General features: G+C 29.5%; 7 protein-coding genes across 7 annotated transcripts in view; 2 read left to right on the plus strand and 5 right to left on the minus strand.

Annotated features, from left to right (window-relative positions):
* LOC137819564 (ninja-family protein 2) overlaps positions 1 to 309 on the minus strand; it is a 2,025-nt gene extending 1,716 nt beyond the window's left edge. The window contains exon 1 of the mRNA XM_068623449.1: positions 1 to 309. This exon is cut by the window's left edge and continues 369 nt beyond it. Within this exon, the coding sequence (XP_068479550.1) occupies positions 1 to 130 (130 nt within the window). The 5' untranslated portion in view covers positions 131 to 309.
* Positions 310 to 10,493: 10,184 nt separating this feature from the next.
* LOC137818711 (uncharacterized) lies at positions 10,494 to 14,000 on the minus strand. Its single transcript, XM_068622282.1, has 6 exons — positions 13,410 to 14,000; positions 12,615 to 12,814; positions 12,166 to 12,306; positions 11,985 to 12,065; positions 10,831 to 10,958; positions 10,494 to 10,736 (listed from the first exon to the last, which is right to left on the minus strand). The coding sequence occupies exons 1-6, from the start codon at positions 13,636 to 13,638 to the stop codon at positions 10,697 to 10,699; spliced, it is 819 nt and encodes a 272-aa protein (XP_068478383.1). The 5' UTR covers positions 13,639 to 14,000; the 3' UTR covers positions 10,494 to 10,696.
* A 4,214-nt stretch (positions 14,001 to 18,214) lies between these two features.
* Positions 18,215 to 25,607, minus strand: LOC137819541 (uncharacterized). Its single transcript, XM_068623424.1, has 6 exons — positions 25,168 to 25,607; positions 21,217 to 21,416; positions 20,534 to 20,674; positions 20,381 to 20,461; positions 19,136 to 19,263; positions 18,215 to 18,491 (listed from the first exon to the last, which is right to left on the minus strand). Exons 1-6 carry the CDS (start codon positions 25,394 to 25,396, stop codon positions 18,452 to 18,454), a joined length of 819 nt encoding a protein of 272 aa, XP_068479525.1. The 5' UTR covers positions 25,397 to 25,607; the 3' UTR covers positions 18,215 to 18,451.
* Positions 25,608 to 29,285: 3,678 nt separating this feature from the next.
* LOC137819134 (uncharacterized) lies at positions 29,286 to 31,006 on the plus strand. The gene is made up of 4 exons (XM_068622896.1): positions 29,286 to 29,315; positions 29,448 to 30,311; positions 30,457 to 30,600; positions 30,767 to 31,006. Exons 1-4 carry the CDS (start codon positions 29,286 to 29,288, stop codon positions 31,004 to 31,006), a joined length of 1,278 nt encoding a protein of 425 aa, XP_068478997.1.
* A 1,057-nt stretch (positions 31,007 to 32,063) lies between these two features.
* Positions 32,064 to 35,534, minus strand: LOC137819233 (cytochrome P450 CYP82J17-like). The gene is made up of 3 exons (XM_068623018.1): positions 34,841 to 35,534; positions 34,425 to 34,764; positions 32,064 to 32,826 (listed from the first exon to the last, which is right to left on the minus strand). The coding sequence occupies exons 1-3, from the start codon at positions 35,440 to 35,442 to the stop codon at positions 32,188 to 32,190; spliced, it is 1,581 nt and encodes a 526-aa protein (XP_068479119.1). The 5' UTR covers positions 35,443 to 35,534; the 3' UTR covers positions 32,064 to 32,187.
* A 16,421-nt stretch (positions 35,535 to 51,955) lies between these two features.
* On the plus strand, positions 51,956 to 53,508 carry LOC137819137 (uncharacterized). The gene is made up of 3 exons (XM_068622900.1): positions 51,956 to 52,813; positions 52,959 to 53,102; positions 53,269 to 53,508. Exons 1-3 carry the CDS (start codon positions 51,956 to 51,958, stop codon positions 53,506 to 53,508), a joined length of 1,242 nt encoding a protein of 413 aa, XP_068479001.1.
* Positions 53,509 to 58,565: 5,057 nt separating this feature from the next.
* LOC137818961 (cytochrome P450 CYP82D47-like) lies at positions 58,566 to 60,502 on the minus strand. Its single transcript, XM_068622630.1, has 2 exons — positions 59,474 to 60,502; positions 58,566 to 59,382 (listed from the first exon to the last, which is right to left on the minus strand). Exons 1-2 carry the CDS (start codon positions 60,500 to 60,502, stop codon positions 58,753 to 58,755), a joined length of 1,659 nt encoding a protein of 552 aa, XP_068478731.1. The 3' UTR covers positions 58,566 to 58,752.
* Between the last annotated feature and the right edge of the window lie 11,587 nt (positions 60,503 to 72,089).

Here is a 72,089-nt window from a genome sequence, read left to right on the forward strand (position 1 = left end):
CGTGCGGTTCCACGGCGAGGCGTGTGAAGGAATCGGGTTTGGAATCGGGTGCGGGGCCGTGCACGGTGTGCTTGAAAGTGCCTCCAATGGAGAGCGCCAAATCGAGCTCTATCTCTTCAACTTCAACCATGGCTTCTGAGAAAGGTAATCGGTAACATAACAGAAAGAGAGAGTGGTGATTTGCGATTTATGGATCGAAAAGGAAAAAAAAGGGAAGAATTAATTAATCTGATTAAGGGGGAGCGGAGGGACAGGTGGCGGAAGGCGAGAAGGCAGGGGTGGCGGTTAGCGACACGTAACGGGAGCGTTAACGAAGGGTGCACCGCTAAATCCTTTCTTATCGAGGAACAGAGAATGAGAATCTGTTTAGCGAAGGTTCGGAGGGAGCCACGTGGCGGGCGATGAGGGGGAGGGGAGGGGGGACACGTGGCGGAAGGAGGGGGTGGCGCGAATCTCTAGCTGCGCAGCGCTTGAATCTCGAGGCGGGGGAGAGAGAGCGTGGTGCCGCTTGGGAAGGGAGGGACACGTGGCGGAAGGAGGTGAGGTGGGGAGGGGCAGAGTGTGGGGTTTTTGCGGAGGCGAAACGTGGAGGGTGGTGAAGTGAAAGCGTGAAGGGTGGTTTTTAAGGTGATGGTGACGTTACGAGAAACCGAGATTGATTGGGACTCGTTAAGGAAAAGGACACGTCGACGTTTCGGGAGGGAATTTCTCGCGTACTGTTACTTCTATCTACTACTCATCACATCATCATCATCATTAAACCATTAATTAACGTCTCATCTCACCACTCTTTTTCTCGTCATCTTTTCGTTTTACCTTTTCACCAATTTTTTAAATTATACATCTCACACTAATTAATAACCTAATTAATTAATTAATTAACCTTTTTTTTAACTGGTGGAACATATTTTAGATTCAACCATATATTTTTGTACTTTTTTCATTTATATTTTCTTTGTTGATTCATAGTATAAATTAAGTAAGAAAATGTTTTAGACTTTGTTTGGACTAATGTGAAATCGGAGTTTAAATTAAGAAAAAAAAAATAGAAAAGAGAATGAAATAAAGTATTCAAAGTAAATGGAAAAAATAAAAAAGAAGTGAAAAATGGTATAATTTTATTTGTCATTGATTTATTACTTTTAATATTGATTTTTAATTATTTACTGATATTACATTAGAAAAAACAAGGGCGGTAAGACTTATAGTCAATTATGGTAATCAAACCCGATTGATTATGTTTTACCCTATACGATTATGGGTGCATATATAGAATATTTTAAAATATTTTTTATGTTAAAAATGGAATTTTTAACAATGGATAGCAATATTTTTTTCGTTTATTTATCAGTTATTATTAAATAATTTATAATCTAAAGGAATTAGAAACTAAAATCTTAATAGATAATATTGAATACTAATTTAAATTTTTTTTATTATTAATAGAAGTTATTTTAAATATGATAGTATCTAAATTAATTAATATAGTAATTAATTATTTTTATTTTTAAATTAATTATTTTGTAACGATTTTTTTAATAATATAAAATTATATATAAACCCGAATTCATCTAAATAATTATTATTCGAACATTAATAAAAAAATAATTAATTTTTCTAAAAACTACGAAAAAAATAAATTCGTTTTAACGTTTCAGAAATTTTGATTACAATTTGAAATATTTTAAAACTTTCTTAAAGAGAAGAGAGAATATTCAAGTAGATGAGAAAAAGTGAAAGAAGGTTAAAGAGATATATAATAAAATAAGTCATTTCATTGGTACTTTGTGCTTTCTCTTCTAATAAGTTTATGATGTGCTATATTTTTAGGATTTAATTAAATTTTAAGTTTTTTTTTTATAAATTTTGGTAACTTAAATTAGATTTTTATTAAAAAATTGTTCTACTGAGTATTTAAACTTTTTTAATTTTTTAATTGAGTATCTCTCGTTAAATTTTAGCGGATGAAGTATTATTATTTTGTTATGTTATATTGCTTATTTGTATATGTTTTATTATGAATATAAAAATAATATTAATAATATTATTATTTTGTTATGTTAAAGTGTTTTTATTGAGAAGATATTAAATAATAAGGAACTGTTGCAATCACCAACATCAATTATTGGAAAACAGAACAATCTCGTCATTCAATATTTTTTAATAATCATTTTAAATTAACGATAATATTATTTTATACTAACTATAAGATCTCACAAGTTTTTTAAGTAAACAAGATGATGATACAATATAAGAGTCACATCACCTAATTAACCAAAACAATAAACATTAAAAACTCAACTAAAAATATTTTTTTAAAGAATTAAATAAAATAAAAAATTAACAAAAATATATTAAAAATATATAAATTTATGAGTGATGTAAAACTTAAATTAAACATATTTATAATACAACAAATTCAATAGTGAACAACTTGTTTTAAGGTCCTATGGTCCACAACACCTTGTCTAAAGTAACATGCATTCAAAGTCAAGGTAAAGTGACACAAAAAAGTATTGTTGATACACAAACAACAAGAGTTTGGCTAAAGCGTAATTTAATAATTTTAAATTATTAAATTACTATATGTTTCCGTACAGTAAGTCATAGAGTCACATCTCTCAAGAAAGGATAATTTATATACTTCTTTCTTCCTTAACTCTTCGAAAAGAATAAAACTTTGACGGAACACCAACTTCTAAAACGGACAATACTTCAAATGTGATAATTAATCTAACAATTGTCCAACGACTTGAAATCGAATCACTATATATTTTGTATTTCTTCAAATACTTCAAAATAATATTTATTCTATTTATCTTCCTTTTCTTCATTTTTCACTCTTCACTTCTAATATAAACAAAAACTTAGTCATTTACTTTATTCTAATAAATATAAATTTTATCTCAAAAGTCAAATTAATACACTAATAAATATTTAATATTTTATTAATTATTTTAAAAGTAACTTCTTAATACACGAAGAATCATTTAATTTTTTTAATTAGTTGTTTGAAAAGTAATGAAACAGGAGCGTGGGACAGAGGAGAAAAATGATTGATGTGGAAAAAGTGAAGAAAGAAACAAATGAAAGAATGCAAAAGGAGAGAAAGAAGATAATACGTGGCATGGGGTGTGCATGGAAGTTACGTGGTGCAATCTGAATGAAGTAATGCAAGTTACGTGACACGGTGTCAGAGCTTTTTTCTAGCTGTCACTACTTCCACCTTCTCCACTCTCAATACATTCATTCTAAATTATTTTATATCTTACTTTTTTATCTCCTAATCATTCGGTTCAATTACAAACATTTAATATTATTTTTAAATGTTATAGATAAATTTGGTGTAGCTTATTCTAAAAAAATTGTAAATGAATAAAAGTATAATTTGTAATTAGACTTTTTTGAAATACTTGTAATAAGCATGAACATTCTAAATAATAATCAAATTTAAAAATAAAAATAATTAAAAACTATATTAATTAAATTAAATGTTATTTTAAAAATTAAATAATTATTAATACTTAAAATATTTTTATTATTAATAAAATTTTATAAAATAATTTCCAGATTAGTATTAAATTAGATATAAAGGTTTTAATTATTAATATTTTAAATTATAAATTAATTTATAAAAGATTAATAAAAATTAATTTAAAATATACAGTAAATAAAATTTGGGTAACTAATTCTTAAATGTCGATTTAAAAATTATTTTATAAACTTTTCTAAATTATTTTATAAAATATTTTTTAATTTAATTAAATAATAATTAATTATTTTAATATTTAAAATTAATTTTTACTTAATTATTTTTTCAATAAATAAATAACACTATTCAGTAACCTTTTAAATAATATTATAATATTTTTAATTAAAAAAAATAAAGATAATTAAAACATTATTTTTTTTATTAAGAATATGTTTTTTAGTGTATGTAGTGTCAAGTACAGAACCCTTTAAAAAGTGAAAACTTTAGTAAATAATAAAATAATGCATTAACTACTTACAAGTAATTTTAAGTAATTTTCTTAAAATAGAAAAATTTGGTGCCAAAATAGTGGGATATGATATTATTGTTGAAAATTATTGACAAATGACTAATTCTATTGGTTAAATATATTACAATTTAAAAAATTAAAAAATATACAACCTTCTCAACTAAATATGTTGTAATTTTAAACAAAATTAAAAATAGACCAGAAAACTTGAAGCCCCATTGTGAATTGCATATCCCTGGTGAAATAATCACAGTCTGAGATAATCATCACTTTCGTAGTCTGAATCCCACATCATCACAACTTATCATTACACTACCACCCATCACACCATAACCTTCATTGCACATCCCATTTGAACCAAAACTTTAAATCCTACATGAAAACCTAATTCACTTAATTAAATTAATCACTCAAGGAGCTTTTGGATCTTAAGGTGGACGCCAATGTTCCGATCTCAAGTCCGTTGGACAGCATCGCTACGATCAATCACCACATCCGAGGTATTGTCCGTTTTGGGAGGTCGGTGCTCCGTCACAGTTTTGTCCTTAAAAGGTGCCTCGGTGGGTTGAGGGAGGAAGGAGTATATAAACTGTCATTGGTCTCGACTCCTAAGCGATGTGGGAATATATTGACGTGCGGGAACAAATACCAATATAAAAATTACTCTAATAATTTTTTATTAATAATACAATCACTTTAAATATCAATAAATATTTAGTTTATAAAATAATATCTAACTTAGTCAATATAATGACTAATTATTTTGTGTTTTTAAAGTAATTAATATTTAATGATTTTCTTGTCGTGGTTCCAGTTCAAGTATGTCGTTGATATGACATTGCCATAAGTGTGGGGGCTAACAAGGTGGTTTAGCAGCACGTCATTGATATGACCGTTGGGCTTGTTGCAGCTGCGACCAATTGCTCCCCCAACTCATATTAGGATGGTTCCTCCAACCTAGATTGTATTTGTTAGAGAAGAGATCATTGTTGTATTGTTGTTGTGTATTATACAGTCTACTGTTAAAAGAAAATTCAATAGACGGTCTACCATTACAGTAGATGTTGGCATCATATGCTTGATGGTACACATTAATTACTGCTTTCTCCTTTAGCTTCATTTAATGTGGGACAATAATCAATGTAATCATTATTGGAAGTACAAATCCAACATATTTTGCAACCATCTAAGGCATGACTAGTTACTTTACCATAGTCACTAGATCATCTAACTTGATTTCTAATTTTGACTGATTAGCACATTTAGTCCACCTCTCATGGACTTCTTTAATCACCATTGCAAAGTTGCTTCTAGTGTTGAACTGATGATTTTTTGAAGCCATATTCTAAATTAATTATCTAGCTACAATTGAAGTTTTATCCACCAAATTTCATCCATTAATAACATCTATCATTTGGTTGTCCATTGTTGTTAGCCTTTTATAAAAGTACTGGATTAGTAGTTGCTCATGAATACGGTGATGTGTACAACTTACAGATTTTCTTGAGTCTTTCTCAATACTCATATAAACTATCTTCATCTAGTTGTTTGATGCCACATATCTCCTTCCAAATTGCGGTCAGTCAAGATGCATGGAAGAAATTTTTTAGGAACATCCTTTTTAAGCTCTCCTAGGTAGTGATTGATCCAGGTAGAAGATAGTACAATCAGTCTTTTGTTGTATCTTGCAAAGAAGAAAGGAACATTTTCAGCTTTATATGCTCATTTGAGACTCCAAACAATTTCATGGTGGTGCAAACGATATGGAATTTCTTCAAATGTTTGTTCAGGTCTTCATCTACAAGACAACGAAACTTGAGCAAAAGATGGACTAAACCAGATTTAAACTCACACTATACATCCAAATTAGGATATTGAATGCATAAAGTTTGTATATTCATATCAGGTGCAACAAACTCTCTCAAAATTCTTTCAACCATGGTGTTAGTTTCAGAATCAAGATAAAATGAAATAAGCGAAGAAACAATTAGAGGCTCTATCGTTAGACCATCTATCAACAAAAAATATTGAGCAAACTAAATTGTCTAGCTAGCCTATGCATGTTTATTCAATTTCTAGTTCAAACAGATGTAATTCACCTGGATTTTTTCTAGTCATACACTAGATAAACACAAATGTATATGGTCAAACCACAACCTATTAAACACTTATGAGTAGGAAGATTAGATGTTTTTTTCCTTTTTTCTTTTTTATTTATTTTATAAAAAAATATTAATGCAGAAATTGAAAAACTATACAAGTAGAATGAAACACATGGTTAGATATATAGAAAATGAAAAAAATAATGTAGATAAATAAGGCAATGCAGAAAAATTGCAATTAAACAGGAAAATTGAGGACCAAATTCAAATTGAATTCCTCGACAACGACGTCAAATTTGATAGTTGTCGTTTAGTAGTCAAATTAAAAACACTTCAACATAAACCTTATAGTTTAGTGATAGATCGCCTAACACCAAAAAGTTGATAATATAGATATGATCAAATGACCCCAAGTTTTCTCTCAATGAACCGAATAGTAAATCAATTGATCAGTGTTCAAAACTTATCTATAAGAAAATATTAGAAATAACAAGAAAGATAAAAAAAAAGGGTTTAAATATGTTTCACAAAAAATTAAAGTAAACAATTAAAAATATTAAAGAACATGTTGAGTCAAGCTCTTTCAACAATGAATTATTCATTAGTTTATAAAAATGTATCATTAATTCAACCATCAAACTAGAATCGAATTGACTAAGCATGCATAAGCCAAAACAATAGAATCTAATTCACGTAACATGTTTCTCCAGATTCATTTAGTACTTTACTCGTCTCCATGCATCTACTAATAAATTTTTTAATCTTTTACCTCTTGTGAAAACTAATGATAGAATTGAAAACTAAACAAGATTTTCAATTAAAGATAGAATTCAATCATCAACATGCATTCAAAAACAATTCTCAAAAATAGAAATTAAAACTCAAAAAGACCATATTGTTTAATACAACCAAATATTGAAAAAAAAACTTTAATTGCACAAAACCTCTAAATTCATTGTGAAATTACAAGATAATCAATCCAAAAGAGTGTAGTCTTACATATGAAGGCGAAAAGAAAGAAAACTAAGATGCTTTGTTTTTCGTTGTGTGAAGCTTTTTCTTGTTTACCCTTACCCTTGAATCTCATGTATTTTTTTAGATGATTTCCTTCCAAGAAAACTATGATTCAAGTGTGAGTAAAATTATTCTCATCAATATGGATAAATAGGTTTCCAACTGGACCTTGTTTGAGGGTCAAACAGTTTTAGAATATCAAGTAAACTCACGATTACAACTCACGACTACAACTCACCAAAGTTGGCACCACACTTCCATGCAAACATCTATTCAAGGCTAGCATATATAAAAGCTTGATTTTACATAAAATTGCTTGACATGGGACTTCTTATAGTAGGCGTCAAACTCCAATTTCTCTTGTTTTAGTTTAGACTTTTGTAATTGGACTTATAGACTTAATTAGAGCTCATATTTGTACTCATGTTTAGTTTAGATTTCATAATATATATATATATATATATATATATATCTTAAATGTTCTCTAAAGATATACATAAAAATATTTTTTTTTAGGTTTATAGTTTTAGTTTTTTTTTTCATCATCTTTCCTTTCTTTTTTTCTCAATTTTATTTTTGACTCTTCCTTTATCCTCTTATTTTTGTTTTCTATTCTTAATCAATGAATAACTAAATCTCGAGAATCAATTTACAAAATCAAGATCAAACAAGTCAAATTAAGTTTTGCCCCATCGCTTAACGTTTCAAGTTTGTTATTCTTTTCTCTAATTTTGATTTTGTACACTTTATCATTATAATTTGTGTTTTTATTTAAAAATTAAATTAAGAATGGATTAAATCTTGATTTTATTATTAGAGTTAATTATTCAAACTTTGATTTAAATATTTAGAGAAGTTTTGTATGAGAAATTATTTGGTTCTTAAATATGTCAATTAACCTTTTCATGTTCTCTTGATTTTTGTTTTTAATTTCAATTTTTGCTTTAAGTTTTTCAATCCCTAGTTTTAATTTTTACAGATAAATACTAAAAATGGAATACAATATACGTGTCTTCTAAGAATTAACTTAGACTGTACTCTATATTGAATTTTTTTTAAAAACTTATAATTAATCTTTAATTTTAAAAACAATATTAAAAATCAACTACCTCGAATAAATATTGGTTTATGAGAAATTTGAATGAAAAATAATTCAACAAAACAATTATTGGACGAAGCTAATCAAGATGCAATTATAAAGAAGTTATCGATTAAAGAAAATAGTAATACAAGTTAGTAACATTTAAGTAAGTTTAATACAATCAAATTGTAAGTTTATTATTTTTAAAATATTAACTATCTTGTATTGAAAAATATATGCTATGTTTAAAAAATCATTAAATAACAATTAATTTAAAGACAAAATAATTAATCATTATATTGAATAAGTTAGATACTATTCTATAAATTAAAAAATTATTGATATCTAATATAGTTTCTATTATTAATACAAATTTAGAAATTAATTTCTAAATTAGTATCTAACATTAGCTACCAATATTTTAGTTTCTAATTACTCTTTTTTTATAAAAAAACTATCATGTTAGGCATTATTATGAATCTTGACATCTCAGTTAGACATCATACATTATTATTAAAAAAATAAAAAAAATAAAGAAAATACAAGCAAATATGAAGGAATAAAGAATTTTAAGAATAAATTGGATGAAAACCTATTATACCAATGAAATTTGTCTCCTAAATAAAACATAAATTAACAAGTTTGTCAGCACAAATATTGTATTCACAAAACACGTCAGAAATTATAAATCTTCAATAAAAACAATATTTATTCTAAAGAGTCCAATAAACATTAATTTTAGTAATAAATGCAATAAACTAAGGTAGAGTCATGATCTATCTAATTAGTGTCTAATCCTATTAAAAAAAAATCATATTTTACTTGTATGGGTTGTACATAACTTCATATCTATCTAATTCCAAGAAGGTCTATTTTCGTCATATTTTTTCTCCTTTAATTCATACTCTTCTAATCCCTTTTAAATATCAGTTTCTTTTTAAAAAAAAACGTTCCTTTTTTTCTTTTTTTAATTTTAAGATATACATTTTCCAATTATACCCTAAGTCTAATTAATATGAAAAACAAAATTTCTTCATAATAAATACAACAACAACGCATATGGAAATAATATAATAGATAACTTATCTAAAATTATATTAAAAATAGAAAATTTAAATAATTTCTTTAGTTTAAATGAAAAAAAACGATATTAAGTTCAACAACACTAATTAAAATACCCACAGTTAGGAAATATGTTTAGTTATTTATATATATCCAAAAATAACTAAACATATTTCCTAACTGTGTCGAGAATATTTTGAAACTTCTGATTCGAAATTTAATTAGATGAGTTATTTTCAATTTGATCAAAATGGCCAACAAAAAATTAACCAAAATAAAAAGTTGTTGTATATTTTGTTATATTTTAAAAGATTAATTTTTTATTCTATTAATTATTTTTTGAAATCATTTAAATTAAAATTATAAATCCACCACTCTTTAAACATCTCCAAAATCTGATTGGCAAATCAGTTTTTAAGGTAGTTTAATATATTAGAACGTTTTGATAATTTTTTTAAATTTGTTTTAATTTTTTTGTCCATTTATCTTAATTACGGCTCATTAACGTGTTTAAATTGCATTAATTCAGTTGTTCCATAGTTATTAATTTCATTATATTGAGAATTTTTTCAACACACCAAAAACAAATATCTTCGCATAGGCCTCAGACACTTCTCTTAAATGGCGTATTCATGTCGGACACACGTATCAGTACTCGTAGAACACTTATCGGTGAAGTATTTAATTCAAAAAAATATTTGTTGGATTTTAAAAATTCTAACACCTGCTCCCATAACAATCTGAAACATATTTTTGCACATAAATATTTATTTTCAATTTATATAATTCAAAATTATATAATATATAGATTTGTATCCCGTGTCCTACATTTTAGAGAGTATAAATATCTTCGTATCTGTATCTATGCTACATAAGATGTAACTGAACGTCTCATTTTATGTCTCATTTTATTTTATGTAGTCATTTTTTTAAATGAAGGATATAAAGACATATCCAATAGACATTTTTTATAAGAATTTCTTGAACTATTTTTTATTGTCTGGTATTACTTTTTTTATAGTTTCTATAATGTTATATTATTTTTATTTTTATAAAACACATACTAAGTTTTGTTTTAATGATAAAAAAAATTGAAAAAAAACTAAATAAACTTATTTTTTAATTAGATATTCATGTTTTTATTATGAAGGATTTAAGTTGAAGAGAGTTGATATGTTATTTAATATATTTTCAAAGGTAAATCTATTCAATGGGTTGTTAAAGTCAAGAAAATTATTAAGACACCATCACTATAAAGATGCTTTAAAATTTAAGATTAATTTTACAAGTAAAACTCCAAATATTCCATTTTGAAATGTTTCTCTAATTAAACATGTTTAAACCCCTTCTTTTGTGGATCAAACAAATTTACTATATTCTTAACTATGAAGAAAAAAACAAATCTTGCTAAAAAAATTAGACATCAAGCATTATCCTTAAATAGGCATTTTCTTCAAAAGCTGCCCTTGGATGAAGCTGCAAATGAAAAAAATTATAATGATATAAGTATTGATACAGATGTTATAAGTCAAATATAAATTGTAAATACTAAGAGACAAAATTGAGGCACCTTTTAATGTAATAGTAAGTGAAGTCAGCCAAGATGAAGGATTGAACCATCTCTGCAACAAAAGCTGCCAAAAACCAGAAATAGCCACTCCCAGCCAAAAATAGAAATGCCCCTTTAGTCTCATAAATCTACAAAATATTTGAAACATTATACATTATTTAATGGGTTAATAAAGGACACAATGGTTGCAAACAAAAACTTAGAAAGTTGACAAAAAATTACAACCATAAATGATAATTTCTATGTAGTAAAATATGAGATAGATGTTGGATTTTAGTTTGCATAAGATATGAAACCACGTATAGATACACTATCATGACCAACAATATTTTAAAACTACAAGATATTTATAAAGTGTACTTTAAGCCTAACTCAACCCCATAAAACCGGCTCTGATACCATATTAAGATTAATAAGTGGACTTTAAGCCTAACTTAATCTCATAAATGATAACAGCTCGTGCGTGGGATAACATAGTATGAGTGGTGGCCTAATAAACCCAACAAATACTCGCTACGATATGATCGAAATGACTCTGATACTATATTAAGAATTACAAAGTGGACTTTAAGCCTAACTCAACTCCATAAAACCGACTCGATGAGGTGAGGTTTGCATCCACTTATATACTATGAAAGATTCTAATCTCTAGTCGATGTGAGATCTCCGACATCTAAGATAAAAATATGATGCTGCAATCTTGTTTCCAAATGTCATATGTACAGAAATATAAGGCAAATTATTACAAATACAAATAGTATGAAATTATTCGTGCATATGAATGTTATGTTTTTACTCAAAAAAATCAAGGTCTTCTTTTATATTGTATTCTAGTTAGAGTTTGTTGAGCTTATCAAATTTTTCGTTATTGGATCGATCGAATCACCCATTATATAGTAACACGTATGAGTTGACAACCTTAACATAAGGAGTGTGTGTTTAAGAACCCATATTAACTAGAAATAAGAATATTTCATAGTATATAAATAGATGCAAACCTCATACTGATTTTATAAGGTTGAGTTAAACTTAAATTTCTCTTCTTCTTAGTATTCTTCTTAATCTTAATATTCTTCTTAATATATTGTGTGTTTCTAATTAAAGTTAGCTTATTAAATATCTAGAAAAGCAAACCAAGAAAAAAGTTATCTCACCTGAATTATCCAATGAAGTAGTGCCATGAATCTTGATACACCAAGAGCAAATACATAAAATCCTGTAAATGTTTCAATCATCTAGAAACAAAAGTGAGTTAAAACATGTGCTCTAAAACTAACAACAAATAAAGAAATAAAAAAGTAACAAAAAAACTAGAACCAAGTCTAGAGAAGCAACCTTTGCATTCTGCATAAAACGAAGCTGGGGGAGAACAGAAACAGCTTCTAAATAAAAACTGAATGCCATAACAATTCCAGCTATTCTCCCTTGAGCTAATAAAGGGTGGATTAGTATTGCAAGGATTGCAGAAGGCACCACCTACCACACACAATTAGTAGATGTTATTGCTACATTTGTTTTGGTTTATATGCATAAAAATCATTGTGCCAACATAGACTGAGTACATCAGAACAAAATCAACACAAAATGCTAAAGAAGTGATCATGATCATTACCCTTTTGCCTTGTTTGGAGAGAAAACAGGAAACACAAGATATAATGACCAAATATTTCACAAACACACACACACACCAAATATATACATATATATTTACTGAAAGAGAAAAAGGAAGGCTTCAAATCATGCTCTAAGTCAATGCAACAGGGTGAGCAGTTAAGTTTATTTACCACAAGGTATAGTTTCATATTGTCTAGCTCCTTGATATAGGATGACTTCAACTTGAATCTTATCATCCATATGATCACTAATGTTGCAGAAAGAGATATCAAATCTATAACAGAGTAGATGTTATCTACAGTAAATTTGCTACTTAATAGTCTTGCTGCTAGGAATAGTGCTGTGAGCTCTTGGGTGATGAGTGATAAACCTGAAAATTGAATTAGAAACAGAACTTGCTTCAGTAGAATCATATCAATACACCAAAAAGAAGAAAGTATTTGATTGGTTCTTTTTCCTTCAAGAAAAGATTGTGCTTGTTGTATAGATATGATAAGAGGAAAACAAGGAATAAGCTATGCATATGATAAATAATGTTACAGAAACAAAGAGATAATTAAATAAAAATGAAATTTCCAAGAGATATGATTAATTATAATTTTTTATATCTTCCACCAATTCTTCTTACATAGATTACAAACACATTCACAAAACAAATCCTGCAAACTGATAAAGTAAACATAACAAACCCCAGCCAGCCCCTTTTCTAATTTTCAATTCAAAAATGTAAATTTTTCATTCTGAATTAACACAGGAGTACCCTTAAAGTTCATTTTGAATTAGGAAATCTAAAATTTAAAATCTTTGTTTGGAACTAATCTTTCTGAAATGAAAAGAAGCAGAGAGAAGATACAAGAACAAAAGACCAAATGAAAGTGTACAATTTATTGCTAACAATCAACAATGAAAATTAAACAAGACAACAATTTTGTAAATGTACTCATCAATGATGAAAAGGAAACTACCAGAGCAGGTCTTGAGGGCGAAAAGCTTGTAAGTGAGGGCTATTATCCCCACAGAGTTGATTATTTCAGAGGCTAAGAAGAAATAAAAGCGTCTTCTAATGGTGGATTTGAAGAGCACCAAAGCAATTGCAGCAAGCAATAGCCCCAAAAAGATCTTCACTTTCATTGGCAGCTTCCTCAACCTTTCAAGCAAAACATTGCTTGCAGAATTGCTACTCTTTGCTCCCATCTGGGTATAGCAAAAATTCACAAATCAAAATGTGGGTTTGGTCTAAAATTTTGTTTTGTGGACAAAAATTTGTTAGAAAGGTTTAGATCATAGAGGGATTTCAGTAGATAGAAGAGATGTTTTGGACACACCAACCCAGAGAGCATGCAATGGATGGTGTGGTAATGTGACAAAAAAGTTGTTTCCTTGAATTATAGGATAAAGAAGCTGAGGAAGTTAAGGAAAGTTCCAAAGAGTCAAAAGGGTATGATCCCAACATTGGTGCTGTTTTGGAAGAAAATATATCATTTTCCACTTTTAGAACAAAGGAAAAGATTCTCAATCAAATGTTTGAAAGTTGAATCAAATGACTTTTTTCATAAAGTCTATTCATTTTAATGTGGTACCTCAAATGTTTTAATTTCACTATAGAAAATTATTTGAACTTTGTTTCTGATATGAGTATTTAATTTTATATAATAGATGGAATGAGTCAAAACAGCTATTTAAGAATAAATTAAATTATAAAAACATCTCATTCTTTCAATTTTGTTATTGGGCTTTAACTTCTACTTTATAATTTCACTTTTCTTATATCTTTCTTACTTTTTTTAATATGATGTATTAATTCTTAAAATTGATAAAAGATAGATTTAACAAAAAAGTATATGTTATTAATTGAATTTATTTATAATACACTAATAAAAATTTTAGGAATTATTAGAAGGGTCGATGTAAGTTTATATATTTTATATTTTTATATAGGTTGAATTAAAAATGAGTTAAGATAACCTGATTTATTTTATGACGAGTCAATAATTTTGTAACTCGATTAGAAAAATTATATATTAATCTGATTGACTCACTTAAATTTACTTTATTTTCTTAATTGATTTTATATAGTTATTACACTATAATTAAAATAGATTAACTCGAAGTATTTATTTATTTGTTACATATTAAATCCATTTATTTATTTGTTATATATTAAATTTATTTATTTAATATATCGTTTAAAGCTAATATATTAAATAAGTTTTGACTGATATGTCGTGTTCACTTAATGGAAAATGTATAATTTATTTGCGTGTTATATATTAGAGATATTTGCAGGATATTTTAAGATGTGCATTGACTCATTCAATGTTAATGATATTTATTGTATTCGTTACGTCATATGTTATTTAACTTGGACGGTCATTCCTTGAGATTGGTTCGTCTGGTACATTTGTATATACAATGTGACATCAATTTTCTAGTCAGAAACAGGGGCACACCATACATATGGTTATATCAACCTCCACTAAAACAATCATAGGATCATCGGTAAATAAATGTTTCTTCTTCTATACAAAAATTTATCACAAAGAAGATGCTCCTAATATCTATAACATGCAATATTTTTTGCATTCAAACAATGACACAATCCTTACTTCATAACCATTACCTTCAACATTACGTTGTATAAACTGTACAAATTATTTCACTCCTCTCTCATAATCATCACTTATATGTGTAGAAGTAATCCAACTTCAATCCATAGTCATGTTTTCTTAGTGCATTTTATCATCATACATGTAAATATCACTTTTTTGTAATCAAATGTGTCATCATATTCTATTCAAGAAGATTCATTTGCTGATTAAAAAAAAAAATTCAAGAAGATTCATTTTTTTTATAGTTGATTAGTGCATAAATTTTAATCAAAATTTCTTATGTAACAATTTTGGAAACATTTTGCATTAGTCTTTAGGTGTCACAAAATGAAAGCAATGATATCAAATCCACCATAATTAAATATGTACATAAATATCAACACAAAATACGGTCAACTGAAACTTAATGAAATAAGTGAAATGTATATTAAAATACACATACTAATGAACTATTAAGATTTTTTTTTTCAAAATTTTAGGTTGACATTTGAAGATTTAATACAATGAATATGAATACCACATTTTCTTGTTTTATATAATGCAAATAATAAGAAAATTTCAAATTGAATGTGTAGTACACAAATCCTTGTATTGAATCTGAAAGGAGAGAGTAAATGTTCACTCAATACATCAAATTTATCAAAATTTTGATAACATAATACTTCAAATATGGATTTCCTAAGCATTAACAATACAATACAATATTTTGGGGGTTGGATATCCGAATCCAACACCACGATGTTTAATAGAAATAATTGTCAATTTAAATAATATCACACTCCATAATTATAAATGTTAGAGTTTACATTCTAACAATCTTCTAAAACACATAATTAACTTATAATTATATTTATAACAAGTCATATTACATAATTTTTTAATGGCATAATTAACAAGTCATATTCAAGGATTCTACATATTTAGCACTAACTTAACTATTAAAAAAACTTAAAATATATGATATTTCTAAATTTAAGTTCTTTATATGTTATATTTGATCAAACATTATTCTTAAATGTATTACTACTAACAAATTAAATCTTAACTCTATTACACCTAAATTATTTCATAAGTGAATGTTTCATGCAATGATATAATATATATTTAGAAATAAAAACATTAGTATATTTGAATAGATTAAGTAAGTTTGTGATGGAGAATATTTTCAAGTGTATCATGATTATGTATGTTTAGATAAATTAGATTTCTTATTTTTGTCTTTTATACGGGTAAAATATATTCTTTACTCTATTGTTTGCGTTGTTTTGAACTAACACTCTTACACATAAAAGTGTGAGTTATTAACATTGAGACTTTATGTGAACAAATTGAATTGATTCACAACAATAAAAAAAAATTGACCTAATTTTATTTCAAATATTATTGAAGCTTATTTAGATTAACATTAAGTAAATATCTAAGCAATTGTGAATAAAAATCATTATAACTTATTAAAAACATGTTAATATAATCAATTAAATTCAATCATTAGTATTTGAAGGATGTTTTGTTATGAAAATCATATATTTTGTGTATATACAAATTAAGAAAAAAAACACATTTTATATATCCATAAAAAAATCTGACAATGACTTAATATCTTCTAACATCAATGACTTCATATCTGGAATATCTCCCGGAATTATTAAGTCAACTATACTTTCAATTGAATCATGCAACTCAAAATATTTATTGTTGCTTCCATCACCAGAGGATTGTGAAGAGGTTGTTGCTCCTGTGTCAAAAAATTCTGAAAATATTTCATCAGCAAAAACTGATGAATTGATGTTCAGAATGTCTCCTGGAATGTCTCCAGGAATGACAAAATTCGAAAGACTCTGAGTTGAATCATGAGAATCATCGTTCTTGTTGCAACTTTCATAGGAATCTTTCTTTTCTCCTTCCTTGCAGATTTCAAAGACATCGTAATCTTTAGAATGAAGAACTAAACATCGTCTAGGAATCCTTTTAATATTGCTCCTAGGCTTCTTCTTTATTTTAAATCCTAAATGACACACTTTGCTATAACTTCTCAATTCCATTGATAAGTATATTGTTTGCTTTTAACCCTCTATGAAGGATTAAACTTGATTAGAAAATAACAAGTTCAGAATATATAATGAGGTTTTTTATCTTTATAAATTATTGTTAGTTTTCAAATTTAATTGTTAAGAAATCTAATCTTATGCAGAAATAATTTGTTTCGAACCGATTTCCGTTATAATATATATATATATATATATATATAATGGATTTTTTTTGTTAAATTTTGCAGATTATACTGGATAAATTTATACAAAAATAATTTAAATGAATTATTTAATTTTTAAACATGTTATTTGATAGTTAAATATTCTTTAATCCAATTTAATATGAAAAGATTTTATTTGAACAAAACTCATTTTATTTTCTTTTCTTTTTAAAAGTACTTATAAATAAAAATTATATATAGCAAAGATGATAAAAGTAATTAAAAAATAAAATAGTACTAGAAAATCATTAAATAACAATCAAATTTAAAGACAAAAAATAATTAGTTATTATCTTAACTAAATTAGATATATTTTAAAAAATAAAAAGTTATTGATGTTTAAAGTAATTTATTATTAATAAAAATTTATAAAATAGTTTTTAAATTGATAAAAATATTATATTATTAATATTTAAGAAATTCATAACAGTCATGCTACTAAACTTTTGGTAAATTTGATGCATAGAGTGAATATTAGTTTTTTTTCTTCGAGATTCAATAGAGTGATTTGTGTACTACATATCCAATTTAAAATCTTATTATTTGCTTTATATAAAACAAGAAATGTGATATTAATATTCATTGTATTAAATCTTTAATTGTCTAGTCAAATTTTTCGAAAAAATTAATAAATTGGGAGACCAAAACTAGAATTATCATAAATATGAGAAACTAAAAATATAATTAAACATAAAATCAAATTAGATGCTATGTTGTATCATTGTCAATGAATTACTCAACTACTCCTAAATTCCTAAATTAGGTGCAAAAACTTGTGCAAAGCAATAGATTAAAACTATGGTGACATTAGTGTGTGACTTAGATTAAAAGAATCTCCTAATAGAAAAAAAAAATCTTTGTATGAAACTATATATAAAATAAATGTGGATAAAAGAAAAGAAGGAAGAAGAGCCAAAACTAGTGTGCCTTTGAAATCTTATCATACCTAAGTTTGGTTGAAAAAATAACATTAAACTACAAAAAAAAACTCAAAAGTTAGGTTAAGAGCACAAGGATGATGTCAATTGCAATCTACAAGAAATGATTCCAACTAAAAAAAAGTTACATAAATAAAAAAAAAACTCATTCAAATCATTGTACATAATCCATCATTTTCTTTCTTTTGATAGAACAAGTACCATGATCCTTAAACAGGCATTTTCCTCAAAAGTTGCCCTTGCACAAAGCTGAAAACAAAAGAAAAAGCACAAATATAAGTGTTTATTTTTTAAAAAATAGATAATTATGCATGGATAATTTAAATATCTATATTTGTTGTCTAGTTACAAATTATTATGTGATAGATAGTGATGATGGTGACAATTAAAATGGTAACTACAGTAAAAATAATACAATAATAAAGATAATATGACATGATAATGACATAATATGTTATGATAATAACAAAATGTAACAATAATAGAAATAGTAATAGTTGTTATGATATATATGACTACATAATATAATAATAGTTATGATGACAATAATAACAAAAATACAAAAATGACAATAAAAATAGTATATGTAAAGTGGCTATAATATAGTAGCAAATGTGACAAATAAAATGAAAATAGTAATCAATATTAAGGATGATGATAATAATAAAAGTTATATATATAATAGAAGCAAAATGGTATGAAGGAGTAAAAAAATGTCAAATATTATATTTTGTTGCATTCTAACCCATCTCTCCTCAAAATAAAAAAGTTATATTATACTAATGTAATAAGATAAATAGGATGAATAATGCATAAAATATTATAAGGCAAATATAAATTAGGAATTTTGAGAGAAAGAAATGTACTTAGAGAGAGAGATGAAGAAGAGGTACCTTTTCATGTAATAGTAACAAAAGTCAGCCAAGATGAAGGATTGAACCATCTCTGCAACAAAAGCTGCCAAAAACCAGAAATAGCCACTCCCAGCCAAAAATAAATATGTCCCTCCACTCTCATAGATCTGCAAAATATTAAATACCAATAATACAAGACATTATTTAATGCTTATGTCTTAATTCCAGAATAAGAATATAGAATGAAAGAAAAACACAAATATTTTATCTCCATTTCTTTCTTTCCTAGGTGTTTCACATCATTTTTAAAATCTTTTTTCTTCAATGTAAGGAAGACTTTATTGCTGTGATATAATTATCTGATGACCATGTTTAGGTTGTTACACTTTTACTTCAAGAAAAATTAACATTGTGATTATCAGTCATAATTTTTTATCTAATAATAATGATTTGTTGAGAACCACTCTTTAATTTAATCTAATAAATACAACTATTTTAAGTTTTGGATTTTCCAAATTATTCTCACAATATGTTTGGACCTATTTTTTTTATCCTTCGATAAAAAATTCTTTTGAATTTTGATAATTGATCCATTAAATATATTCAATGATGACCTTTCTAATGTTTTGGAATTATATACCCATGGAAGACTATGAAATTTAACCAAAATGTAGTAAATAATATCTTTAAGGAATCTTGAAAAGGTGATAAACATTAATTATTCATTATCCTTTTTATGAAAAGACTTCCTCTTATTATCTATATAAAGGAATGTGAGGGAGAGAAAGACAAGCAAGTGGGAAAAACAACATAGAGAGTAAATGAGAGACTTAATATCCATCATAGTGTAAGATTATAAATCCTAATAAGAGGCTAGAGAAATATTGTATTCCGTCATTGTTGGGTGAGATTAATTATTACCCTTAGAGTGAGAGAAACAAATATTGTAATCCTATTTTCACAGTGAAGACATTTTCTTTTCTGGATTAGGTCTAGTGGGTTTTTATTTCTCAAATTGAAAAAAAATTTCAATATTAAAAATTCTCAGTGTAATTATTCTATTTTCTTTTGTTTGCTTATTACTTCAACAAATATCTATTTTATATCTATATCGGAGTGAGAATTAGTTCTGATTTTTCTCATATAAATCGATCAAATACATTTAGATCCACGATAAAGAGGCCTTATACCACTCAGACTATAAATTTTAGTATCTGGATGTGTGATGGGAAGAAAATGTCTAAAAAGGTGAAGGAGACTAAACCAAGTGAACACTGATCTCACCTGAATTATCCAATAAGCCAGAGCCATGAATCTTGAAACACCGAGAGCGAATACATAGTACCCTGTAAATGTTTCAACCATCTACAAACATACCAGAATTACAACATTACTCTAAATTTATAAAAACAGTAGAACAAAGTGTAGAGGACCAACCTTTGCGTTCTGCATAAAACGAAGTTGAGGAACAACAGAAACAGCTTCCAAATACAAACTGAATGCCCAAACTATTCGAACTAAACGCCAATGGTTTGTATAAGGGTGAACTAGTATTGCAGCGATTGCAGCAGGAACCACCTAGCACACAGTATGGTACATGTCCTTGTTACATTTATTTTGTTCTAAGCACATTCATTGCCAAATGTAAAGCATTATGCCATCATATGATTACATTGAGTCAAATCAACACAAATTCTAAAGCATTTATCATCATCTTTTAGCTTATTTGAAGAGAAAACAAGAAACATAATGACAGACAATTTCACACAAACATACTTAGAATGTTTGCTTTAACTTATTTTATGTTTGGTCTGGTATCTTTAATCCATTGTACAAAAACTAATCTTGTTTTCAGTATTCTAACTGCTTTTATTCATGATGAAGATCAAACACACTTCTTCCTACTTGAGTTATTCACACAACATACAAGTATAAACTACTGTGTTAATTCATTGAAATACTTTATTTTCCTAATATTTTCAAGTCAAAGAAACAAATTTGAATAATGTAAATGCAATGTATTCAAATTGATATACCATATATTCATTGAATGCAAACGTGCAAAGCTTCAAACTATGCTCTAAGTTAACACAACAGAGTGAACAGCTAAGTATATTTACCACAAAGTATAGTTTTGTATTATCAAGCTCCTTGATATAGGATGACTTTAACTTGAATCTTATCATCCATATGACCACTAATGTTGAAGAAAGAGATATCAGATCTAGCACAGTGTGTATGTTAGCCTCTGTCAAGGTGCTGCAACATAATCTTGCTGCTACAAATAAAGCTGTGAGCTCTTGCGTCTTGAGGGATAAACCTGAAAATGGAATTGGAAATTCGTTATATAAACTCTTTATCTCACTTCATATAGTATAACTCATAACTAAAGTTGAGCTACAATTAAATTTCAAGTTGATTTAAAGACCTACCCTTTGTATATCTAAAAACATATACTATCTATTATGAATCTTTTGTGATGAATCTGGGGAAGACTTTCAGTGTTATTTACTCATTGATAATAGCCAATATATATCAGTAATTAAAATTTCAACCAACTCTTAATTTTCTGATACCATTTAATAGTAGCACTGCAACATGTTTCTGTATATACTTATTAGTATTTCCATGTGTCAATTTATGAAATTTAATTTCTACAGCTTCCCAATGGCAGTGCAGGTGCTGTGAAGTTCTGAAGTTTAAGATAGATGAGGCTGATATGGCTTCAAGTCACAAGAACTGGTTTTTATAATTATAAAAATGTGAACTAATATGTGAGTTCTATTTTAACTTCTTAAATGACAACATAATTAGAGTATAAGTGAAAATTAAGAACCTTGCTTTTAAGTGCAGTGTTGAAGATTATTGGTGTATTAACTCTGTAGCTTGACTTTTGTTATCCCCTTGATTTTTCTGAGCTATAGTACTCTTATACTCTGATTTTTTCCTATTGGGCTAAATAACATGAAAGATGTCAACTGCTTCCTACATCTAATAAATTTAAACCCACTGTGAAGTGAAATGACCAAAATGTTGTCTGTGATTTTAAATAATGAGGATGTCAGGTCAAAATGTATTTCAGATTTGATATTTCCGAACATATTTACAGATTTGGGTTTATGAAATCAATTTTTTTATAAAAAAACTAAAAAAAAAATCATTTTATGTTGTAAAAAATGTAATAAACACAGAAATAACAATATGAAGAACAATGAAGGAAACAAACCAATAAAAACTAATAAAAAGATGAAAAGAATCGACATAAATATAAAAGTAAGGAACTTTGATAAAAAAACTCAGAAAATATCATAAAGAAAACAGTAAAAAAAAATAGTATAAAAAATTATTAATATAATAATCACACTTCACAAATAATTATACCTGTATTTCTCTAGTATATTTACAGATTTGGGTTTATGGAAATTTTGAAATCTCTTTCTCATAATATGTTTTTAGATTTTGTTAGCTTTTGTGAAATGTATTTTTTATATTTTGAAATTGCTTTTTCAGAATTAGATTCAGATTTTCCCAAATCTATTTCAGAGATTTAGGTTTTCCAATTATATTCTGAAATTTCATTTCTTAAACACCATTTCAGAATGTATTTTTTAATTTCAGTTTTCAACTCGAGGATGAAGGGTAATTTTAGGATTTGAAAAGTTGATTGATTGCATATTCAAAATATTTAGGGGAGGAAGCAATTGTCCATGAAGATTGGTATTTCCAATCCATTCATGAAAGTAAGGTTGAAGAAGAGATGAAGAATCTGGAGCATGAAAAGAAAATGGAGAATAAGGGTAGGATTTTCAACAGTAGGGGTGTCCACAATGTCCTGCCACCCCATACAAAATCTGAAAAATACTTTTTTTTTATCCATTTTGTGCCCCCACATAAATAGAGTAACCTTCTAATTATGTAATCCGGACACGCATTTGAAAAAAGACTTCCAAATAACATAATCTAGAAGCTAAAAAATACTTTCTGATTATGTAATCCGAAAACTAATCATGCATACAAAAGAAAAAACTTTTGGATTATGTAATCTGGAAACTAATTACGAATTTGGAAAAGACTTTTAAAGTACGCAATCCAAAATATTACAGAAAGACATTTTTATAAATATGAAAATTTGTGGAGGTGAGAAAAGAAGATATGGAGTTACAGTAAGAAATAGTCCAAGGTTTGGTATGGTAGTGGCCCATATTCAAGAGGAAACCAAATGTGACATCTATTTTTGGGTGGGGATCAAACTACATTTTGCTTAAATTAATATTAATACTTTGGAGTTGACATTTTTTAAATATTTAATATAAATTATAGTGTTTTTCTGAGCCTTAAAAAGATTAAGCCTATGAAATCATTAGAGTGGGATACAGTTAGGTGATTAGGTTAAGCTAAATCAACCCCCTAAGGTTTTTTGTTAAAAAATTCATTAAATTTGACTTTATTTGAGCCTATCTAATTCATAATTTTCAATTAAAGTTAGGTTAGTTAGGTGTGGACTGTGGACATGTGGGTTGTGAATTCCATCTAAGAATTATTTTATACTCATTTTCCCTCTTTTATATTTTATTTTATTCTAAGCTAATTTTTTATATGAATAAATAAAATATTTTTTTTATAATTTTATTAATATTAATTTATATGATAAAATATATCATACCTTTTTTTATTTAAACTATTATTTATATATATTCACAATTATTGTGATGTATAGATTTAAATTATGTTATTTATTAGAAGATTAAAATTAAATAATAATTATTTAAACATTTTTTAAGATGTTAATTCTAATTCTCATAATTTGCAAGAGTTAAGATAAGCTTTATTTTTTAAAATTCTTATTTAAATATTTAATATTATATCTTTCTTATTTAATTTATTAGTGTGATAAGATTATACTTTATTTTAGTTTATCTAATCATGTTTTATTCTATCCTATTATATTCTCTTATACTAGATCAAACATTTTGCATATTTGTTTTCTATTAGAGACACTTTTACTATTTTATATATACCATCAAATAATTAGAAAATGGAGTAGTTGAATGATCAAAATGTAAGGGTTCATGTGAACTCCTTCAATCCGTCTTTAATTCTTTTCAAAGAAATTCAATTTTATCATACTCATATCCAGATTTTTTTTTAAAAAATTTAGTGTTACTTTTTTATTATATCTATAAAATACACTGGTTTTGATATATTAATTTTTTAATATAATTTAAAAATAAAATTAATATATTTTAAAGGCATATAAAATCATAAAAAAATCTAAAATAAAAAATCCAAATTCGTCATACTCGCACTATTTATGTTTCAGTATTTGGACTATTATTTGAAAATCTTTAATAGTTTACACGTTACAAAAATATAATTGAAATTAATATACGTTCCTTTGACCACAACTTTTTCCAAAACCATCTTATTAATGGCATTAAACACACAGCTTTTACTTTTCAACACATTCATTTCTAATATTAACAATCCTTTCAATTATTTTAATACTATAAAAAATATCATAATTTTCTTAATTAAAATTTATTAAAAATTACAAAACCCCACAAGTTTGATAATCTTGAGCTTTTTTAATTGAATCTCTTTTTAAAAAAATTACAAGTCAAGTGTCTATTTTTTTATTTTATTTTGTCTAATTGATTGATTTTGCTATCAACATGATACAATGAAGAAAAGAATTTTTTTTGATGAATTAGGTAAAAATGGAAAGGCAAAAATTACAATAACATTGTTCTGTACAGAACAAAAATCAAATAGCTAAACAAGATACTTAGCAAAAAGAGTTTAAACACTATTTGAACAAAAAATAAATTAAAATCACCCAAAAAAACTCAAAATTGCAGTTATTGATCAAGAAATACCATAGATCAGAAACACATTCTTCACAAACACAATCAAATCCTGAAATCAGGAGAAAAGAAGATCAAACCCAGCCAAAGCCTTCCCTAATTTTTTTCAATTGAAATCTGTTGCTAAGAATTGAGAATTGCAATTGGGGATATGAGAATTTATGAACAGTGTGATGTGATGAATGAGGGAAGGGAAAGGGAATGTACCAGAGCAAGTTTTGAGGGCAAAAAGCTTGTAAACAAGGGCAATGATCCCAGCAACATGGATTGCTTCAGAGGCTATGAAGTAATAGTAGTGACTTCTGAAGGTGAACTTCAAGGCCACCAAAGCACACACAGCAAGCAATGCCCCACAAAAGATCTTCACCTTCATTGGCATCTTCCTCAACCTTTCAAACAGAACACTCACCCTGGAACTGCCCCTCTTTGTCCCCATTTCTAAAATCAAAACTTTCCCCAACCAAACACAAGGGTTTTTCCTCAATTGACTTGGTTTGTTCACACAGAAACTGGGTTGAGAAATTTAGATGATGAAGGTGATGATGATGCAGAGGAGAAGAGAATAGAACAGAGAGAGAGAGAGGTTTTGAAGAGAGCATGCAGAAGATGGTTATGTGGCAGTGAATTTCTTCTATTGAATTGGGACCATTTCAGTTAAGGAAAGTTTTTGGTAAAAAAAATGTTATTATTATTATTATTATTAAAAAAGGAATAAATATTATTTATTATTTATTATTTTCAATTTGTAGGACAAGAAAGAATGGATTGACACGTATATTTTTTCAGACTGTTTCTGTATACTATTGGTAGAAACATCTCATAATATTTAATTTTTTCGTAAATATTTTCTATATTTATAATACTTATTTAACTTGTGAAAAACGGAAATATAACGTTTTTTCAGGTAATAAAAATTTTATCATGTCAATTTATTATATTGGAACCTTTTCTCTCTCCATTTTGGTATTAACTCCCCTATTTATTATTTCTCTCTCTGTATTTATTACTTTCTTAAACTTCTGAAAATGAAAAGGTACGAGAAAAAAAAAACAAAACCCAAAGTTATCATATATTTTGACAAATAAAAAATATAATTTTTCTTTTTCAGAATAATACTCTGCCAAAAATATTCTTCAATTAACATGGTTCTCACATTTACCTGTCTTGCAGTTTTTGTTTTTTTTTTTTTATTTCGGGGTCAATGTTCCTTTTTTTAGGAAAATATAATTTTAAAAATATAATTTTTTGAATATAGTTAAGTTATTAAATTATTTATACGAGAAATACTTATATTAATATTTCGAAATTTAATAAATAATTTTAAATTAAGAATTAAAATAAATATTAGGAAATTTAGAATGTTATAAACCTCTTAGAATTAATATCAGGATTTCTACAATTCCAGATTATATTAAAAATCAACGTCGATGTTTCCCAGGTGATTTAATATTGATTTGAGGACAAGACATTTTTGAATTATTTTATTCATTCAAAAATTAAAAGATAATATTGAACTATTTATTTAAAGGATATGATTTTGTGATTTAGATGATTCCATTCACTATAAGCATCAGGAAGAAAATGTATTTTTTAAGTGCTAATTGATCATTTAAATTTTTATTATTTTCTTTTAACGTTGTTTTCCATTGCTCCTTTTTTAATCTACAATTAATTATATTTATTTCGTGTTATGTATGTTGTTAATATTCATTTATATTTAATATTTTACAGTAAATAATTATACATAAATATAATTTTGAAAATATACCAATAATTTTCAGTAATTATTTTAGTTATTAATAACTATTTTATTGTTAATAAGTATAGTACAAGAAATAATCACAAGGAGGTGAGTCTAAATTTAATTATATTTATCTTATCTTCTAAGTACACATTCTCGTTCTTTTTTATTGATTATGAGATTCGTGTTCTGTATTCGTTTCCCATCAGATTTTAAATGTTAATGAAATATTTTTTTGTATTAAAAAATTATAAAAAATAGAATATAATATTATAAAAAATACAACTGTTGAATACATATTTTTTTTTTATATCAAATTTTAAAGAAAAAAATTGTAATAGCATAAATATTAAGATAAAGTATCAAATAACAGAAGCATAGATGTCAAGTAGGTATAGAGAAGATTTGAAAACAACTACAAGATAAATATCAAATAAAGAAAAAATGAAAAGTTATATGTAAAAAAAATATTCTCCAATTTAAATCACCAAAGAGAAAATAATAATTATTTTAAGTTAACTAAATTAAAGGTATTTTAATAATTTAGAATAAGATTGAGTAATACCGATATCATACTACATTAATGTATTTGTTTTTATCAAAATCGGTGCAACTTCAAATGATAATTTTATAGATCAGTTTTCTTCACAACTACTAAATTTCCTACAAAATAAAAAAATATATTCACAAAATTAAATTTATTATTATAATAAATTTGTTTTTTTAATAATTTCAATTATCAAGAATATATTTACCACATTATTAATTTCAATATTAAATGCATATTTCTAACATTAACTTACATAATTAATTAACATTTATTACTTAAATTTCCAAATTTTATTATCAATAAATTTTCTAGCAGTTGATTAAGTTAATAAATTAATTTTATTTAAATTAATTAATTAATTTTTAAAGTTATATTTAAAATTAACATATTTTAAATTTGCAATTAATTTTTAAATTCCATATTAATGTATTTTAAAAAATTTGGTTTCAATCTTTAATTTAAACTTATTTATTAAATTTCAAAGTATTATTCTAAATATTTCTTCTACAAATAATTTCAGTTAATAATATTTGAATCCAAATTCAATAGTAACTTTAGTACTAAAAGAATCTTATTTCAAAATCTTACTTTTCAGTTTTTAATTTTTTTTCTTATGAACTTCAATATTTATAAGATTAGTCAATATTTATTTGTTAATAAATAAGAAAAACCAAATTAATATATCTATTATATAGAATAGTATATACGAAGATACTGGTCCACCTCCATATATTTCATAGCCTCTTCCATGGAAAAAAAAAACTTGTAATGCTAGACTTCCATATTAGCAAGAATAAGTGCCGAAGAATGATAAGAAAAACACATAGTTGAAGTACTAACTCCCTCTTAAACCATATATCATGTTTAGTTTAATTGTGCAAACTATATTATAAAATAAAAAAGTGGTAGTTAAATTTTATTTATTTAAAATTAAAATTATGACAGTTAAAATATCACATTATATTCTACATAATGGTGTCAGAATCTTTTCAATGAATTAATTTACGACAGTTATAATCGACACTACTTACATATAAAAAATCGTCATAATGTTAAAGTGGTGCGTATTACAATGAGTAGCGTGAAACTGCCACATTAAATTTTGTGACAGCCATTTCTATGACGGTTTGGGAAACTGCCACAAATTTACACACGAATATTGTGGCGGCTACACTTTATACAAAAATAACCGCCACAATATACATTGTTTCTTTTGGAGTAATAGTCTTCAAAGTTTTGTTTAATTTAATATGTAATTTGAACTCTAACGACTTTCACAGTTAGTTTTAAAATAAATTTAAATTATATAAAAATATAATTTTATTCACCATTAAAATACTATGAACAATGAAAAAAAAAAATATCATCCCTCATATGTAATAATATCAGCATGTATAAAATTTTCTAAATTTTCGTTTCCATAAAATGTTATGTCTTCTCTCCTTGTAGCTATTAATTAATCTAATTTATTGATGTTATTGTTATTTTTTTTCTTAAATCAAATTAGAGTATTAAATTGTTTATTTTTCTTTTCTCTTCCAAATTTACTATATTTTACATGAATCTAAATTAAATATTTATTTAAATATTTTTTTAATCATTTTTTATATAATTATAATTTTCATTTTTCTTCTGTTAAACAGTTAAAACTTACAATCATTATACAATGTATAAATATTGCTTATTAAGAAAAAAAATCCCACTAAAAGTTAAACCATACCAAGTTTGCTTAAACAGATTGTTAATCGAACTGGTTTAACACCTATAAATAGTCATAAAAGTTATCTAATAGGTTTGTACATGTGTAAAACTACGTATACACATGTTAATTTGGGCTTAAAGTAAAATAAAAACACCTTATACATCCAAATAAAAAGAGACAATCAACACCGATTTAAAATTTAGTTATGCCATATATATCACTATCAAGTCATCTATCATATATAAACTAGCAATTAATTGCATATACACATAAATTTACATGCTTTAAAATCTAAACGATCATACATCTTCAGCTAAGATCGAAGCATCATCATGATTAGCCAATTATCTTCTTCTTATATGGTATGCAACTTTTGTTATCAATATTCTATTATTTTACCCTTTCATTTAAATCTTATTTGATTCACGTGTTTTTACCACATGAATAACATTGGATACATATTTTCATGGCTAATGTTAACGGATTATGTGTAGGTTAACATGAAGATTCTCTCTAAAGTAGCAATAATTTTATTATCAATGATGATGTTGCTTCCTATCACAACACACTCAATTGTTGTAGAGTCCAATGAAAGTTATATCAAATCAGCTACTTTTTTGTCCGAAGAGTTTGAAGTGGGACCAGGAAAAATTGCAGTGAAAACATTATTAGATATTGACTTTCCAAAGGGTCACATTGGGGTCAAGAGTTTTGATGTTGAAGTAGTTGATGAAGATGGTAAATCTGTACCTTTGTATGAAGCTTACCTTCATCATTGGTTTGCTGTAAAATATATTGAAAATATCACCTTGTCACACTACATTAAACAATCTCACGACCTTCGCAGTGGTATCGAATTTGAAAGGAATGATGGTATGTGCCAAGGTTTTTTGCTTCCACATTATTGGGGTCTGGGAGGAGAATCACGAGGAACATCCTCAAATCTTCCAGATCCTTTTGCAGTTGAATTAGGTAATCCTACAAAATTAAAGGATGGGTTTAAAGAAAAATGGTTATTTAGCATCATGGTTATTGATACCCGTGGTGCACATGATAGAAAAGGTTGTTCAGAGTGTAGGTGTAAGCTTTTAAATCTCCCAAAGAACTTTTACAATGTTACAATGGGCATTAATGGTCAATTATTGTCAAGAAATTATAAAGGAGGACTCTTTTGTTGTCAAGATAACTTACAATGCAAATTAAGAAATGATTTCCATGGCCCACCAAGAAAGCTTTCCCTAAGATACAAAATAAGGTGGGTTGATTGGGATGAACACCAGGTGCCTCTTAGGTTCTATATACTTGATTCAACTGATCGTGTAAGATCAAATGGTTCTACACTAATTCACGATTGTCAGGTAGATGCTTTATTCAATATATACTATATTTTACAAATATAAGAAAAAATTTGAAACTCACTTATATTCTAAACAAAACTATTAGGCTATTAATTACATTTTTTTGTGGATAAGTGAGTAAGATAAAATTCTCAATTTGTTATAGGCAGAATATACTATTCCAAGAAATCATAACAGTGACTCCCCTCATGTTAAGAAAGCAAACATCCCAATGACAAAAGGTGGCTATCTTATATATGGCACTGCTCATATGCACACCGGTGTTGTCAATACTACTTTATATGGACAGGTAATATTTGAATTTATTTTTTGTATTCCTATCTAATATATATCATGTAGATAGCCTTATGTTAAATTTTTTGTTCTTCATAAATTTGTTAGTAATAAGATTTGTTGATAAAGAAATTAACTATTTTAATGCATCCTCTCTAAATTTATGTTTTTGCTTAACTTAGGATCGAAGAGTTTTATGCACTTCAAATCCAAAATATGGATCTGGAAAAGAAGCAGGAAATGAAAATGGTTACCTAGTTGGAATGTCAGTTTGCTATCCAACACCTGGTTCTATCAAGATTAAAGACGGCGAAATTCTAACATTAGAATCCATATACGAAAACAAGTTTCGTACTGGGGCTATGGGGCATTTCTATATTTACTTAGCAGATCAAATACCAAACAAAAATTTGACAATTTGATGTGAACTATTTATTTATCTTTCTATAATAACTTATTTAATTTGTAGTTTACATGTAATCCGTAAATAGTGGTTCTAAATTATCACTATGTGTATTAATGTTGTTTTACTTTTAATCCATTGTTTGGTTTATGATTGTGTTACTTTGGGTACACAGTGTCTTGTGGATGTATATATATAATCATCTATCGCAATCTTTGTTATGTTAACAAGATACTAAAAATATAATATACCAATTGAGCTTATAATTTAAAATAAGATGTTGTGAACCTAGTGCCAATCTAAGTTCAAGAATAATGAAAGAATTTTGCAATGTGAACTACAAATCGCTCCAAAATGAAGATGATGAAAAAAAGAACAAATATAAAGTTGGAAATGAATAAGCGATTATATTACGAAAGATAAAGAATTTTTGTAGTATAAACACTTTTTGTTTACATATATCTAGCTATGCATAAAATTCACTCTTAGGAGAAGTAAAATGTATATAAAGATTATTGTTTATGAGACAAACTAACGTACCTTCGTAATGTTGGAGTTGAAGCTTATGTTAGATTGTAATTGTTGAATCCAACCCTCATAAACAAATGAACACTTTGTGTTTCTATTGTGTGTGTCATTTATTTGTATTATTTCTTCATGATGTTAAAGTGATCTTTACATATTATTGAAGAAAGTAGTTAAACTAAACTTGGTAAAGAGATCATTTCAACTAGTTAAAATGGTAGTTAAATATGTTAAAGTGTTATTGGTTGAAGGTCTTTTGAACAATAGCAAGAACTTTAAGAGGTTGAATTGTCGATTTAATATGCTAAAATTACTTAAAACTCGTTGTAGTTCTAGAAAAGTCATTTACAGTGAAAGAAAAATGGTATATCTCCTGTTTTTTTGTGTGTATATATAACCATAACCATGTTTTATAATAATATTAATAACAAATATGAATCCATTAATAATATTTTGAAGTAAATACTTGAAAAAAAATAGTAGATATGTTTGAGTGTATGGAAGATTATTATTTTGAAGAGACATGATATATTCTCACACATGAACAAGAGTTGATATTAAAAATGTTTGTTCGAAATCTCATATTGACTAGAGATAAAAATCTTTCATAATATATAAGAAAGTACAAACATCACTTTTTAAACTTGTTTTATAAAGTTGAATTAGACTTAAAATTCAATGATACGATTTGTCCGAGCTATAGAATTGATTAGGTAACCTTGAGGTGAAGAGAATTTGTAATGGGTTGATCTTGGGCAAGGTGATGCCCAACCCTTCTTCTAAATCAACAGGTTCATCCAAAGGCTCATCCAAATGAAAGGCCTGAAGCAAACGAGCAAGTGTGATGAGAGTGAGTTGTGTGGCAAAAGTGGAACCAGGGCAAGCTCTTCTCCCTGACCCAAATGGCAAATACTCAAAACGCTGACCTTCATCAACTTCTCCATTCTCATTCAAAAACCTTTCTGGTGAAAACTTCTCAGCCTCCGACCAAACCCTAGGATCTCTGTGAAGCTTCCACACGTTCGCAAACACACGTGTCCCTTTAGGTACACGATACCCCTGAATGCAGCAATCTTCTCTAGCCTCGTGGGGCACCAGCAGAGGCCCTGGAGGGTACAACCTCAAAGTTTCCTTCACAACTGCTTGCAAATAAATGAGATTTTTTAGGTCACATGCTTCTACCTTTCTCTCCCTACCCACTTCATCTTCAATCTCTTCCTGTGCTCGCTTCAAAGCCTCTGGATTCTTCATCAGCATCGCAAGTATCCATGTCATTGTCGTCGATGTTGTGTCTGACCCCGCTAACACAAGATTCTGAATATACAAACCCACTTCCTCAATAATAACATCAACGTTAATGGTTACAGTAAGAGATTAATTGTGATTTCAAAATAAGTTTCTATGAATGATAATGAACCCAATTATTTAAGTAAAATGTTATAATTGAGAATACTCTCACAAGCAAAATAGATAAATATTTTAAAAATTTGTAGAAATATATATATTTTTATGTTAGGACACTTCAATTTACACGTATAAACATGCAACCAAATTAGAAAGTTGATAAAAGTGTAAATGGGATGAATTATAATATATATATATATATATATATATATATATATATATTACAAGAAAATGAAATAGAAACCCATTTCTAAAAACCAAAATATTTAGTTCCAATAGTAATTAAATTAGAGATTATTTTAGAAACTAAAATAATGATTTCTAAATTAGTTTCTATTATTATTAAATAGTTTCTAAATTGGTAGTAACCAAGGTTTTAACTACCAATTATTTAAAAACTATTTAACAATACTAGAAACTAATTTGGAATCAATTTTTTTTTAGTTTCTAAAATGGTCTCTAATTTAGTTATTATTGTAATTAATTATTTTGATGTCTAAAAATTAGTTTCTATTTCATGATTTTCTTGTAGTAGTGTGTATAAATGCTGAAATATAAAGTTAAAAATAATAAAACGAGTTAATTTGTCTATTTTATTTTTAATTTGCAAAAACTAAGTTGAAACCACTTGATTAACGTATATTATATAATATATAAATTTATATTTTTATTAAATAAATAAATGGAATTATTATTTTAAAATGTTAAATCATTCCACTATAATAAAAAATTAAAACTTAATTGGGAAGTGTTCATAATTTTAAATTATATTCTTTAAATAATATAATAAATAAATATAATTTTTTAAATATGTATATTTTTATTTTAATGTTAATATTTTATAAATATAATATATTTTTAGAATAAAATAAAAATAGGTTAATAACCAGCTGACCAGTGTGTTTACTTATCTAATAAACAGTATTAACATTAAAAGAAAATATCCATTTAACCACTCAATAAATGAATATTTAAAATATTTTTTTAATTTAAAATATTAGTTAAAGGGTGGCTAAATCAATGTTTTTATATTAAGTCAAACAAATCGTTTTCCTTTGCTCATTTCCTTTTCTATTCATTTTGGATTTTAGTGGGGGCAGGTCTCTTCTCTATATTAAATACACTTTCAATCACCACCACTAAAATCTCTTCATTGCCCTCAGATATTTCTCCCACTATACTTGTAAAAATGGTTTCTTTCTTGAGAAAGTATTCTAATATGAAACATTAATTATATGTGATAAATTCATTTTTTTTTATAATATTTATTTCAAAAAATTTATATAATTAGTAATTTGTACTTATATAAGAGTGCAAAATTTACATGCTCAGTAAAAAAAAGTCAGTGAAAATACTGTTACTTTCAAAATTTGTAACTGGGCAGAGTTTTTGAGACCGAAAATAAAATAAAAAGTTATTAGAAAAACAAATTATTATAGTTTATCACAGACCAAAAGAAAACCTAATTATAGATTTGCAGAATCTAAAAGTGGAGATAAAAGGTTTACCGTAACATTAGCTTTGATGATAGTATCACGATCATGACCAGAGAGAGGATCATCTTGAATAACAGAGAGCATGACATCAATGAAATCATGTTTCTCCAATGACTTGTTTCTGAGAGGATCACTGTTCTTATGTTCTTCAACCCAACCTCCCACAAGGCTGTCCAAATCTTTTGCAATTCGTTTCATAGATTTCAGCACTTTCCCATGCACACCAAACCATCCAAGAACTGGAATCAAATCTGAGGGAACAAACTCCCCAGATATATGCATGAACTCCTTTATAAGTTTCACAACACCATGTGCTTCTGCATCATCCACATCTTCCAAATAACTGAAATACCTGTTCACCAACATGTCAATTTTGGTACACTTTTGAGCTCAACATAACAAACAATTTTCCAAATATATGCATATACCTTTTCCCAGCGATCATCTTTATGATGATATTGAAGGTGAAGCGTTCCAACCACTCACTTATTGTGACTTTAACATGAGTTTTGCCTCCAAGATACAACCAAAGGTCCTTCACCAAAGTATCAATCTCAGACTCATAAACATGGCTCAGGAATTGTAGGCGGCGAGCAGAGAGCAATTCGAGCATGGTGAGCTTTCTGATCTTGGTCCAGTATGTGCCATAAGGGGCAAATCCAAACCCTGCAAAGTTGTAACCAAGATGCACACCATGGCTTGACTTAGGGCGTGAGGCCAAGACTTTGTCATTGGTGGTGAAGCACTCTTTTATAGCCTCTTGGTTGCAGATCACAAGGGCAGGGTATGCCCCTAGACGGATTTGAAACATGGGGCCATATTTGTCAGCCAAAGCAGCAAAGGTCCTAGCAAGGGGTGTTTGAGCCCCTAATAGGTGGAGGTGACCTATCAGAGGTAGGGCACCTGAGGGTTCTGGGGGTTCTGCACCCTTGCTTTTCTGACTACCCTTTTTCTTCCTCCATGTGTTGTAGATAAGAATTGTGGTTATGGCTATCACTACTAGTGTTGTTGGTTGTGAAAGGAAATCCATATTCTGGGATTTGAACTGCTGTGAAAAGTTTTAAGATAAGATTAGATGGTTTTGTTTTGTTTCATAAAAATGGCATACAAAACTATTACAATAATACTACCACTTTACAAAGTCAGTGTAAATTAATCATCATATTCATACAAAAATTAATTATTAATTGTTATAATGACTAAATTAAATATCATTTTAAAAATTAAAAAAAAATATATTTATAAATTAATTTTTATTATTATTAAATAGTTTTTAAATTGGTATCTAATTAGCAACAAAAGTTTTAACTACTAATTTAGAAACCAAAAATTTTTTAGTCTTTAAAATGATATCTAATTTAATCATATAGCAACTAATTATTTTTTTATTAAAAATTAATTTTTATTTTATGATTTTTTAGTGTATCTAAAATTTAATTAAATTTTCATGTTTTTTGATACTCAATACATTTTTATACATGTACTTCAATATTTTGGACCAAGACTATTTTTTTGGAATTAGTTATTTAAAAGTCTTCATCCCTCCCCCATAAGTAATATGAAATGAATTATTTTTAAGTTTGATTTTTAATTTGTTAATTTGAATAATTAATTTGACGCTGTTATACACTTTCAAAGTCAAGCAACTATAGAAAAAGAGTGAATATGGTATAATTAAATTCACAGGAAAATTGAGAGGAAAACGACATGAATATCACATTCACTTTAGGCAATGACTTGTTCTTCCACTTGAAACCAATGAGAAAAAAATGGTTTTATGCGAAGACTTTCTGACTTCTGAAACTGATTTTAATTTAATCAAAAGTTAATCACGACATAATCATCAAACCAACTACCAAAAATATCATTAAATTTACAATACCCTATAAGTTGTTTTTTTAAGCTATAACTAAAAGACTTTGGTATTTATTAAAGGGTTGAGATATTCCTAAAGTGTCTCCTTTATTTTAATTATTCTTTGTCGATAATTTTTTTTTTCAATACTTCTTTCCTTCCCTTTGCTTTAAGATTGAACATTTTGTTTCTTCTTCCTTTTCTCTAATTCTTGCGCTTCGATTTTCAATCGGAAGAGTACCTGTAGAAGGTACTCCGACGCTCAAGTAAATGTTTAGTATTTGGGTGCAATGATTGTTAAAATAATGATGTTTCTTTATTTTTGTTGTTGTGTTTATTTATAGTATATTGTCGAGCCTAGATCAACACGCATGTGCCAAAATTAGTTATTGCATTACCTAATTGCTAATCATGATACCTTCGTTTGGTACCGGATACTGACACGTCCTGGGTCATTCGACTTTTAACAGTACACTTGTCCCCTAGGCTTGAAAAAAAATATTTCTGAAGAGTCTTAATATGACCTCTATGATTCGGTCGGGTATAGTCGTCCCGCTGGGATCCATACAAATGATTTTTGTCATGATGGGACTGAGCCCTACCATCTATGCTTTTGCGGGCGCCTTCCAGAAGGTTCATTTGGTAGAAAAATTTGAGTCGTGTGTTTAAGATAAGGATCATGAAATATGAAAAGATCTAATGGCCAAGGTATGTGACGTTTCCTATGCTGAAGTTGGGCTCCTATAAATACATAGTCTCTTACTCTTCAGAGTTTCCTTAGCTTTTCTCCGACTTCCAAACCGTTCATTGTGAGGAGGTGTTTTCTCTTCATTCTGAAAGGTTAGTCATGACTTCCTCTGAGTCTTCTCTTCTTTTTGTTTTTGTTCCTTTTCTTCTTAGTCTTAGTCCCCTTGGTCTCCCTCTTTGAGGACCCTGTTGCGGTTGACTCTTTTAGGAAGGAAAAAGGTGGCACTTCTTTCACTAATGGGGAAAGGCTAAGGTAGGAGGATTTTGCACATGATTTAACTTTTGAAGCATCCTATGAAATTAATCCTATCTGTTTAAGCCACCCTATTCATCTAGCTATAACTAACCCTTTTGTTTCAAATTTGAATTCAGTTGTGAGCCAAGTAGGTTGTGGCTTGAAGGCCCTGTTGGGGCGGGGGGTGCAGGCCCTGTTGGGGCGTAAGGAAGAAACCCAACTGTTTACTTGGGAAGCCCAATCTATCGTGAGAATCCCAGAGAAAGTGACGCATAGTCTGGACCAAGGAAAAAAGGGAGACCAAGGGGACATGGAATCAAATGGTTATTCAGAAGTTTCTGGGGCTGTGAGGGATGTCAATATGGTTTGCGGTGCTGCTGCATCCCTCATAAGCGACGAAGAGATCGAGGTTGGGAGGGGAGTTTCATTAGTTATGTTGCAAGAGGAACAAGGGAACGCTCTAGTTAACGGTGAAGGATTGCGTCTTGACTTTGAGAACACCACACACTCAAAGGAAGTGCATCTCTCAGTGCAAAAGGAACAAGTAAATTCTCCTTCTCTTCCTGAGGGTGGGAACTGCAACCAAGCGAGCAATCTTCAAGTAAAGGTAGGGGATGGGGTTGTTTATAGTGGGGTTGTTATTGAGGATCGCGAAGAGAGTGCCTTGATGGGAGGGAAGGAAGGATCAGTTCTGAGGTTCAACTTTTCTATCTCTAAATGAATTCAGAGGCACCGATAACTGTGGGAATTGGGTGATTGCATCGCCCAACCTCAAAGGATCCTTTCGAATGGAGTGGAAAGTCCACAAGTTGGTTTCTGTTTGTCGTCGAAGGTGAGTATAAACTCTAATGCAGTATCAGATGGTGGTATAGCTATTTGTAACTCTAGATTCTAGAATGTTGATGATCTTGATTTACCTGTTAATCTATGGGAGGTTAAAAAAACAACTTGGGGTAAGGTGTGATGGGGAAGAGGAAGAGGAAGAAATTGTTAAGGAGCTTGAACGGATGGAATTAAGGGATTCTGAAGTCTTGGTAATGTTTAAGAAAGGGAATAAGGGGGGTTCTCTATGATTATTGTTAACTTGAACATAGAGGTTTAGGGAGGGGGGGGAGGGGGGTACTAAAGCTAAGTACTTGAGGAATGCTTTTTCTAAAGAAGGTGCGAAGGTGGTTTGTTTACAAGAAACTAAGTCTTCTGTGTTTTTGGATGTTAGATGCTTTTCTTTATGGGGGAGATTAATGTGGGTTGGGTTCATAATGAATGTACAAATGGCGCGAAGAGTATGTTAATTATGTGGCATAAAGATGCCTTTCGCTGTGACAGTCGGGTTGAGGGTAAGGGCTTTATAACAATCTACGGGCAACACCTTAAATCTAAAGTGTTGTGTGCAGTAGTCAATGTTTATGCAACATGTCACCTTAAGGACAAGGTTGCTCTGTGGGAGGATTTATCTAGTATTAGAAGTGTGAATCAGGATTTGGCTTGGTGCTTTTGTGGCGACTTTAATGTTGTTAGAAGAGCTAGTGAAAGGAAAGGTTCTTCTGAAAGGGGAAGTCAAAAGAATGAGATTAGAGGCTTCAACTCCTTCATTAATAGGAACTTTCTGGTGGAACTGCTGATTATGGATAAGAAGTTTACATGGTTTAAAGCAAATGGTTCAATTAAAAGCAGAGTTGATAGAGCGCTCGTATATGATGGTTGGCTTCAATCCTGGCCAAACTGCAAACAATATGTTCAACTGAGAGAGGTCTCAAATCATTATACTCTAATGGTGAAATCTGTGGATAATAACTAGGGGCCGAGACCTTTCTGGTCCATTGATGCTTGGCAGATGGAGTGCGATTTCAAGGAGATGGTTAGAGGGAAATGGGAATCTTACGCAGTTCGAGGTAATAGTATGTCAAGGTTCAGAGAAAAACTGAAGTTCCTGAAAGTTGATCTTAAAGTGTGGAACCGTGATGTGTTTGGGTGTTTGGTTGCAAATAACAAGTGTATTCCGAAGGAGATTGAGATCTTAGATAATCAAGAAAATGAGCACAACCTTGAGGTTAATGTCAGGGAGAAAAGAATGGATCTCTTAAGCCAACTAAGAGTCTTTAATAAAAATCTTGATTCCCTTTCTAGGCAAAAAGCTAGATCTAAATGGTTTAAAGATGGCGATTCCAACTCTAATTTCTTCCATTCTGCCATTAGATGGAGAGGCATTAAGAATGTAGTGAAGGGTGTGGAAGTTGGGAACCTTTGGTGTGAAGAGTTAGAGGTAGTGTGCGGGGAAGCTAAAAAACTTTTTGATGACAAATTTACAGCTACGCATGACTTTGGCATCCGGCTGGTTGCGGTAGAGTTCAAGGTTCTACTAGAGGAGGTTAGGCTAAATATGATTACTAATTTTACAGAGGAAGAAGTGAACGAACCTGTTTGGTTGTGTTAGGGGTAAAAAAGTCCTTACCATGATGGGTTCAATTTCAACTTCTTAAAGAATAATTGGAAGACCCTTAAGCTTTACATCCTAGCAGAAGTTAGTCAGCTTCTAGACTCAGGCAAGTTTCCCAAAGGTTGTAATACTTCCTTTATTGCTCTAGTGCCTAAGGCGAGGGATCCAATTATGCTTGACTAATATAGACCTATCTCGCTCATTAACTCCCTCTATAAAATTATCTCGAAGGTGTTAGCATGTTGGATTAAGAAGGTGCTACCTTTTATCATTGACGATAGCCAATAGACTTTCTTGAAGGACAAAGGGATGTTAGATAGTGTTCTAGTGACAAATGAGGTAGTTGAGAAGCTTAAGTGGAAAAAGTTGAGAAGGCTTTGCTTGAAAGTGGACTATGAAAAGGCGTACGATTCTGTCAGATGGAACTTTCTATATGATATGTTGATGAGACTTGGTTTCCATAGTAGATGGATCATTGTGTTGATGAAGATGCAAACCTTTGATATGTGACATACAATTTAGGTTTGGTTTGTAGTTCAATGAAGTTATAGATGCCGAAGAACACCTCAATGTTGTAATCCTCGTGTTTGGTTCTTTTTCTTACAAAATCTACGAAGATATGTAACTCCACAAGATGACCTCTGCCTCATTTATGAATTCCACAAATTAATAAAGAGCACATAATCTATAAAGAAGGTAGTGGTTGGAACAACAACAGATTTTTTGCATGTTTACTACATTTGACTCATAGCATAAAACTTCATGAGGTGATTAGAAATACAACACTAAAGATAGATGTTGTCAACATGGGTAATCATCCTCATTTGTTCTCTCAAGCAACTCTTCCAAATTTTACAATATCTTTTTTTTCAATTTTTGTTTACTAACTACTTTTGGAAGAAATAATTACATAATGTAAAATGACAAAACCACACCTTTTCTATTACTACAACATAGTTAGAGAAGAAAAGTTCAAGGTAACTTAATGGTTGAAGAATATCATATAAGAGAAAAGTTGACTCTTCATGAGAAAAAGACAATGATGGGGACATATGACAACCAATTTAGATGATTCAATCAACTCAATGTTGAAGAAAACAATGAATTTTTCAATATCTTCCATGTTGATAACAACATACACCCGCTGCAACAAATTCTTCACGGACTAAGGCAACCAAGTGGAACCATGATGGTTGTCGGACATGTCTACTTCGAAGTTCTTGCAAAACGCATTGGAAGATGCACAATGAAAGGAAAAAACTCATATGATGTTTTCCTTTGACAGGAGGAGCATTAGATTTTTTTGTAGGAGAAAGAAAAAGTCTAAGAGAATTGTGGTGTTATTGTGGAAAATTCTAAAAACTACACTTATCATGCTCTTGTGTGCTTGCTACATGAAAAAATACACACTACAATTTTGCTATGTACATCTTTTTTGTGTACACATTGGAGCAAGTCTCTCATGCTTAAACTAGTAAAATACTATGCCAAGTCTAGACATGAAAAGAACATCAAACTTCTTTGACACTAGAACATTCTTTGTGCTTGTCTCACCACTCCAGCTAGACTTTCGACAACAATGACAAACAAGAATGTTATCAATGGGTCCCTTGTCTCAATCCTCTAGAACGTATGAATTTCTTTGTGGCGCTACCTTTAACAAGAACAAAAATTGTTGTTGAACTTAGGCAAGACTTTATCCATGTGATCCAAATACTACAAAACCCGAGCCTTAACATCATATATTTAAGATAATCTCACCTAACCGAATCTTATACTTTTTCAAAATTGACCTTTACTATGATGCTTTTCTTTTTGTTTAGTTTAGACTCATAAACCGTTTCATTGGCCACAACAACACTATCTAGTAATATCCTATCTTTTAAGAATACTGATTGAGATTTATCAATAACATTTGACAACACTTTTTTGCTAGAATTTTTTATATAATCTGATACGAGCTTCATATTAAAGATGAAAGAATATTTTCTGTTTTACTCAATCTGTCTTTCATCTATAGCAATGATACATATATATAACCATAGCATTAGAACCGTACAGAACCGTACAGATTCTTTTTCTAACATAACATCTGTAATTAAGACTAATTATAGACCCATTAATAGTGATTATATTCCTATAATTAAGTCTAATTATAGACTCATTAATAGTGATTATATTCCTGTAATTAAGTCTAATTAAGTCTAATAATGATTTTGTCCGGTAATATCCCCCTCAAGTTGGAGCATGTAAGTCTTGAATGCCCAACTTGACCAAGATGACTCCAAACTTTTTAGCATCGAGAGCTTTGGTGAAAAGGTCAGCTAGTTGTGTATGTGTGGGCACATAGGATGGAAGAAGGCGCTTGTGAATGATTTCATCTCGAACAAGGTGGCAGTCAACTTCAATGTGTTTGGTGCGTTCGTGGAAGACCGAGTTTTTAGCAATATGAAGTGCTGCTTGACTATCACAATAAAGACGAATTGGGTCAGGATGAGGAACATGTAGAGAAGCGAGAATGTCTTTAATCCACTTTAATTCTCGGGTGGTCTTAGCCATTGATCGATATTCAGCCTCAGCAGAGGAGGCAGAAATCGTTTGTTGTTTCTGGGTTTTCCAAGAGATTGGGGAAGTGCCGAGTTGAATAAACCATCCGGTGAGAGATTTCCGTGTCAGTGGACAACTTGCCCAATCAGAATCACACCACCCAAAGAGTTGTAAGTTGTTCTCTCGAGGTAGGAGTATTCCTTGTCCAGGATGCCCCTTTAAATATCGAACAACACGAAGAGCAGCTTGCCAATGCTCGGAGCGTGGATTTTGCATAAATTGAGATAAAGCTTGGACACTGTAGGCAAGGTCAGGTCGAGTGAAACACAGATAAATTAACCTCCCAACAAGTCTACGATAAGTAGCCGGGTCAGAAAGAAAAGAACCAGTAGCGGAGTTCAATTTGTGATTTCTTCACATGGTGTAGTGGCGGGCTTCGCACCCAACAATCCGACTTCAGTAATGATATCTAAGGCATATTTCCTCTGACAAAGGAAGATTCCGTTGGGGGAGCGAGCAACTTCAACCCCCAGGAAGTACTTGAGGCGGCCTAAATCTTTCATATGAAAGCATTGATTTAAGTAGCCTTTAAAACATTGGATGGTAGTACTATTATTCCCTGCAATCACAAGATCATCAACGTAGACTAGCACAACCAACTGTATGTCATTATTATTGAGAGTAAACAGGGAATGATCCTTCGGGGATTGTTGGAAGCCGTAACGAGTGAGAGAAGAAGATAGTTTAACAAACCAACACCTGGGGGCCTGTCGGAGGCCATATAGAGACTTTTGAAGCTTGCACACTGCCCCTGGTTGAGATTCTTGGAAGCCAGGAGGGAGTTTCATATAAACCTCATCATCAAGATCACCATGGAGAAACGCATTGTGAACGTCCATCTAATGAAGCTCCCAATCTTTTGCGGCTGCTACTGCTAGAGTTGTGCGAATGGTTACCGTCTTTACGACAGGAGAAAACGTCTCGTTGTAATCCAAACCCTCCACTTGATGATTGCCAAGAATTACCAATCAAGCCTTGAATCTTTCAATTGTTCCATCCGAGTTGTATTTGATTTTGTAGATCCATTTACACCCAAGTGCCTTCTTTCCAAGAGGGAGAGCGGTGAGTTTCCGGGTGTCATTGAGTTCGAGAGCATGAATCTCCTGTGCCATAGCATCACGCCACCGGGGTTCTCGGACCGCTTGAGAAAAGAACAGGGGTTCCTGCTCGGTGTGTAAAGAGGCAAGAAAACTTTGATGATGTTTAGAAAAGGAATCACAATTCACAAAATCATGTATAGGATACGAAACACCTGAGGATTCTGTTGAAGGAGGTGACGGAACAGAGGGGCTTGACGGTATCGTGGTGGCTGCGACAAAATCACGTAACCGTACGGAAGGCAGCTTCGCGCGATGCCCTCGCCCAAGGGGAACCGCGGCCGTCAGCGGTGGTGAAGAAACCGACGGCGCCGTCTCCGTCGGACGCGGCGGTGGATCCGCGGGTAGCGTCGAGGCTTCTATACACGGATCGGAGTCGTTGATAGTGTGGTCGAAGTCATCTGTGAGGGTAGCATCCTCCTTGGTTGGGATGGGAGATGCAATGGGTTGGTTGACGATGCATTCATCTAGGTTTGAGGAGGCAACTTCATGAAGAAAATGTGGGTCCGTTCCAGTTTCTAAAGAGTTGACAATAATTGGGTTTTGCAATGGTGGTGCAGTGTCCATCTTTTTGGCTTCAAAATATGGAAATTTATTTTTGAAAAAATGTACATCACGAGAGACAAAGAAAGTTTCTGTTTCCAAATCAAATAATTTCCATCCTTTTTGGCCATATGGATACCCGACAAACACACATTTTCGGCTACGACTATCAAATTTATCCCGCTGTCTATTTTGATTATGAGCATAACATAATGAACCAAATACTCGTAAGTGCGCGTAAATGGGTACACATCCATGGATCACTTCATAAGGGGTTTTTCCTTTTAGAATGGAGGATGGTGTGAGATTGATTAAGTAGCCTGCAGTCAAAACGCATTCCCCCAAAATTTAATGGGAAGATTGCCTTGAAACCGTAATGACCGAGCAACATTCAGAATATGCCGATGCTTGCGTTCGACGCGTCCATTTTGTTGCGGGGTCCCGACACAGGAAGTTTGGTGAAGGATACCTTGTTGAATGAAATATTGTTTTAGACACATGAATTCGGTTCCATTGTCAGAGCGAACCATTTTAACACATTTGTTGTATTGCCTCTCAACGAGTGTGAAATTTTTTTTCAAAGTCACTGATACCTCTGTTTTTTCTTTTAACAAATAGATCCAAACTGCCCGTGAACAATCATCCACAATTGTCAAAAAATATGAAGCACCACAGGATGAAGGAGTTTTATAAGGACCCCATAAGTCACAATGAATTAAATCAAAAATATTCAAAGCTTGATGCGCACTTAAGAAAAACTTATCTCTCGTTTGTTTCGATTTTTCACAAACTTCACAAACTTTATTCAACTCATCACGAGTACATTTCCCACTTATATCAGGAAGTATTTGCACAATCTTAAATGACGGATGTCCTAATCTTTGGTGCCAAAGTGCTAGTTGATTTTCCATCTTGACATGACATGCTTTAGTCTTCCGTACCCCACGATACCAATAAAGCCCATCTTTCCATTCACCTGCTCCAATCAGCGTCCTCGAAGTGCGGTCCTGTATAATACACAATTTATCAGTGAATGTTACAACACAATTTTCTTCATCCGTCAATTGAGGTACTGAAAGTAAATTGCATTTTAATTTGGGAACATAAAGGACATTTTTCAATTCAAGTCCTTTTTCGAGAGTCACTGTTCCCTGTTCGCAAGCTAGAACACGTTCACCATCGGGTAACCCTACGGGGCACCCTTGTATAGTTTCCTTTTCACTCAAATTTTCCAGTGACCCGGTCATATGGTTTGATGCCCCACTGTCAATAATCCACAAATCCCAAATGCTCTTACCAGTCATTTTCTCTGATTCATTTGATTTTTGTTTGCTGATCATATCAACCAGTACCTTCCATTGTTCATTGGTCAGACCTGCCATCTCAAGTTTCTTGTCGTCATTGTTGGCTTGACTGTTGCTTCCACTAGCGTGTGCCACATTTGCACGTGTCGGGTTACCTTTGTTTCGCATCCCTTGGCGGCCCCTGCCGTTCCATTTGCCTTCACTTTTTGGTCTGTCACCCCACCATTCGGGATATCCGATCAATTGGAAGCATCCCTTCATGTTGTGACCATTTTTACCGTAATGACTGCACGTCATTAATTTTTCTACCATATCTCCACGCCCTTTTTCTTTGTAGTTGGCCTGCATCGCGAGACCCACGACCAACCCCCTTTCTTCCGTTGATTTGGCCATCATTCTCACTCTTTCTTCTTGTACCAACATAGCATATACGCGGTTCAGAGATGGCAATGGGTCTGAGGCCAGAATGTTTGATCTTACTGTCCCGTAGCTTGCGTCATCCAACCCCATAAGGAGTTGATGAACCTTCTCCTCCTCCCTTCGTTTTTCCAACTGAGCACCAAACCCACACTTGCATCCACCACACGTACAAGATGGAATTTTGTCACTGTTAGCAAGCTCATCCCAAAGGACCTTCAATTTTCCAAAGTAAGTTGCCACCACCATTCCCTCCTGCTTGCATTTTGACAAGTCCGACCTTAGTTGTTGAATTCTAGGTCCATTCACGACCGAGAATCTTTCTTTAATGTCTTCCCACAAGTTATGTGCAGTCTCAGCATATGCTACTGTGGATCGTAAGCTTGGTTCAATGGTGTTTAGAATCCAAGAGACAATCATGGACTGCACGGTCCACCAATCTTCAAGGTCGGGTGCCTCATCCTCTGGTTGGATATGTGTTCCATCAATGAAGCCCCATTTTCTCCGGGCATGAAGGGAGATCTTTACTGCTCTTGCCCATTCGTCGTAATTTTCTCCGCGCAATTGGACTTATGTTTCCGGGATTGTCACTCGCGTTGAGATCATATGGCGAGTAGGTCTTCTTAGCACCTCCTCCTTCGTGCTCTGCTTTGTTGGCATTATTCTTTTCTGGTGCATCTGCCATGGTTGTGCACCGTTGCCTTTGCTTTGTGTTTGTCGGGTATCAGAGTTTTGTGCTCTGATAACATGAAAGAATATTTTCTGTTTTATTCAATCTGTCTTTCATCTATAGCAATGATACATATATATAACCAGAGCATTAGAACCGTACAGAACCGTACAGATTCTTTTTCTAACATAACATCTGTAATTAAGACTAATTATAGACCCATTAATAATGATTATATTCCTATAATTAAGTCTAATTATAGACTCATTAATAGTGATTATATTCCTGTAATTAAGTCTAATAATGATTTTGTCCGATAATAAAAGATATAGGCCTAAATTGATAAGTTGTTACGAGTTATCCACCTTAGACATCAGGTTATAAAGTAATTATTGCAGCCAATAAGAATTTATCTAGTCACCTAAAATTCATTAAAAGCCTTAAATAGGTCATCTTTAATCCTTTCTCATTGGTTCTTTCCAAAACTAAAATTAAACATATTCGATCCCGAACTTTTACAACTATCACGGTTCCACATTGTCGATTTAATTTCAGAGCCCGTAATACCAACTATCAATCTTGTATTTTCCTTGTTTGTAATTTTATGAAAACTTACACCATCTAACCTAACTTGGATTCCTTCAACCTCACTTAACTTATCCTCAAAAATATTTTGAACTTCATTCTTAACCATAACATGGTCCTCACACCAACTCCCGTTCACTATTAAACCATTTATAGCATTACATGTTCTCCTCCACTTTTTCACAGAATGGTAGTATTTGAATTTGTGTCTCCCATCTATAGCCATTTAATCCTTTCCTTTTCACTATCCAAGGCCTCTTGTTTATCATTTCTAGTTTTCCCAAGGGTGTTTCTCTCCCTGCACCCATATTTTTAAAAAAGACTATTTTACCCATTTTAAAAATGATTTTCAGTTAATTTTTTAGAATTTTTCACACTTTTCGAAATATATTTTATGATTTTTGGAATTATCATTCTGAAAAATGTGTTCTAGAAATAATATTTTCGAATGATTTTTTGTATTCGAGATTTTCAATTTTAAAAATATCTTTTTTTTTATTGAACACCACTATTTTGAAATCACTCAAACTTGTTAAGGGTAATTTGGATATTTCAAAGAATATAGGGTGCAGGAGAAAAAAAGTAAAAGTGCAGAAAGAAACATCATTTTTCCAAAAATATTGGTAAAAAATATTGGATGGGTTCTGGGCCACCTCTTTAATATGTTGGGCCAAAGCTATTGGGTCTTCATTTGTCGCTTTGTGACCTTCCTTACTTTTGCAATTTGAACTGGGCAAATTCTCTCTAGAACATATCAATTTCAACCAGTATTCCATTTGTAATTAAAATGATAAAAACATTTTTGTAAAATGATGAAAATGAATTTAAATAAAGAGATGTGAATAAAAAATATATTTGGATATTTTTTTGAAATACATTTCTGAACTTGAATTTTTGGAACACATTTCTGAATTCCATAATTTTTCTTTTGAAATGCATTTTCAGATTTTGTATTTTGGATTTTCTATTAGTTCTTTAATAAGTTAATTAAAAAATTCTCTTATAACACTACAACAAGATAATAATTAAATAAAAATTAATTTTAAAAAATAAATAAATAGTTATTACATTAATTAAATTAAATATTATTATTAACAACATTTATAAATTATTTTTTTAAATTAATGTCTAATTTAGTTAATATAATAATTAATTAATTATTTTTAAAATTAATTTTTATTTAAGGATTTTCTAATAATCTAATAATATTTTTCTCTTTACAAACTTAAATGTCAGAAAAAATTAAAATTTGTGATTGAACAGTAATTTGTAAGCTCCACGTGTTTTTTTTTTTTGAGCTAAAGAATTGCAAAAATGATTATCAATTTGTGGCCTTTGTTGGTGTAAAATGGCAAAAGAAAGAAATAAAAAAAAAAAGAAGAAGAAAGAAAGTGATTTGTCTATAAAAGACATAAGAAATAGCTACGTGTGAAGAGTGGAAGAAGATACACATATATATTTTTTTTGTTCTCACTTGAAGGAGGTGTTTCCAACCAGGTGTGGAAGAAACAAAATATTGCATTCAAGTTCTGTGAACTTTAATATAAGTGTCTATAAACCACACGTAATATGAGACTTTTGTGCATATAAAAATACATTTAAAATTCTTAAGTTAGGGCAGTTACTAGAAAATTTTAAAAGAAAAAGACATAATTTTATCACTGTACAACAATATTGGTTGTCTCTTTAACATGTCCTACCATAATTTTGTTCATAAGAAAAAAGAGGAAAACATTTAAATTTAAACAGATTTTTGGTTTGGTAAAATTTGACTTATTATATAAGTGTTTCTGTCATAGAATATGAAAATGAATGAGAATGAAATGGAATCATACACTTAGAGATGACAATAAGCAAAATTGTGATTTGAAAGCTGAATTTGAATGTAAGAAAAAAAAAGTGGTGCATGTATTTGGAGAAATCACTGGATACTAATTAGGACACTTATCAATTCAACCTAATTTCGTTCATACATTAAATGTGATAAGATATATGGAAAAAATTTATTCTTTTCAATTTTAGTATTATTATTATTATTATTATATATTAATATATAAGAAAAATAAATAGACTCCTCTTAATTTTATATATATAATTTTTGTAATGTAATTGTTAGATGGATGAAGATAGATCTTAAATATGTAAATATGCAGGTTTTATCTAATGGCTGGATAGTTTGGATTTTAATAAGTATTTCATATTTATTAATTTTTATTATTTATAAAAAAATATTAAGTTTTGATAGAAAATTATTTATGATGGTATAATTAGATTATTCCTCCTCATTTGGTTAATTTTTTTAATTGAGTTATCATTAGTTTTTTTTTTTTATGATTTATAAATTATTTTGTATTAAAAATAATTACTAGTTCCATCGAAAATCTTGAATATAATATATATAGAGTGAGTATTTCTTTTTCAAATGTTTATTTAAAATGAAATAGACACGTATATTGTGATCTATTTTAATATTTTTCCTTTGGGTGTACTATTAAACATTTTTTGTTACTATTTAGCGAAATTAATTTTGAGATTGTTTGAATTTGTGTGCTACCTATGTACTGGGAGGTTTTAATCCAGAGGAAGACTAGTATATGGGAATATGCATGTACAAGTATTATATTTTGCTGCATTTAAAAAAAATATTAAATAAAAATTAACTTTAATAATAATAAATAAATAATTATTATATTAATTAAATTAGAAATTATTTTAAATATTAAAAAGTTATTGATATGTAAAATTATTTCTATTATTAATAAATGTCTTTAAATTAGTATCTAATTAACTAACATATTATAATAACTAAAGAAGTACATATTGTAAATTCTATGAATAGTTAACATCTCATCTAACTCGAAAAATAAATTTCTTTGATTGCCCTTTCATGCTAACTCCTCTTCAGAAGACCTTTGTTTTAAGCAGGACATTGAAAATTTGAGATTTGAAAGAAGAAAGCTCAGACAAAACCGAGGAGATTTAAAAAAAAAGATTAGATCCTACCTCACCCAACTCTCAATCTCATACAAAAACAAAGTGAAGGAATGGATGAAAACATAAATAATGAAGGTGGACGGATTGTTAATCCTCAAAGAAGAGCTTTGGGAGACTATGGTATTCAACCAAGACCAATATATTTTCAAACATATTCATGCCCGCTACAACAAGATCGCGGAAAATGAAGCCAACATTTTTTAACTTAATCAATAGCCATCAATTCATAGGATTGGATCATGAGGATCCTTATACTCATTTATCCACTTTCTATGAATTGATAGGTACCATGAGATTTGAAGAAAGGGATCTAGAATCAATGTATATAAGATTATTCTCTTTCTTATTGGGTGACAAAGTTAAGAGTGACTTAAATCCTATCCAAACCACAATTTGAATAGCTGGAATGATGTTGAAGAAAAGTTTCTAAACAAGTTTTGTCCACTCTCTCGCTTGATTAAATCTAAATATGATATTCATGCAAGGACCAGATGAGCCTTTATGTGAAGCCCGAGAGCGCACATGTCTCCATAATATTATATTCTTTGTTAGGGCTCATTGATCAACACTATGCACAATCATATTAGTATCCATAATGGCTTTTCATGACCACACACAATAATGTTCATTGTTATTTAATACTTTGATGTGATTTCTTTCTTAATATTTATGATTTTTAATTTTTTTTAAATTATTTAATTAATATTTAGAAGAATATAGACGTAAGTATAGACATACCTATTATTCAATAGGGTGAAAATGAGACAAAAATTACATACCCACTAGATATGAGAATAAGGATACAGATAAAATTTTACTTCAAGAGTAAAACTTATACTCGTCTCACCCTGTATCACTCCTACTTTAAATATTACAAAAATAAATTCTTGTAAGTAGAACATTTACTTAGTCATTAGTCATATAGAAGAGTTTCATATTATATTCAACCACATGCTTTACTGAAATTAACTTAATTTGATTTCTTGGTGTTTCATTATATATGAAAAACCTTAACAATCTAATCTTTGGAGCATAGCCTTCAAGTTTTGTTTTATTTAATCTGAAATTTGAACTCTAATGACTTTCACGGTTAGTTTTAAAATAAATTTAAATTATATAAAAATATAATTTTATTCACCACTAAAATATTAAAATACTATGAACAATGAAAAAAAATATCATCCCTCCTGAATGTTATATGTAATAATATCAACACGTATAAAATTTTCGTATCCCTTATATGTAATAATATCAGCATGTATAAAATTTTCGTTTCCATAAAATATGTTAGGTGTTCTCTCCTTCTGTAGTTATTAATTAATCTAATTTATTAATGTTATTGCTATTTTATTTCTTAAATCAAATTAGAGTATTAAATTGTTTCTTTTACTTTTCTTCCAAATTTACTATATTTTACATGAATCTAAATTAAATATTTATTTAAATATTTTTTTATTACATTTATATAATTATATTTTTCATTTTCTTCTGTTAAACAGTTAAAACTTACAATCATTACACAATGTATAAATATTGCTTATTAAAAAAAGAAATTCCACTAAAAGTTAAACCATACCAAATTTGCTTAAACAGATTGTTAATTGAACTGGTTTAATACCTATAAATAGTCATAAGAGTTTTCTAATAGGTTTGTACATGTGTAAAACTACATCTACACATGTTAATTTGGGCTTAAAGTAAAATGAAAACACCTTATACATTCAAATAAAAGGAGACAATCAACATCGATTTAAAATTTAGTTATGCCAGATATATCACTATCAAGTCATCTATCATATATAAAACTAGCAATTAATTGCATATACACATAAATTTACACGAATCTAAACGATCATACATCTTCAGCTAAGACCGAAGCATCATCATGATTAGCCAATTATCTTCTTCTTATATGGTTTGCAACTTTTGTTATCAATGTTCTATTATTTCACCCTTTCATTTAAATCTTATTTGATTCACGTGTTTTTACCACATGAATAACATTGGATACATATTTTCATGGCTAATGTTAACGTTTTATGGGTAGGTTAACATGAAGACTCTCTCTAAAGTAGCAATAACTTTATTATCAATGATGATGTTGCTTCCTAGCACAACACACTCAATTGTTGTAGAGTCCAATGAAAGCTATATCAAATCAGCTACTTTTTTGTCCGAAGAGTTTGAAGTGGGACCAGGAAAAATTGCAGTGAAAACATTATTAGATATTGACTTTCCAAAGGGTCACATTGGGGTCAAAAGTTTTGATGTTGAAGTAGTTGATGAAGATGGTAAATCTGTACCTTTGTATGAAGCTTACCTTCATCATTGGTTTGCTGTAAAATATATTGAGAATATCACCATGTCACACTACATTAAACAATCTCACGACCTTCGCAATGGTATCGAATTCGAAAGGAATGATGGTATGTGCCAAGGTTTTTTGCTTCCACATTATTGGGGCTTGGGAGGAGAATCACGAGGAACATCCTCAAATCTTCCAAATCCTTTTGCAGTTGAATTAGGTAATCCTACAAAATTAAAGGATGGGTTTAAAGAAAAATGGTTATTTAGCATCATGGTTATTGATACCCGTGGTGCACATGATAGAAAAGGTTGTTCAGAGTGTAGGTGTAAGCTTTTAAATCTCCCAAAGAACTTTTACAATGTTACAATGGGCATTAATGGTCAATTATTGCCAAGAAATTATAAAGGAGGACTATTTTGTTGTCAAGACAACTTACAGTGCAAATTAAGAAATGATTTCCATGGCCCAACAAGAAAGCTTTCCCTAAGATACAAAATAAGGTGGGTTGATTGGGATGAACACCAAATGCCTCTTAGGTTCTATATACTTGATTCAACTGATCGTGTAAGATCAAATGGTTCTACACTAATTCATGATTGTCAGGTAGATGATTTATTCAATATATACTATACTTTAAAAATATAAGAAAACTTTTGAGACTCACTTATATTTTAAACAAAATTATTAGGCTATTAATTACATTTTTTCGTGGATAAGTGAGTAACATAAATTTCTCAATTTCTTATAGGCAGAATATACTATTCCAAGAAATCATAATAGTGATTCCCCTCACGTTAAGAAAGCAAACATCCCAATGACAAAAGGTGGCTATCTTATATATGGCACTGCTCATATGCACACCGGTGTTGTCAATACTACTTTATATGGACAGGTAATATTTGAATTTATTTTTTGTATTCCTATCTAATATATATCAGGTAGATAACCTTATGCTAAATTTTTTGTTCTTCATAAATTTGTTAATAATAAGATTTGTTGATAAGTAAATTAACTATTTTAATGCATCCTCTCTAAATTTATGTTTTTGCTTAACTTAGGATCGAAGGGTTTTATGCACTTCAAATCCAAAATATGGAACTGGAAAAGAAGCAGGAAATGAAAATGGTTACCTAGTTGGAATGTCAGTTTGCTATCCAAAACCTGGTTCTATCAAGATTAAAGACGGCGAAATTCTAACATTAGAATCCATATACGAAAACAAGTTTCGTACTGGGGCTATGGGGCATTTCTATATTTATTTGGCAGATCAAATACCAAACAAAAATTTGACAATTTGATGTGAACTATTTATTTATCTTTCTTTAATAACTTATTTAATTTGTAGTTTACATGTAATTCGTAAATAGTGGTTCTAAATTATCACTGTGTATTAATGTTGTTTTACTTTTAATCCATTGTTTGGTTTATGATTGTGTTAGTTTTGGTACACAAGTATCTTGTGGATATATATATATATATATATATATATATATATATATATATTCATCTATCACAATATTTGTTATGTTAACAAGATACTAAAAATATAATATACCAATTGAGCTTATAATTGAAAATAAGATGTTGTGAACCTAACGCCAATCTAAGTTCAAGAATAAGAAAAGAATTTTGCAATGTGAACTACAAATCGCTCCAAAATGAAGATGATGAAAAAAAGAACAAATATAAAGTTAAAAATGAATAAGCGATTATAATACGAAAGATAAAGAATTTTTGTATGTTGAAGAAAAGTTTCTAAACAAGTTTTGTCCACTCTCATGCTTTATTAAATCTAGATATGATATTCATGCAAGGACCAGATGAGCCTTTATGTGAAGCCCGAGAGCGCACATGTCTCCATAATATATTCTTTGTTAGGGCACATTGGTCAACACTATGCACAATCATATTAGTCTCCATAATGGCTTTTCATGACCACACACAATAATGTTCATTGTCAAATCAGTCATCGATAAAAAAATTCTCAAGCCGCACAACATAATAATGTGCATTTTCGCATCAATCCTCTGTAATTACTTTTTGTCACGACCATGCCTCAAAAATAGATTCAACGTGTTAGGAATCTCACCAACACAAATGTACTCCATTTTCTCATTTAATGTGCGCACAATAACACTCGTAATAAATTTTTCAACTATTTTGTATTACTTGTAATACACACATTTCATTTCACACGTTTAAAACAATCATCTTAATCTATATTTGAATTATTCTCCAACTATAAATTCAGGCATCCACCACCACATCACTTTAAAACCATTTAGTTAACACAAAGCCTTCACACCATATAAACAAATTTCCTCTTTTCCAAAAATTTTGCTTTCATCTTCAAATGGAGAAACTTTGCATAACATATATTGAGAATTTTTTCAATTTAGATCTTATTGTTGCCATTGCAAATGGTCACATAATAGAAAATGATGAAGGCTTCCACTTTGAATGTCCATTACGTAAATTGTTTTGCATCCCTCAATTGTACCTTCTTTCATTTAAAAGAGAAATTTTGTGACACTTTGGGACTTCTAGATCATATGATATTAACAAAGTTGTACTACTGTCAACCTCAAATAACCACACATGGTCAAATTAGGTATGATGTTGTTCACACAATAATTGATGAAAATGTTTCTCAATTGTTAACTTGGAAATCTCAATTTGCATTTTCTATGATGACTAAATTGTATGTCAAGTTAACAAGATGTATAGAGAAAATTGTGTTGCTTATAATTGCAACCATCACATCCAGCTTTTCCACAAATCAAGACCTAATCAATTCAACTGAAGCAATAATCTACTGCAGATGACTTATCCAATGAATCAACATAAAAGAAAGTTTAAATGGTTACGGTCTAACTTACACACGTGTCAACCCTAAAAGAATGTTAATCTCACATAACTACTCTTTAATAAACTATTTCACAATGTATAAAAAAATATTACAATATCAAAACTAAAAACAAATTACAAAAATAAACTATCAATATCCAATTAGAGTTGTCAATAAAAAATTTAACACAATACAAATACAAAATAAAAGTGATGTCCAACAAATAATTAACAATTAAAAGAGTGCTCAAATTCTTAACACAGATGTGACATGTGAATTTTCAAATTGTTTTCCTACAAGACAAAATTATATTTTAACCACACATAATTTTCAATTTTTTCCTAAAAACCATTTCAAATTTATTACCTCCAATTTTATTTCAACTTTTTAAATTAATTTTCTATCAAACCATTTTTTATATTTTTTCTATTCTATTTTTTTCCATTCTTCTTTATCACTTCTCCTTTTTTTTATCGGCTTCTTTATCACTTCTCTACTAATTGGAAAAATAAATGCCAACCACTTTTTGGAATTCGTCCACTAGATAATAACATTTCGATGTAGTTTGGTATTCAAAATCATAAATGCATATCTTCTTACGCTTGCTTGGAACTTTGCATATAACAACAAACCTTGGTCTTTTTTTCCTGAAAGCCAGAGTTCTTAAATGAAAATATGAGTTTAGAATGGTTTATAGATCCTCATCTCTTTGGTCTGGAATTAAGCAGTTTAATTCTACTATACTTGATTATACTTCTTGGCCTGTTGGTACAAGTACTTTTATTAATTTCTAGAATGATAAATGGTGTTCTTCTACTTCTTTAGCAAATATGGCATGGTTTAATTGTTTAAAGCGGGTTTTCGCAAACTTTTAAAACAAGAATGAAATTATCACAAGAAACAATTGATAAGAAATTCAGTTTGCCAAAACAACAATAAAAAACAGCAGTACCAGAAAAACAATCGGTTGTTTATACCAGCAAACAACAAACAAAACTGAAATTAAAGATTTAGGGATATAGAGATTGCACACAAATGTTTATACTGGTTCACTCCAAACCCAGAGCTACATCCAGTCTTCTCAGAAACTCTGAGGAAATCCACTAAGCAATCACACTTTGATCACTTACACCACAACCAAGAAAGTGACCTTGAACACCTCAAGACACACACTCTTCTTGGCCAACACACCAACACTAAGATTGCTGATCTTGATACCCTCAAGAACACACAACCAATCTTAGCAAATACAGAAACGAAACTTGTTTCACAGAGTACAAGGATTACACTTGTTACAGAAGATAATCTGAAATCAATACAAGCAGAATCCTATTCCACAAACTTTGATCAATCACAAACTTTCAGCAATCTCAGCTCTTTGAAAAACTCAAAAACTCTTAGTAAAAAACTTATCAAAGATCAATTCTCAAATTTGTTTTTCTGAATTTATTCAAAGATGTAGTTTGTTATCAAATCTTAACAAACTCTTAAATTGCATTAAAAGATTGGTCAAGGCATTTAATGACTAGAGCGTAAGCATTTAAAACATTTAAAGCTCAGTCAAAGATAAAACAGTTTTTCTGTTATGGTCCCAAAACAAACAATCGGTTGTTTCCTCGAATCAATCAGTTGTTTTGGTTTTAACAGCTTAACCATTTGAAAAACAGTTTTCAAAACTTTTATCAAAACATCTAAGTATAAACAATCGGTTGTTTCGACAAAACAATCGGTTGTTTTAACTTAGTTTGAAAACATTTTACTTTCACAAAGATTGAGAATGCCTATGCTTTAGATTCGATCAAGGGGTGGATTACAACACTCAAACTACCCCAGAACTAGACTAAACCAGCACAGCAACAACAAGCACAACCAAGGCTTCAACAACCTTAAAAGGGTTTGGATTCTTCAAAGCTTGAACACCACTTGGTTCAATATAATGATATGTTGGATTTCAACGTGATTAAGTTTTTTTATATTAGTACTCGTAGTGGTAAAGTTTCTCGTCCTCTTCCTGTTAGGTGGGAGTTTCCTTCACTAGGCTGAGTTAAAATTAACACTGATGGGGCTGCTAGGGGGTATCCTGATTTTACTATTTGTGGAGGTATTTTCCGTGGGAGTATGGGGGAGTTTATTGGTGCTTTCTCTGTGTTTCTTGAAGTTCAAACTATTATGGTTGCTGAGTTTTATGCAGCTATACATGATATGAATGAAGCTCAAAAGATGGGATTTACTAATGTTTGGCTTGAATGTGATTATGCTTTGGTTTGTGTTGCGTTTAGTGCTAGGACTAATGTTCTGTGGATGCTTCGTAATCAATGAAATACTTGTCTTAATTACTGTGGGAAAATCAGATTGAGAGTTACTCATATTTTTCGTGAAGGAAATACATGTGCTGATAAGTTGGCTAATTTATGATTTATTCATAGAGAATCATTTCATTGGTATAATAGGCTTCCATTTAGTCTATTCTTAGAATTCTTTATGAATGGGTATAGTTTACCTATGTATCGTTTTTGTTAGCATGAGTTTTAGTCTAATCTCCCACATTTTTGTATTTTTTTTAATAACATATTTTTTTTTCATGTGATGACATATGATTGTTATTGTTTGAGGTGTCAGTATAGCTGAGATGAGTGATGTCTAACGTGAAAACTTTTATAAAAAAATTGATAAAAATATTTAAATATTTATAATTATAAATATTTAATAAAAAATTTCGTGTTTTTTTTATTTAGAGTAAAAACTTTCCTTTCTTTGTAAAAAACAAACGGTCCATTAATCTTGACGGGTGGGTCCAAGTACGGAAAAAAAATGTCTCTTCACTGACATAAGCTTTGGTCTGGTCCTTATCTAGTGTATTTATTTTTTCTCTTTCTTTTCTTTTTATGTTATCTATCTCCTAAATCCCAATGCTCTGTGAGAAAATTAAAAAAAAAGTCAATAAATTACAAAAACTTAGAATCAATAATCTTTGTGTTTTAATCACCTCAGTTCTGCAAATAATAATTTTCTTTCTATGTTGTTTTAGAATTTTTAAGAACAGATATATTTCTTTTATCTATATTTTTTTATGTATCTTCTATATTTTAAATATTTCTTTATAAATAGTTATAATATATTTATGTATATTTTTTTAATATATAAATTTCAGTATAATATTTTGATTTTTTTTTAATAATATTTTTCTAATATAATGAGTTATTATTTGATGAGATATCAAGTTGTATAATAAGTTGTATAATGATACCTAATATGAAAGTTTTTATATAAAAAAAATAATTAAAATAAAGATAAACTTAAAATAAAATAAAAAGTACAACTACTTTATACTATAATGAAGAAATTTGATTGTATTTAAACAAAAGAAAAGTATGCATCCCTATGCATAGATGTTACTGTCAACACACTCTCATTTAGCATAATTTTATAAAGTTTACATAACATTTTTCTCACACGAGTTTCACTTGGCATAAAGACAAACTCATCACTTGTATCATAAAGACAAACTGAGAGTTTTTCAAAAATCATTATCAAATAGAAGTTTTGGCATCTTATTTAAAACTCTAACAATGGCATAGTCCTAGGTATGCATCTTATTTAGGACTCTAACAATAGCATAGTCCTAGGTAAAGATCTTATTTAGGACTCTAACAATAGCATAGCATAATTAAAGCATAGTTTTCACAGACACTATTCAGAGGCTTTGATAAAGCTCCAATGGAAGACGTGGTTGGAGCATAACTCGAAGTGGTTGTTCCTTGGGCAAAGCCACTCCTAACCCTTCAGTCATATCAACCTCAGCACCATCTTTTAAGCAAATATGAAACCCTTGAAGCAACCGAGCCAAGGTCAAGTGAGTCACTTGTAGCCCAAATGCCATGCCAGGGCATGACCTTCTTCCAAAGCTAAATGGAATCAACTCAAAGTCCTGACTCATAAAATCAATGTCTCTATGACTGCTCAGGAACCTCTCTGGCTGAAACTCATTGGGGTTAGCCCATACTTCTGGGTCCCTTTGCAAGTTCCATAAGTTTATAAGCAAACGTGTCCCCTTTGGGACATGGTACCCTACCAGAGAGCAATCTTCCATGACCTCCCTGATTCCTGTTAAGGGTGCTGGTGGATATAAACGAAGGGTCTCTTTGATAATGGCATGGAGATAATTGAGATTTTTAATGTCAGATTCTTCAACCCATCTTTCTTTTCCTACGTGGGTGTCCAATTCTTGTAGGGCCACCTTCAGAACCTTTGGATGGTTTAGGAGCAATGACAGTGCCCATGTTAGTGTCATAGCTGTGCTTCCTGAACCAGTAAGGATAAGAAGCTGCACCAAAAACTTTGTCAGATTCCAAGCCTTTTTTATCATTCTAAAAACATTATAGAAATTTCAGAAAAATTAAAAAACACACACGTACCATTGCTGTTGCTTTGATAACAGTCTCTTTCTTATAGCCACAAATCTCTTCTTGCTCTTCGAACGTTGAGATCATAACATCCATGAAGTCCCTTTCACATTTCCCATCTCTTACTCTATCTCTCAAATGTTCTTCCATCCATTTCTGCAGAATGAGGTCAGTTTGCTTAGCTGTTCTTTTCATGAAACTCACGTACCCTTGGAAATCAAACCAGCTAAGAGATGGAATTGCATCAGCCACCACAAAAACACCAAACAAATACGTGGAATCTCTTATGGACTTCCTCAGCTTCCATGCCTCATTATCTTCTTGGTTAACCGTGTCCCCTCCAAATCTCTTCCCAGCGATCATCCTCACAATTATATTGAAGGTGGTGTGCTCCAATAGATTGCTTATAGCCACTTCAGTTGAGCCCTTCACGTTCTTTGGGGACGACATTGATGAGTACAAGTCCTTCACAAGAGAGAATGTTTCAGTGTCTCTCACGTGCTTCAGCTTCTCAAGCCTGTAGCTTGATAAAATCTCAAGAACAGCCATTTTTCTAATCTCACGCCAGTAGTTTCCGTAAGGGGCAAGGCCAAATATTGCATTGTTGTAACCCATGAGTCTCCCTCCAGTAGTGTTTGGCCTTGAGGCAAAAACTCTGTCGTTTGTTGTGAGGCACTCCTTGGCAATTTCCCTGCTGTTCACCACTATGGTGGGGTGGCAACCCAGTTTGACACAGAAGATTGGACCATATTTCTCAGCCATGGCTGAAAAGGTCCTGAAATAGGGTATTCTGGCATTGAGAAGATGGAGGTGCCCTATGAAAGGTAAAGCACCATAAGGTTCTGGTATTTTGGTACCCTTTTTTCGTTTAGTAGATTCATTGGGAGATGTAAAGAACCTAAACACTTTGTATGCAATTAACAAAGCTAAGATTCCTGCAACAACAGAAGCTTGGACATAGGAAGATGGATCCATTGTTGGAGGATTAATTGTGTACACACTAATTGGACATTTATTTATAGGATCTGAATTCTCTTGCATTATTGAATGAATGACATGATTTTTTTGTTTTTTTATGAACGTGGTCTAGAATCTTAAAAATTTATCTACCTTCTTGTGGACACGAATTTCTGTTTAACAAAGCGCTTGTTTAAAGCATGAGAATATTTTGAAATATTTTTATAAAAGCCAGGAAATGATATAGTAACAGATTACAATAATTACAAGAGAATGATTGAAAAGGAATCAAATTTAGAAACCATAAATAGTTAGGTATTATATTTACTAAAATTAGATATTATTTTAAATACTAAAATTATTGATATATAAAGTAGTTTTTATTATTAATAAAAATTTATAAAATAATTTATATATTTGTATCTAATTTAGCTATCAAATTTTAGTTACTATGTTTTATGTTTTAAATTAGATGTTATTTTAGATACTAAAATTATTGATATATAAAATTATTTCTATTATTAATAAAAATTTATAAATTTTTTATAAATTAGTATCTAAATTAGTTATCAAAATTTTAGTTATTAATGTTTTAGATTTTAAATTAGTCTCTAAAGATTAATGAAGACTAATTTAAAATATAAAGTAGTTAATAGTTAAAATCTTGATAATGTTAGATATTAATTTAAATTTTTTATTAATTATAGAAACTACTTTAAATAACTATAATTTTTTAATTTATAAAATAATTTCTAATTTAATAAATTTTAATTAATTATTTTGATTTTTAAAATTAGTTAGTGATATAAATTTATAGAGTGAATATATAAGTTAAAAAAGTTCGAGAAATCCGACACGAATGAATTATAAATTCATACAAGAAAATCAAGCCTATTTTTAGATGAAAAAACCCATCGTTGGAAAGGGGAAAATTTAATAAAGGTGACAAACCAAATTTTTCTAAGGAAACTAGTTATTAAGTTGGTGGAATTTTTATACCAATAATATAGTTATACAAAAATATAATTTATTTTATCTAATACAATTATTAAAAGGTAATTTAATGTCTCATTTGAGATAAATGCAACTTATTAAAAGGACTAATATATAAATAATTAAAAACTAAATTGTAAATGAGTTGAAGAAGAATATTTTCTAAAATTAACTATAATGGGAATACTAATTGTAAGAGCTTAATTTTTAGTAATGTGAAAAGTCCCCTCTCTGACATGAATTTTTTTTTTCAACCCTTATATGAATGATGAGGGAGAAGAAGAAGGAAGAAAAACAAAATAACATTATTTCTTCATTTCTAAAACAATTTAAAACACACCAAAGGTTTCGTACAATAGATAGGTATTGTTGTAGCTAGTGAAAATTAAATGTATCCAACATCTTGTTAGTTTTCTATAATTGAGAGTAGTGGAAAATGAAAATTTGCATAATATATCAGACCATGTATTATGAAATTTATGATTCTCAATAAATAAATATTTTCTCTCAATATTTTACAAACATAAGTTATAAAATTTGAGGATTTTTAAAGGAATGTACTGCTTATTTGAGATAGTGTTTTTGTTTATATTTCTGAGAGAAAACCTTCATTTTTACAAATAAATAAAATCTCGTACGGTTTGAATTTTATAAAGTTTATCATTTACCTTACATTTGACTCTTTACAAAAGAAATAGTTTCATCAAACCATATTGTTGTTGGAAATCAATAAAATTTAATGAAATAAATGATTGTAACACTAGTGAATCAAAATTATGAGAAGATATTGCAGGCTAAAATTACAAATAAAGTTGGGATAGGTATGAGTTTTACTATCGATATCTTCATTATAAAGTAAAAATTTATCTTCATCTCTATTCTCATATTCAATAGATATGAAGTTTTAGTCTCATCCTTATTCTTATTGGTTAACGGGTATAGTAGTATTCACACTCACACTCGTACATGTCCTTATACTATTTTAAATATTAATTACATATTTTTTACAAAAGAATAAAAAAATATGAAGTTATCAATGCTTTAATGTCAAAAGAATAAATATTTTATTTTCTTACAAGTCAAATATTAAGAAAAATGTGTAAATATGATATCATAGTACCAAGTAATAATTGGATAAAGGTCAATAATTATAGAAAGGAGTAAAAATGATCAAATGTGTTGATTAGATGAAATTGATGATTTCATTTCTAAAATGTAATACATATCATTTTAATAAAACTAAACAAAGAAAAAAAAATGTGTAATCAAGGTTATGATGAGAGAAAAATACCTTGAACATATGAGTAAACTTCAAATGATTCAAATCATTAAGAGAGAATGATTTTTTAAAGGAAATAATGGTTCTTCAAATGAAACAAAACCAAAAATTAAGGAGAACAAAGAAGATAAGTTTCTTATGTTACTAGTGTTGAACTTGAAGAGTAATGTCATGTCTCAAGAGAAGTTATTTTGTTGATAATGTTTAAAGATTCTGATCTTAAAGATGTATTGTGTTATAACTTTCATTGCATGTGTTTGAGAATCTTATACACAAGATATTCATCACAAGAGTTTTAGTATAATACACAATAATCTTAAAATTAACCAACAAAAAATTGTTTTTAAAATAGTTAAAACATGTAAAAAAAAGTTTTAAGTTTGTTTTAATCAATTAAAGTCTCACATAAATATGAGTAAATTATTCTTTATATATTTCAGAACATGATAATAAATTATTCACACTTTGTTAACTAAATAAAAAAAAACAAAAAAAAAATTGTTTTTAACTATTCGTCGAAAATAATTGATTATCGTCTTTAATAATCCATTAACATTATTTATAGGTTCTTTTCTAAAATAAATAAAAAGTGGAAATAGTCAATTAACACGTGCATTAACCAATTAAATTAGAAAACGTTTTAAATTATTTTCAAATTTTACTGAGACTAATCGATTACCAACTTCAGATAATGGATTAAATGCATATGAATAAGTTTTAATCAACATTTTCTAAACTCTATACTTTTATTTAAGATCTTTATGAGCTATTTTCATTTGTTAAAAGAGTGCTTTCAGTAGTATTCAAAGAAATCTTTCAAAAGGTTGTGTTGTGCAACTGAAGTCTCTTGTGCTACTTCTGTTGTGTTGTTTTCTAGTAACATTTTTCTTTCCTAAGTTGTTAGAGTGTTTCTAGTTTATATCCTTTTTAGTTTTCAAGAGTTGATTTGGTTAGTTCCCTCTTAGTTTGATCCAAAGGTAGGACATATCCTCTTGATTGTATTTAGCAGTTGATCTTATGTTATTGTCTTATGTATATTTCTTTTGTGCTTAGTGCTTATATAAAACATATAACGATAATGAACTTCATTTATTCTAAGATTAAATATTTGATACTAGATGTAGATGTAGGGTCAGTCATCTTCTACCTTAACAAAATTGGTCCATTTCAACTGTATGTACTCCACTAGTTAAATTAGGCATACAATTAATATCAAAATTTAAATTAACATCTGATCTCTTCATCGTGATCAGTTTTTTAGATCCAATAGTTAAGTCTAATCCCATGTTTTTAATGGTGAATTTTCACAATTCTATCCTTCAAAATCTGTACACGGTTGCATTTAAGGCATTAACATATTATCCTCCATTAAATCTAAACAAAAAAGCCATAAAAATCCTAAATAAACATGAGGAATGGTTCTTTTCGTTTGGTCTTGCAGCTAATGCATCATTTATTGCACACAAAAAGTGAGAGAGCTTATGTTGTGGAAACGGTTAGAATGGATGACTTTAAACTAGAGGGGGGGGGGGATTGTTTAAAGAGGGTTTTCGTAAACTTTTAAGTCAAGAAAGAAATTCTCTCAAGAAACAATTGATAAGGAATCCAGTTTGCAAAAACACCAAGCAAAAACAACAGTACCAGAAAAACAATCGGTTGTTTCGCAAAAACAATCTGTTGTTTATACCAGCAAACAAATATCAAAACTGAATTTAAAGAGATTAAGGATAGAGAGATTGCACACAGATGTTTATACTGGTTCACTCTAAACCCAGAGCTACATCCAGTCTTCTCAGAAACCACTGAGGAAATCCACTAAGCAACCACACCTTGATTAGTTACACCACAACCAAGAAAGTGACATTGATCCCCTCAAGACACACACTTCTCTTGGCCAACACACCAACACTAAGATTGTTGATCTTGATCCCCTCAAGAACACACAACAAATCTCAGCAAACACACAAACGAAACTTTTTCAACAGAGTACAAGGATTATACTTGTTACAGAAGATAATCTGAAATCAATACAAGCAGAATCCTATTCCACACACTTTGATCAATCACAAACTCTAAGCAATCTCAGCTCTTTGAAAAACTCAGAATCTGTATTCAAAAACTTGTTTCTCAATTCTGTTTTTCTGAATTTATTCAAAGATGTTGTTTGTTATCAAATCTTAACAAACTCTTAAATTGCATTTAAAGATTGGTCAAAGCATTTAAAGACTGCAGCGTAAGCAGTTAAATCATTTAAAGCTTAGTCAAAGATAAAACAGTTTTTCTGTTATGGTACCAAAACAAACCATCGGTTGTTTCCTCGAATCAATCGGTTGTTTTGGTTTTAACAGCTCAACCATTTGAAAAACAGTTTTCAATCTTTTCTAAAAACATCTAAGTATAAGCAATCAGTTGTTTCGACAAAACAATCGGTTGTTTTTAACTTAGTTTGAAAAACATTTTTGTTTCAAAAAGATTGAGAATGCCTATGCTTTGGATTCAATCAAGAGGTGGATTACATACACAATCTACCCCAGATCCTAACTAAAACAGCACAGTAACAGCAAGCACAGCCAAGGCTTCAACATCCTTCAAAAGATTTGGATTCTTCAAAGCTTGAACACCACTTGGTTCAACAGAAACTAGTGCAAAAGACTAGTGATTTTGAATTGACTTAGGCTATTTTGTCATATTATAAGCCTATAATTAAATTTAATATTTCAAAAGTTTACTACTTAGTAAGTTAAAAATTTATTTAAACTATGGAGCAACATATTTTGTGTTTATACGTTTCACAATATATGTAAATTATAGGTAAAAGTCAATTCTAAGTTTTCTCTCAACCATCACATTAAGTGATGGAACATAGGTCCTCACATTAATGGAATAGAAAGTTGAGTAACCAATTAAATCAATAATTCTAAATTCATTATTATCACATAAATTTCCATTGAGAAAAAGATAAATTTAAGAATATTTTATGCTTCATTTTTATATTGTAGTATTGATTCAATGCAATAAAGCAGGTAAGAATCTTGAGCTTAAGAATCTCACCCATTTTACCCAGTATTAATATTTAAAACAATTTAAATAGAACTAAGCAACATGTTCAACTATTTCTCTTTACATATGTTCTAGCAAAGTTAAAATCCAACCTTATTTATGATAAAAAAAAATGAAAAACCACACATACTAATCATAAATACAAAATAAATTAATAATAAATGTCTTTTATTCAAACCCTAGATTTAAAAGAAAAGTTTGTTTCAAATAAATAGAAAGCTCTAATGGAAGCAATTTAAACTTATTATTTTATTGTTAAATTTATTAAAAACAAAATTTGCCTACTAGTTTATCTAGATTTTAGTTTCATTATCTAAACTTCATGTTATTGAAAACTCTTCCAATTTTACTAGTGGATGTTTTAATTAAATATAATTATCTCTTTGATATTAATATTTTTTAATGGTTTGTGTAAATTGAATTTGATGGTTGCTATTTTTATTGTTCATCGTATTATTGGCTATAAATATGATTTAATGAATGAACAATATTTTTTTTTCCGGTGACACAAACTTTTTAAGTCACATTTTTAGTAAAAGTAGAGAAATTGATAAGGAATGAATTTTTTCCACATTTAAATTTTATTGATATAAATATTAGAGTAAATTGCAATAAAAAAAACATGATATATTTTTTCCCACTGAAGGATGGAAAAACAAGTTTGATTAATTGACTTTGTCTCAACGAAACTGCCGAAAGTTGTTTTTTTTTTTTTTTTTTTATCGGCAATAACAAATAAATAAATTAGAACCACTTCAGGGATGATTCAACCCTTATACACATTACACAAAACCAATTCCAGTTGCATACCACCAAAACCAACAAAACAATCCCTGTCCATATATAAACTAAAAAAAAAACTTTAGTAAACTAACCTCATACACTCCATTGGTTCCAAACACCAATCAGAATAGGAGAAGGAAACTGACCGGGAATTTGTAGCCACCCAGGACCACACCTTTACTTGTACCAATGCAAAAACTTCAGATACATCCGCCACTCCTCCTTTGAAAATTAAGCGATTCCTGTGGCTCCAAATTTCACTAACCACCCCTACCCAGATTGTGTTCCAAACTACCAGACTCGTCTCAGAAGAAAAGCTCAGCCTAAACTGATCAAAGTTCAACTTCGGCTCAATGTGAGACACAAACAGAATCCCAAGCCATCTATAGCATAAACACCAAACTCGCCAAGCAAAACTGCATCCAAAGAACAAGTGACTACCAGACTCTTCCTCTTTCCCGCAAAAAATGCACCACAGACTTTCTAACTGCACCCCTCTTCTACTAAGATTAACCCTAGTAGCAAGCTTGTTTTCCAACACCCTCCAAGCCAAAAGCCCTGCTGAAGGAATTGCCTTGGACCCCCATAACTTACAGAAAACCGGCGAAGAAACCACCTCATTGTCCTTCCTAATAAGGTTATACGCAGAGCTGACTGTAAAAAATTGGAGACCCCCAACCTTCCAAATCCATTTATCAAAGTGGCTTGACCGGGTTGCATCAATCGTTTAAATTGGTTGAAAATTTGTCTACCAAAAAATTAGAAAAAACAAAAATAATAATATTTATTTCATAAAATATTCAAATGAATTTTTTTGATTAAATAAAGTAGAATATTGAAGTAATTTAGTTTAAATTTCATTTGAATATTATTCTTTTATCAGTAAGAGAAATTAAATTTATAAAATAAACTAAGAATATAGTTAATATATGCACTACAACAAAATCATGAAATAGAAACCATTGTTTAGAGACCAAAATAATTAGTTGGAATAGTAACTAAATTAGAGACCATTTTAGAAATTAAAAAAAAATGGTTTCTAAATTAGTTTATATTATTGTTAAATAGTTTCTAAATTGGTATCTAATTAACAACTAAGATTTTTGCTACCAAATTTAGAAACTAAATAATGGGTAGTTAAAACATTGGTTGCTAATTAGATACCAATTTACAAACTATTTAATAATAATAGAAACTAATTTTAGAAACCAATTTTTTTTTTTAGTTTCTGAAATGGTCTCTAATTTAGTTACTATTACAACTAATTATTTTGGTCTCTAAAAATTGGTTTCTATTTCATGATTTTCTTGTAGTGATGTTTTGATTTTTTTTTTAAACTAAATTCTTAAAATTGTACAGCAAGAACTTTAAACTTAAGGTTTTAATATAATTAGTATAATAATTAATTACTTTTTATCTTTAAAATTAATTTTTGTTTAATAATTTTATTTAGTGTAAAAACAGTTTAACATCTACTAAACTCAAAGTAAATGGTAAATGATTGCTCCAAGAAAGAGTTCAATACAAATAAGAACCTAACTTTTTTAAGAAAATAAAAAATGGTATGAAAAGAACAAGATAATGTCGACACAATCCTAGACATGTCCTATGCCCTTGTCGTTGAAAAAAATTGTTACAACAACCTATAATTTAGCTTGGTTTGTGAACTACAAAAATGTTGCAATAAATGTATTCTATTTAGATGTGAATTTCATGTAAATAACTATTTGGATATTTGTTTTTATAAACAAACGTAAAAAAAACAAAATAAATCCATTTATAAATTAAAATTAATGTATAAATAAATTAATTTATAGAAGTTATTTTTTATCAACTTTTTCAAAATTTTAACTTTAACTCATACATGAGATAATTTGTTTATGAAAAATATAAATTGTTTTTTCTTATTTTTTATAAATACTTACAAATAAGTTTTCTAGAAGAAGTTGGTTTGATTTTGTTTTGATATGAGTCTAACCATATTAATTTTGACTTTTCCTTTTAAAAGTCTTTTCAAACTTAAACCTTATAAGTAAGTTATCTTAATCATGACTTATTTGATGCTATTTTAGGGCGCATTTGGCAAACTAAATTTGAAGTTCTAATTTTTATCTTAAAATACGTTTGGTTGTAAATTTTACAGTTAACAAAAGTTAAAAGTTTCAATTTTCTTACCTGGTTTCTGTTTCTTCTTTTTCACGTTTTTCTGCTCATCACTCTCAATGAAGCTTTCCTTTGAGTTGTCACGGGTTTTTTCCTCTGCTTTTGTTTTTTTCAGAAATAGTGACTATGTGCTTTTACACAAATACCCTTAATATGATGAGTCACCATCTTCTAGATGGTATAAGAGAAGTGCTATGCTCCTCTGATAATTTTTACTTGGTCTTTTGTTTTTTTATTTTTTTTATATTTTTCTTGGTCTTTATCGTTTCTTGATTTTTTTTTAAATCAATAGAGTTCTTATTATCAGAAACCATTACACTAAGTTTAAATTTTATAGTCCATTATTTACATTTTGGAGAAAATGTAGGATTGATTCTGATTTCTTCACCCCTTAATGAAATTAACTGTCATATTTGGAACATAATTATGAAGATAGTTCTTTTGATCAAGAACGATTCTACTTTTGAGACTTGTAAAAGATGTAATGTAATGATTTTTCATGGATTACAAAGATTAGAACATCTCAACAATTTGAGATTGTTGGCTATAAGTTGTTAAAAGTTTTTGGAAAGATTTGTAAGAAAGATTTTTAAAGGGAGGTTAGTTTTGGATCTATATTTACTTCAAAATGTTCGTTCTATCAAATAGGGAGAAAGAAACACTACTACAAGAAAATAATGAAATAGAAACCAATTTTAGAGACAAAAATAATTAGTTGTTATAGTAACTAAATTAGAGACCATTTTAGAAACTAAAAAAAATGGTTTCTAAATTAGTTTTTATTATTGTTAAATGGTTTCTAAATTAGTATCTAATTAGCAATCAAGGTTTTAACTACCAAATAAAATTAGTTTCTATTTCATGTTTTTCTTGTAATGAAACGTCATACCACTACAATAGAAACCTCTTTTTTCATCGACCAAAATGGACACAAATCAAAGAAAATTGAAGAAAAAGCGTTGGTTATGCAACAACCAAGAAGCCAACGAGAAAAGTGTGGAAACAAAGTCAATTTGCATTGGCCAGCAAGAGCGACAAAAATTGCATTGGCCAGACAAAAATTGCATGGGCCAAACCGATGTGACGCAGATGGAAGTATCATCGGCCTAGCCGACCTAAGCGGGGATGAAATATCATTGGCCAGGCCGACGAAGATGTATAAAAAAAAGTGAAATCTGAATTTGAGTCGGCCCAACCGATGTGTAATTGGACAAAAAAAAAAAACTTGTGTGGGTCTGACCCACACAAAAATGGAAGCTACAAAAAAAATAAAGATTAATAATGATTTGTGTGGACTTAGTCGACACATAAAAACTGAAAAAATGCAGTTTATTTTTATTGTTCTATTCGTTTTCACCTGTAAAAACTTTTAGAAAAAACATACAAATTATAAAAATCATCCAAATCATTCAAATATTTAGATAATTTTAAGTCAGACTGAATATTAATACATAAAATACAACTTAGCAATTAAAATAAATCAAAAAATAAAATTGTAAATTAGAAATTAACCAAGATTACTAGAACTTGAAATAGACCATAATAAAATTATATAAAAACGTACTACAAATAAAAATATGAAATGCGTCCCTTGAAGTAGAAGTAGCACTGATGTGATTCATAAAAACCTGTAAAAAAAATACAAGTAATGTGGATAACTTGATGTGAGTTGATTTTTAGATGTTTTCATTTATGGTGGCTTGTTGAGATTTTAACAATTAATGGTGAGGACTTAAGGAAGATTTCCACTGGACACGAACTTAACCAAGTGTTTAAGTAAGTGTGAAAGTTTACTTCACAGAGGCAAAGATGAAAAACAAGATATGATGAGGATGAGATGCGCAATTGCGGAATTGAAAAAATGGGCACAAGGTAACATCAATGGTGGTCATGACCTCCCAAATGATGCACCATACTCATGATTATTAGTGAAACCCAAGAGCAACAAAGAAGAGAAACTAAGAGACAAACAAATAAAAATGGAATGGAGAAATGAAAGGAAAAATGGAATGAGAAAACTTATGATGGTGGGTGAGAAATGTCATGCCACTTGGAGGGTGATGTGCTTCAAGATGAGTGTGTTGGTCGCCGCCACTTGAGAGTTTCCCAATCAATCAAGATAAGACCTCAAACCTAAGAGGACATAAGCTTCACTAAGAGCTCACACAATTTGTGCAGAGTTTCTTTACTTCATTCAAATTTAACTTGTAAAATACAATGGGTAAACCTCATATTTATAGGTGAAGGAGCCTTGGAAAACAATCAAGAGGGGTAAGATGGAAAAAAGGGAAAAAAAATGGGAATCCTTAGGGTTTGACTAAGTCAAACCCGCACCCTAGGCTTGTCCTTCTAGAAACTAAGTCAAATTGCCTTCATAAAGGGTTAGGAACAAGCTAAAATGATACCTACACCCCCTATTATGCTAAAGGTACCTTATTCTAGCCTATCTTTGTTATTTGGACACCTAAAGTGAGCCTAAATTATTTAAAAACATATTCTATTTTTTTAAGGACCAAAAGGAATAACTTATGGTATTCTGGTTTATAGTTTCTTCTTCTTTTGCTGATTCTTTCTCGAGGCTTGGTGAGCCTGACTTTGCATCTTGAGATGACTGACCCTTTTGGGAAGTGTTTGTTGTGTCCTTAGTTATTTGTCGGTTTGTACCATAAGTAGATGTGAATATCTAAAATATTTAGTACATAATAAAATTGTGAAATAATTAAACTTACAGTGTAGGATGCAAGGAAAGGGCTGGTCATCATGCTCTAAAACATATTGATAGTCAAATTGACTTGTACTAGTGGAAGCATTACCAATTTTTCCAATTGAATCAACAACTCTTTACTTTGTTTTATTTACAATTCTTGCAATCATACACAATAAACATCCTACAAACTTTTACTTATTGTTTTCTATTTAGTGAATATTATACTTGATAATTTAACTGTTCCTTATGGGTTCGATATCAGTTCTTAGGGAAAAATTCTTACTCTTGACACAATACACTTGGTGTAAAGTAGTCATCATGAAGAAGAACCACACTTACGGAGCCTACAAGATCTATATGACTCAACTGATGAAGTTCATTTGATTTACTTATTAGCATACTTAGAGAACATTGTATTTGAGGAATCATTAAAAGACAAGAATTGGAAGTTGTAATGGATGATGAGATAAAAGCAATTGAAAAAAATAAAATGCAAGACTTAGTAGAGTTGCCAAAAGGATTATAAACCCATAAGTGTAAAATGGGTATACAAGAAAAAGATGAATGTCCAAGGGGAGAATGAAAGCTACATCTAGTTGCAAAAGGTTACAAAAGAGGTGAAATATGTTACAATATCTTGGTATGTATCATACAATTTGGCTAAAAATTTACTACGTGAAAAGAGT

Source organism: Phaseolus vulgaris, chromosome 10 (genome assembly GCF_000499845.2).
Source record: "Phaseolus vulgaris cultivar G19833 chromosome 10, P. vulgaris v2.0, whole genome shotgun sequence".
Lineage (NCBI taxonomy): Eukaryota > Viridiplantae > Streptophyta > Magnoliopsida > Fabales > Fabaceae > Phaseolus > Phaseolus vulgaris.

Excerpts from the sequence above, each read along its gene's own strand:
- LOC137819233 (XM_068623018.1), bottom strand. The coding sequence starts at position 35,442 with ATGGATTTCCTTTCACAACCAACAACACTAGTAGTGATAGCCATAACC. Across the intron at positions 34,765-34,840 it reads AAGATGATCGCTGGGAAAAG|GTATTTCAGTTATTTGGAAG; the intron begins GTATATGCATAT and ends GTTGGTGAACAG. Across the intron at positions 32,827-34,424 it reads TCATCAAAGCTAATGTTACG|AATCTTGTGTTAGCGGGGTC; the intron begins GTAAACCTTTTA and ends TTGTATATTCAG.
- LOC137819134 (XM_068622896.1), top strand. The coding sequence starts at position 29,286 with ATGATTAGCCAATTATCTTCTTCTTATATG. Across the intron at positions 29,316-29,447 it reads AATTATCTTCTTCTTATATG|GTTAACATGAAGATTCTCTC; the intron begins GTATGCAACTTT and ends GATTATGTGTAG. Across the intron at positions 30,601-30,766 it reads ATACTACTTTATATGGACAG|GATCGAAGAGTTTTATGCAC; the intron begins GTAATATTTGAA and ends TGCTTAACTTAG.
- LOC137819541 (XM_068623424.1), bottom strand. The coding sequence starts at position 25,396 with ATGGGGACAAAGAGGGGCAGTTCCAGGGTGAGTGTTCTGTTTGAAAGG. Across the intron at positions 21,417-25,167 it reads TGCCCTCAAAACTTGCTCTG|GTTTATCCCTCAAGACGCAA; the intron begins GTACATTCCCTT and ends TTCCATTTTCAG. Across the intron at positions 20,675-21,216 it reads ATACAAAACTATACTTTGTG|GTGGTTCCTGCTGCAATCGC; the intron begins GTAAATATACTT and ends ACTGTGTGCTAG.
- LOC137818961 (XM_068622630.1), bottom strand. The coding sequence starts at position 60,502 with ATGCAAGAGAATTCAGATCCTATAAATAAATGTCCAATTAGTGTGTAC. Across the intron at positions 59,383-59,473 it reads TTATCAAAGCAACAGCAATG|CTTCTTATCCTTACTGGTTC; the intron begins GTACGTGTGTGT and ends TTTTTGGTGCAG.
- LOC137819137 (XM_068622900.1), top strand. The coding sequence starts at position 51,956 with ATGAAGACTCTCTCTAAAGTAGCAATAACTTTATTATCAATGATGATG. Across the intron at positions 52,814-52,958 it reads CACTAATTCATGATTGTCAG|GCAGAATATACTATTCCAAG; the intron begins GTAGATGATTTA and ends AATTTCTTATAG. Across the intron at positions 53,103-53,268 it reads ATACTACTTTATATGGACAG|GATCGAAGGGTTTTATGCAC; the intron begins GTAATATTTGAA and ends TGCTTAACTTAG.
- LOC137818711 (XM_068622282.1), bottom strand. The coding sequence starts at position 13,638 with ATGGGAGCAAAGAGTAGCAATTCTGCAAGCAATGTTTTGCTTGAAAGG. Across the intron at positions 10,959-11,984 it reads TACTTCATTGGATAATTCAG|ATTTATGAGACTAAAGGGGC; the intron begins GTGAGATAACTT and ends AATATTTTGTAG. Across the intron at positions 10,737-10,830 it reads ACTTACTATTACATTAAAAG|CTTCATCCAAGGGCAGCTTT; the intron begins GTGCCTCAATTT and ends TTTCATTTGCAG.